Source organism: Pinus tabuliformis, chromosome 2_2, assembly GCF_031772625.1.
Source record: "Pinus tabuliformis cultivar Carrire ecotype Pingquan chromosome 2_2, CPIR1, whole genome shotgun sequence".
In the NCBI taxonomy this organism is placed as follows: domain Eukaryota; kingdom Viridiplantae; phylum Streptophyta; class Pinopsida; order Pinales; family Pinaceae; genus Pinus; species Pinus tabuliformis.
This window is the reverse complement of record NC_142300.1, coordinates 101,798,135-101,870,223: the sequence shown is the minus strand read 5'-3', so window position 1 is coordinate 101,870,223 and position 72,089 is coordinate 101,798,135. Positions and strand designations below refer to the sequence as shown.

The window sequence follows — 72,089 nt, the reverse complement described above, 5'->3', positions numbered from 1 at the left end:
GAGGTAAGGAAAGGTGTTAGCTTGCCTATATTATGTATTTTCTTAGTCATTTTCATGGTTGGACTCTTGAGGGAGAAAGCTCTATTGTATTACTCATTGTATCTCTGCAATTTTGGCAAAGGAAGAAAGACCAGGGTTTTGCAGTCCTTTTTGGGATTCCTGTGGTTACATGTATTGATGGTGTGTTTCTCTTTGTACTTGTAAGTTTGTTATGTGAATCATCTCCTTACTTTTCCTTTTGAAAATTAGGCAAATGAAGTGTTAAAGTAGAATTCATGATTTCCATGCTCTGCTTTTAAGTTTGCTTATTATTTATGTTTTCATCCGTCTAAAGAGAACTCTTGAAGGTTTCTTGCTCTCTTTAGCTCCTCACCAGTCATTCCTATCCATTCACTTAATTCAAAGGCATCAGTACAGTCTCCTACCTTGCCCCAAAAAACCCCTGCAAAAACTGTGTCCAATCCCCGCACCCAAAATTGCCTTTCCCCGATTTTCCACCAAAATCGTAAAACTTCCCAATTCAAACCTTTTATCAGTTTACTAGCCTAAAATCAGTGTTTCCTTATTGGTTATCTCGCCCGTTGAAGATATTTACCGAGATAGACCGGAGAGAGCCCTCTCCTGCCCCGTAGGGCTAGCTACGAGGTTAAGTGGTCTGATGTTGCCTTGGAGTTTACCTTTTTCAACCTGAGGTGAAATTTCAAGCGCTAACAGGGAGACAAGTGGCCACCTCCCTGTGAAGCGTTACAATGATGATGACACAGAGTAGGGGATCCCAAGCGGACAATAGCAGGCGATCCAAAGAGACGGAAGCTGAAATGAACAGTCGGGGAATAGAATGGTTCTAAGCCATGAACAGACAGAGAGTAAAAGGGGGGGAAAAAAGGGAGAGGGAGAGAGAGCAGACCTAGAAGTAGAGCAACCAGAGCTGAGCTCACGGTAATAGGCAGAGCCACCAGAGGTTAGAGGCAGAGCCACAGAGCGAACAACAAAAAAAACGTTGAATACGTAGAGAGTCTAGGGAGACACTCGGAGGTCGAGTGAAAAGCCAGAGAGCTCAATTGATAGCAGCATATTGTTGTTGGATTTTCTTGGAGATCGAGCAATTCATAGAGGCATGTAAAGGCTGAGAGAAAGAGCCTAGAGAGCCAAAGTAAACAACCAGAGCCAAGAGCCAGAGCGAGCGCTAGAAGTGAGAGCTGAGAGCCAGAACTAGAGCCAGAGCCAAAGAGCCAGATCCAGAGTCAGAGCCAAGAGCCAGAGTAAGAACCAAAGCCAAGAGCCAGAGCTAGAAATTCAAAGAGCTCCAAGATGCCAGGGATAAGATGGTGTTTTGAGCCTAATGTTCCTGTATAAAACATTGGAGGTAATTGTAGCACTTGTAAAATAATTGAAGCCATAATCCCAGAGAGCCTAATTGAGTTGATTAGATCTCAAGCATATGTAGCCCAAGATATCAGGGTGAAATCCATATTATCTTGTTGTCTTATGTGTTTGTTTTACTACTGCTTTAACTACTGTTATATGCATTTATATATCAGTTTAAGTACCTTCATATATCAGCACAAACAACAAATTTTAAAGTAAATAATCCGCTGGAAACAAATACAAGCATACAATCATATTTTCAAGCATTTCTTAATTCCACATTGGTTAATCATTAAGACTTGGGAAAATTTAAAGCTCTGGAAGTGGGAGAGGTTCTTGTAAGTTAGACAAGAAGCCTAAGAGCCCCATTTTCAGATCAAACAGCCTGCAAGAAGAGTATCACAACATAGGCCACTATTGTTAGGAAACTAGCTCACAAAAATATAGAAAAGATATATCAATGCCTTAAAACTCAGCCTCTTCGAGGGGGGGAACTCCTTTACATTACAAAGAAATGAACAATTATTGAATGATACAAATGACTAAACCTCCCTTCTATATATAGGAGTCTAAGGGGTCACAATATAATCAAGCCGACCTAACAGTAATAACATAAGGGCACAACAATAACAATAGTGGGTTTCTGTGGGGCACACTAATAACAATATGGGGACAATAAAGGCACAATAATAACAATAAGGGATACAATGACAATAGTAATGGGGGAATAACTAGTATTATAGGGACCTAACATGCCCCTCTCCTTTCTAAAAGCATTTTCCTCGACGCTTGAGTAGTTCTGGATGCTTCTGTATAAAATTCTCATCCTCCCATGTGGAACTTTCAGTGGATAAGTTCTTCCACTTGATGAGATACTTCGAAATTGATCGATTTCATAGCTGTCGAGTTCTTGTTTTTGTGACTTCTTCCAGTTCCAATATGATTTTTCCTTCCTCTTCAAGTTCTGGAAATATTGTTTGAACTGGGAGCTTGTCACCTATAACCTTATTTAAACATGAAACATGGAAAACTAGGTGCACTCGGGAAGCTGTAGGAAGCTCCAATTTGTATGCCATAGTACCAATATTTTGCAACACCTTGTACGTACCATAATAATTTGGTGATAATTTATTATCCTTCTTAGCTTGCTTGAGGGACATTTTTTTATATGGTTGTAGCCATAGGAATACCCAATCACATACATCAAAACTTCTTTCGCTGCGATGTTGATCTGCCTGTTGTTTCATTCTATTCCGTGCCAACGTGAGGCTATCCTTTAAGAGTTGGAGAAATTGTTGTTGATGCTCGATGTGATGTTCCACTGCTTGAACCTTAGAAATTTCTCTTAAATATGATGTGATGGATGGTGGATGATATCCATAAAGTGCTAAATGGGGTCATTTTTGCTGCAGTATGGAAGGAAGTGTTATACCACCATTCTGCCAGAGGAAACCATTTGACCCATTGTGTCTATTTATTAGATACAAAGAAATGAAGATATCCTTCCAAACATTTGTTTACTATCTCAGTTTGCCCATGAGATTGAGGATGATAAGATGAGTTATGAGCTAACTAAGTACCGAGACAAGAAAATAATTATGTCCAAAAATTTCCAGTGAAAATGGGATCTCTGTCTCTTACAATAATCTTTGGGTTTCCATGTAGCTTTTGCATTGTTTCCATAAATGCAGTAGAAATTGTATTGGATTTAAATGAATGCGATAATCCACAAAAGTGTGCATACTTGGTAAGTCTGTCAACTACCACCATGATGACACTCTTTCCTTTAGACTTGGGTAAACCTGTGATAAAATCCATTGAAACATCCTCCCAACATTGGCTTGGAATGGATAAAAGTTTTAATAGACCTGGGGTCTTAATTGTTTCAACTTTATTTTGTTGGCAAACCAAACATTCCACCACAAACTTTTGAATATCTGATTTAAGGCCATCCCAAAAAAATTCCTTCTTAACCCTATGGTAAGTTTTTAAAAATCATGAGTGCCTTCCTAAGGGAGAAGTGTGCAATTATATAAAAATATTTTGTTTGAGTTGGGAATTCTTACATAAGAATAAGTGATCTGTGTACCATAATGAATCATTTTTCCAACTAAATGTATCAGATGTACTGGGATCTTGTTGTATCTTTTCAATGAGTGCCCACACTTCTTTGTCATTCTTCCATTCATCCTTGCTTCATTTATCCAATCTGGTTGGATAATAGAAATGGCGCACAACAATGCTCCCATGTCCTCATCCTTTCTTGAGAGTGCATCTGCCACAACATTTTTCTTCCCTTTTTTGTAGATGATTTCAAATTCATAACCCAACATCTTTGTGACCCATTTTTGTTGCTCTTTAGAGGATAATATTTGTTCTAAAAGGTATTTAAGACTATCATGATCCGTTTTTACCTTGAAGTGTCTTCCCATTAGGTAGGGTCACCATTTCATAATTGCATGTAGTATTGCCAACATTTCCTTCTCATAAATAGCTTTGTGTAAATACTTTCCTTTGATTGGACGACTTTCGAAAGCAATGGGTCTTTCATCTTGCATTAAAAAAACACCAATTCCATTTCCTGAAGCATCACATTCCACAATAAAGGTTTTTGTGAAGTCCGATGTAGCTAAGACTGGTGCTTGGCACATTGCCTCTTTAAGATGTTCGAAGGCCTTGTTGCTTTTGGAGTGCATGAAAATGCATCTTTCTTCAATAATGTTGTTAGAGGTGTGTTATAGACATTTTTGTGCCTTACAACTTTAAGCATGAAATGTCCATAAATCAAGGGATCCTAAGTCCCTAAAGATGTTGTTACAGCTCCTAAAGGAACAAGGTAAACCAATGACAGCTTCTCCCAGAAGTTCTCCACCAAAAACTACTCAAAATTGGTCAAAACTGGATCAGCGCACCTAAATGCACTACCAGGGTGCTATGCAGCGCACCTTGTACACACGGGAAGTGCGTTTCAGTGCACCTAAATACACTGTGAGGGTGCGATGGACGGGAAAAGACAAGTGGCGGAGACAGTTTGCGAGGTGGATGATCATGGAATCTTCCAGAAACTTCTCATGGGACATTTGCCTCTCAAAATCGCCCAAGGATGAGTAAGAGATCAATGAGATCTCCAAGTGGCATCAAGAACTATCAGAGAGAAGACACTAATCAAAAACCCAGAGCTAACTCAAACCTCTGAAAATATCTATATATAGATCTCTCATCCCAGAGATCCTGAGGTGGGAGGCTGGAATTTTGTACTTTGCAGAGAATTGCTGTTGGTTTGAGATTGAGATTAGTACATTGGGTGATTTATGCTTTGTTGGAGGAGAGGAAGGGATTCCTTTGCCATGAGGTAGAAGCTGGATCAGAACTCACTTGGTTGTATCTCCTCTTGGACTTTCTTATCATATCAATAAAATTATTTGAGTTTCTCCTACATGCTGTGTATCAATGATGTTTTGTTATATTTTCATGTTTAGCTTAATCTGATCTTGAGCTTTTTATGAATGTATATCTATATCTTCATGTAGTTTCTCTCTCTTGTGATCTTGCAGGAATTCGGTGAAGCTGGGCCGGTAAGGGAGTAGGGAGCTGGGAGCTATTGAAGAGAGGAGCGATTGGATCAACAAACTAGCGAAAGACACAGGTTAGTTACATCCTTCCTCCTCATTTACATTTCATAAAGAAGAATACTCAAGTAGTTTTCCTTGTTTGTTGCTAAGGAACTATCACACCTTAGAGTGGGATGGGGGCATTCTGAATAGATACTTTTCCCAACAACAAATTGGCGACTCCGCTGGGGATCGTATCTAGTAAGTTTATTTGTGTTTCTATTGTTGTTCTTCTCATAAACTTAGGAGTGGCGAATTGAACTGCATTTGCCATTTACAAATGCAAAGTAGAGATCTGCTACTCTAGTCCATTCATTGGGCCTGTTTATGATCTGAACAAGCTGATCCACAAATGCTATAACTTCCCTTTGTGATAGCTCTTAGTCCTCCTTTAAATCATCCTTCTAATTGTACCTTATTGATAGCTTTTATCCGGCCAAAAACCATAGATTAAACTGCAAACCGTGACCCAGAACCCAGAGGAAACTCTCGTTTCTGCTTCAGCGCAGGCTCTGTGAAGAGGTTCTGCATTTCAATGCAGGTCCCAAGAGGGCTACCTGCGCTGAAATTCAGTTTCTCTGTGCAATAGGTGCGCTGATCAGCCTTTTCCCTGTGCAGTTGTGGTTCTTTGCATCCTCGTGTTCAGTTTTATCTCTGTTTTTTGCAGCCTGTTATCAGTGTGTGTACCTATCTGAAAACCCCTTTTCTCTGCCTTAATTCTGCCTCAGTTGTATAAAAGAAACTGTATTTTTTTTTGTGTATTTGTTACATCATTTGCAGTTTCCCATTACAAAAGTAAACTAGTCATATTGTCGCCCTTAGATCTAGACCTGTCATAAGTGTCATTTTGATCTTAGGAGAAAGTTTGTTGCTGTTGACAGTTGATTGCGCTTTTACTTTTGTCTTTTGGTTTGAATTTATGAATTTCTAGTGTCGAAACAAGTGTTTACTTCAAAATCATAAAGTGTCGTAATCGTCTTTTTGATTTCAAAAAGAAACTTGTTTGTGTTTTCACTTGAAATCGAATTCAAATTTTGTACAACAGCTTTCTTTTTAGGCATCAATATTAAGAAAGTAAAAACAAATACATGCATTTGTGCATTTGCATTTTGACGGTTTGCATGCTTTGATTTAGGAAAAGTTCATTTACAGTGTGCTCTATGCTCTTTGAGAAAAGATTGTGTCTTTCTTTTCCCCTTGTAGCTAGGATTTTCATTATTGAAAAGAGATAAAAGCTTGCTTATCATCTTTAGACTGCATTTAGGAATTGTATCTACATCTCGTGGTGCTCCAAAAAGGCAAACTTCTAAGAAAGATCAACCTAAAATAAATTAAATGAACTTAACAATGCTTTGTAACTTAACGCACAACATAGAGGTCTAGGCTAGAGACGTGTTCCGGCGTCGTAAAACCTGGTGACTGTCGGTCTCACTGATGGTTGGGTGATTCCTCCTGAGAGACGATAAGCGCCAGTACGGATTGTGCTCCCACGTACCGTCGAGTATATATTGGGAGACCCCTATAGGCATAAAACCTTTATCCATAGGAAGCTGTGTCGGCCGCCCTACTAATCGCAATGCACTGAACACAGCATTCGGGAAGATTGACCGCCCGTACCTTAAAAAGTATTCTGCGGTTTTGCGATTGGTTTGGCACACCCTCTACCTAGAACTCCAGAGCAGTCCCTTTTGTTCCTTTTCAGACTCCTTAACGGAAAAGGTCCATCTGAGCACTTGTCACTTCAGGCTCATTAAAAATCAAAGGAGACTAGAGTCATCTTTTTCTTTTTCTCGACTCTTTAAAATTGAAAAAGCAAGTTGTGTCCAAAGCGTCTAAAATTCATTTAATTCGGAAACACATTTCCCTTTTGTATTTTAGTTGATCGAGTAATCCGCAATCGTGGAAGAAAGTCAATTGAAACCCTGTCGTTCGCGGAGGCTTACGAGTCAACCGTCTTTGTCTCCGGAATCGAAAACAGTACGGACAAAGCGAACTCGTTTAACCGGTTCGAAATCTCCTATTAAAGTTAGGACAAGTGTTCCAACAACATCCGAGATTCCGGTTACTCTAAACATTTCTGGAAACCCTGCCTCTACAGAAGAAGTTCAACAGCCACAGAGGGACAATGATACTGATCCTAGTCTGAGAGCAAACACTTGTGTTACTGAACCAGTTCCATTTGCAACCGGTTCAGAGAGTCTTGCTCCTCAAACATCTATTGCTGTCGATTCAACCCCTTCTTCGGCACCATAAATATTTTACGGACCTGACGGTCTTCCCCTTCCACTTGGTTTGATTGCGATAGAGGAAATTGTAGAAGATCCGCAAGCAAGTACTCCAACACATTTTGGAGTCGGGGTCACTCTATTTCCTTCGACATCAGAAGTTAGTCTACCACCAGTGGAAGATCCTGTAGAATCGCTAGGTAATCTTTTGGATAGACTCAAAATGTCTGAACAACCGTCAACATCTAGGACTGTGTTGGCTGACACAGCGACAACAAAACTCCCTGCCGTCACTCCGACAATGTTTGTCGGCGTACCATCTATCCCGACTAGCTCACAACCGCTAGAAGGAGTCCATCCAGGGGCTATTTCGACAGTATGGTCCGTTCCTGTTTGTTCCTCCGGAATAATATCCGGCAACTCTTATGTTGAGACTCGCCAAATTGATCCATTTGGAGGTCAATTTGCGCAATCCAGTCCCCAAGGGCAGACCATCCCTTTGAGTTCCGGATTGCCACCATATGGGGGGCAGTATGCCCTTTCATTACCCCCTCTGGGAGGATATCCATACGGGAGTTCACAACAGTATTCAGGTTATACTGGAGTTACATCAAGTGGTTGGGTTCCTATACTACCCCAACAACCAAGGGTTGTGTATTCTATGCAACAATGTGTACCTATGTCGAACATCCCGACTACACCAGCTATTGTGACAGTGTCACAAGTTCAAACGCTGCCTGTTGTATGTCAACCTCAGATTTCTCAGGTTGTAATGCAACTGCCCCTTGACCCTGTGACTCAACCACAATCGCTGACTGGTGGGGCGACACAGGTCCAAATGGGTACAATTACCCCACACCTTGGTCCAACGGTTAGTATAGTGCAACAGAACATGGCCTCACAACCATGGCTGGTGCAATATCAACAACCACAATTCCAACAAGTATACCAAGGTACTGAGCAGCAGATCTTTGCGAACAGTGGACAACCGTACATTCAAAACGGTCAAAATCAACCACTTTACAATGGTCATGTCCACCAACCGTATCAGTCATACCAGCATCAACTACATTATGCTGGTATGCAAAGTCCAACTGCTCAGGCAATTCCATCATATCCTGGGTATGCTTCACCTAACCTGAATCAACAGTTACCATTCGTGGCAACTTTAGAGTTACCTGATTTACACCAGTTAACAAATGATCCAATTGCTTACGCCCCTTGGTGGCCAGCGATACCTCATAAACTTCCATCAGATATTCCTAAATTTAATGGAAATCCAAGTGAAGATCCATCGAATCACGTGATGACATTTCATCTATGGTGTTCATCAAACACCCTAAACGATGATTCGATAAGGCTTCGCCTTTTTCAGAGGACGTTAACGGGTCCAGCGGCAAAATGGTATATTGAATTGCCTAGAGCTTCGTTCGACAACTTCAGTACCTTAGCCATGACTTTCTTAACCCATTTTCAATTACCGATAAGGTATGAAACGGGAACGGAAATCCTAACCAACTTCAAACAGACAACGGCCACTCACATATCTGATCATATACATGAGTGGCGACAGCATTGTAGGATGGTAAAAACGTACGTTCCTGATCAGCTATTAGCTGAATGGTTTATCAAGTCGTTACTTCCTGCTATAACGGAAGATGTGGAAAAGGGGGGAGTCGTAACGGAAGAGAAAGTTATCGCTTGTGCGCAATATCTAGACTTGGTCTATACTCAGTCTGGCACGCTCTACGACAAAATACCTGACGCCCCTAGACCGGAATTCTCAATTCCTCCTCCTCCTAAATCAAACAATGACTCTCACGCCGGCGATGGCGTGATTGGTGCGATAGACACGAAATCGACAAAGGCTACGTCCAAGAAAGCCCGTAAGATTTCAGATCAAAATGCAAAAGATGAAATTCTTGCTTCGAAAGTAAATGTCGTATCAGCAAATAAAGGCAAAGAAACCAAACAACCAGGAAGCAAGAAGAAACAAGGAAAAGGGAAGAAGAAGAAACAAGGTGAGTCATCTCCTGAAAAAACTTCTTCAGACCCTCCTGGAAATAGGAAACCAAAAAATCCATGTTATATATGCGATGAGGATCATTGGACAGCAGAATGTCCGTACAGAGCTGAGCTTAAAAGATTCTTTAAGAGTTCGAAAACCTCAGCTGTGTTAACTGATCCGTTTCCAAATCCAGGAACAAATCTGGTTGAAAGTGGAAATGCTTCCCTGTCGCAAGTGCTAATGTTGTCGATTTCGAAGCAGCAAAATGATGCTTTGATTTCGACAAGGAACAAAGATTACGGGAATCCGCAGCTGTCGAACGACAAGGATAAAGATCAACCAAGTAGTTCGACAACAACTTCGACAGAAGTTGTACCACCCATCATTCCTGAATTAACAATAAAACCGCCAAAGGGAGTAGTACACAAGTCGACGTTTAATCCCCGCGCTAGAGCGGCGCAGAATTATAACATAGTGGAAGATTTGGCCCAATCGCCATCCGCTATGTCGACTCTTGAGGTGCTACAAAATTGCCCATCCCAAAGGCAGGCTTTGTTATCAGCCATTGGTGGGGTTGATCCTAAGGATTCCAATCTTGTATCCTTTGACCACAAAGGATACGATCCTCAGTTACCACCCCAACTAGCTTTCCTTATTCAAGTGAAAGCCCTCAACAAAACTTTTCATCGAACAATTATTGATGAGGGGGCATCTACATGTATTATGTCGATGAGTTGCTAGAAAACTTTAGGATCTCCAACCCTGTCGCGATCTTCGACGACATTAAAAGAATTCGACGGAAGGACATATACCCCATAACGAATCCTAAATAACTTGAAAGTTGAACTAGGGGGAAAAACAGTAGAAATAGATGTTGAAGTCATCGATGGAAATCTTGATTACAACATCCTACTGGGTAGGCCCTGGATATATGCCATGGTCATAGTTGTGTCGACCTATTTCAGGAAGATTGCATTTCCCTTCCAAGGAGGAATTACGATCGTCGACCAACAAACATTTCTCCCCAACAGTTCACAAGTTACGGGAAGCATTCCAATAATCCATGGAAGCAATCATTCGCTCCAAAATATCGGAGTAGGTCTCCTAAAAGACCCTACCTTAATGGGTACTTTTGCCCTACCGCCTCTGAGTAATCTGGCAGAAATGGCCACAGTGGAATATAAAACCTTCTACATCTAATGGATTTGGACTCCGAGGACGGTTCTTATCTCGTGTCAACCTCGTTAAAAAATGAAACAAGGAGTCATGAGGATAGTTCTTTTACTGTGTCAACCTCATTAAAAAATGAAACAAATCCCCTTTTCAAATCTCAAAGGTAAACCTTCATTCCAACCACCGAGTTGAATGCAATGAAGCTTGGGGGACATGCACCTTGTTTTGTGTTATTATGCTGGGGGCATACAAACTTATCATCGAGCAGTGTTACCGCAAGGTTCAAGCTTGTTAAAAAATAAACCCGCACCAAGCAAATGTTTCCACCCGTGTTTAAGCTCGTTAAAAAATGAACTATCCCCTGGTAAATAACCACCGTGAATGTGACATTTCAGCCATTAAAGCCTTGGTCGTGTTTGCACCGTCACCTCCACTTTTCCATTGGCCGATCATTCACCTCCATTTGATTGTTTACCCATTTTGAGGAACATCTGCGAAGAGTGATATCACTAGCCATCCTTGTGACACTGCCGTGATTGGAAAATTCCAAACCTTACCTGGAATCAGCTGCTACCCTTTTTATCACTTGTTCCTCAAAAGACGAGTCTTCTTTAAGCTCTTTTCAACTGTCTCGTAAAATATGAAAAGATTGCCGAATTTTGGCCTTCCAGCTCGTTAAAGCGACCGAAAGTGCTATCCCTCCTCTAGATTTTAATCTTTTTGGACCTGAGGGATTATTGCACAAAAATATCGAGCGCTTGTTTTGTTTGGCTCGTTAAAACTATCGAAAATTCATCCCTTCTGTATTGTTTTATACTTTTTCGGACTTAAGGGATTAGATGACGAAAAAGGAATTTCGGAGTTAAATTTATGTACCTTTTCAGACTCTCTAAAAATGAAAAGGCCCGAGTTATCTTTGTCGTTAGACTCGTTAAAAAGATTAATAGCGACAAACTTGTCTTTAGACGAGAACGAGTTTCACTATCGCTAGGATCGTTAAAACATAGCGATGGGTTTGCCCGAAGGGCAAATTATAGAACAAGCATATGTTATCCTCCTCAAGCTTGACAAAAATAAAGAGGTACTGGTCAGCAATGACTGGGGAAAAATTGGGAAGAAAACTCAAAGAAACTTTATTGGTAGCAAGTCGCTCTTGAACATGACACTTCCACTTCGTGCCTGAGTCGGGTTGGGTTGTTTCATTCACCGGTCACATCACCATGGTCTCGCCATACCATCCACATTTGGGGTAAATGCTACTGATCCATCACATAAGTGTCGCCGACATGTTCAAGAGAAGTCATCCAGAGAAGTCAACTGTGTCCCATCCACTGCCATACATTATACTTCATTCTTTCATGACCGCCACCCTGAACCAGATCGTTTTCACCTCCATCAAAATCATTTGCTCCGTTCCGTGTCACTGATGTGGGATAGATCAAGGCCCTCCTTGGACGGATCGCTTCTTGTCGACATCAGCTCATTATCCAAGAAGTTGATCTAGGAACACCCCCTTCAGTACTTTGAAGCTTGCATGCCTCAATGGCAAGTTTCTCACTTCCGGCGACAGGTATACATCAATGACCTTCGACCGAAAGATTTTGCGTGGTGTTCGACGCCAAGTCCTTTATTCACACCACATGAATTGTACTGCAGTACCTTGAGGTTCATCATCCTTATCGGTGATTCCTCTCGCGCTTGTTAACAGTTTACATCATTGACTGGTAATCAAGCGATGTCTTTCCATGTTCGACTTCAAAACATTTCTCACATGGATCGACTTGTACTTCGAGTGAAGATCGGACGGGATTGAAGACCCCGGATCTAGTTTCATCCATCCGAGTTGCGATATATATTCAGGAAAAATAAAGACATTGACATGTACAGCATTGCAGAACAGATAATCATCCTACCAAAAGGATGATGATTTCATCAGAATCATCAGTCTACCATCAGACGATTGTCTGTCCTATGTACATAAAAAATGAATTTATAAAGCTGAGCATGGGAATGCCCGCCTCAGCTAGATCATGAAAGCAGTGTGAAAAATAATGTATTGTATTGTATCTTATTACAGGTCTCCTCCCAGCATTGAAAGAACTTCGGATCCTCCTAATAAAGCATTTCACCCGATAAACGGCCTCATACTTTAGGGGGCAACTGTTATAGACATTTTTGTGCCTTACAACTTTAAGCATGAAATGTCCATAAATTAAGAGATCCTAAGTCCCTAAATATGTTGTTACAGCTCCTAAAGGAACAAGGTCAACCAATGACAGCTTCTCCCAGAAGTTCTCCACCAAAAACTACTCAAAATTGCTCAAAACTGGATCAACGCACCTAAATGCACTACCAGGGTGCTATGCAGTGCACCTTATACACACGGGAAGTGCATTTTAGTGCACCTAAATACACTGTGAGGGTGCGATGGACGGGAAAAGACAAGTGGCAGAGACAGTTTGCGAGGTGGATGATCATGGAATCTTCCAGAAACTTCTCATGGGACACTTGCCTCTCAAAATCGCCCAAGGATGAGTAAGAGATCAATGAGATATCCAAGTGGCATCAAGAACTATCAGAGAGAAGACACTAATCAAAAACCCAAAGCTCACACCTCTGAAAATATCTATATATAGATCTCTCATCCCAGAGATCCAGAGGTGGGAGGCTAGAATTTTGTACTTTGCAGAGAATTGTTGTTGGTTTGAGATTGAGATTAGTACATTGGGTGATTTATGCTTTGTTGGAGGAGAGGAAGGGATTCCTTTTCCAGGAGGTAGAAGCTGGATCGGAACTCACTTGGTTGTATCTCCTCTTGGACTTTCTTATCATATCAATAAAATTATTTGAGTTTCTCCTACATGCTGTGTATCAATGATGTTTTGTTATATTTGCATGTTTAGATTAATTTGATCTTGAGCTTTTTATGAATGTATATCTATATCTTCGTGTAGTTTCTCTCTCTTGTGATCTTGCAGGAATTCGGTGAAGCTGGGCCGGTAAGGGAGCAGAGAGCTTGGAGCTATTGAAGAGAGGAGCGATTGGATCAACAAACTAGCGAAAGACACAGGTTAGTTACATCCTTCCTCCTCATTTACATTTCATAAAGAAGAATACTCAAGTAGTTTTCCTTGTTTGTTTCTAAGGCACTATCACACCTTAGAGTGGGATAGGGGCGTTCTGAATAGATACTTTTCCCAACAACAAGGTGCTGCTATTCTCCCATAATTCTTAACAAAATTGCGATAATACCTTGTCAACCCAAGAATTCCTCACAGATGCTTTATGGATGTGGGGATTTTCCATTCCTTAATGGCTTTAATTTTGCTAGGGTCTACCTTAACACCTTCATGAGATACAATATGACCCAGATATTCCACCTCTTGTACTCCAAAGAAACATTTGGAGCTTTTTTCATATAATTGTTTCTCCTTTAATAGTTTGAGCACCTTGTCAACATGTTCAACATGATCCTTCCAAGACTTGTTGTAGATTAGTATATAATCAAAAAATACTAACACAAATTTTCTAAGGAAGGGTTTGAAAATGGAATTCATCAAACCTTGAAATGTAGAAGGTGCATTGGTAAGGCCAAAAGGCATGACCAAAAATTCATAATGACCCTCATGAGTTCTAAATGTTGTTTTTGGAATGTATTTAGTGTTCATTCTGATTTGATGATATACTGAATGAAGATCCAATTTGGTGAAGTAAATTGATCCATGCAATTCATCAAATAATTCATCAATGACAGGAATGGAAAATCTATCTTTAATAGTGAGCTTGTTGAGCTCCCTATAATCCGGGCACATGCGCCATGATCCATCCTTCTTGTGCACCAATACTACTGGAGCAAAGAACGAACTTTGACTAGATTGAATTATATTAGGGTGGGAACTCATTCAAAAGTTGTCGAAGATCCTAGTTCCAACAATATTACCAAAACTTGACAAGGAAGGAAAAAGCATTGGAACCTGAAGCATTCACAGAACCGAGAAGTCAACAACTACGAAATCAATCAATTTTCAGAGTATCTCATCAAGTGGAAGAACTTACCCGCTGAAAATTCCACATGGAAGGATGAGAATTTTATACAGAAGCATCAATAAATACTCAAGCGTTGAGGACAATACTTTTTGAAGGAGAGGGGCATGTTAGGTCCCTATACTACTAGTGTAACCCCTTATTTTTATTAGTACAACCCCCTTATTATATTAGAATCCCACTATTATTATTTTTGAGCCTTTATATTATTATTATTATTAGGTCGACTTTGGTTATATTGTGACCCCTTAGACTCCTATATATAGAACAAAGGTTTTGTCATTTGAATCATCTAAGAAATTGATCACAAAAAGAAACCAGAGATGGTCGGAAGAAATCAAATGTTATAAAACCAGCTCACAAAAAGATAGAAAAGATAGATCAACGCCTTAGAGATAAGCCTCTTCGAGGGCAAACCTCATTTACATTACACAAATGAACAATTCTTAGATGATTCAAATGACAAAACCTCCTTTCTATATATAGGAGTCTAAGGGGTCACAATAGAGCCAAAGCCGACCTAACACTAATAATATAAAGACAAAAAAATAACAATAGTGGGATTCTATGGAGCACAATAATAACAATATGGGGACAATAAGGGCACAATAATAACAATAAGGGATACAACAACAATAGTAGTGGGGGAATCACTAGTATTATAGGGACCTAACATGCCCCTCTACTTCAAGAAAGTGTTGTCCTCAACACTTGAGTAGTTCTTCATCCTCCCATGTGGAATCTTCAATGGGTAAGTTCTTCCACTTGATGAGATACTCTGAAATTGATCGATTTCGTAGCTGTCGAGTTCTTGTTTCTTTGACTGCTTTAGGTTCCAATATGATTTTTCCTTCCTCATCAAGTTCTCGCAATATTGTTTGAACTGGAAGCTTGTCACCTATAACCTTCTTTAAGCATGAAACATGGAAAACTGGGTGCACTCGGGAAGCTACAGGAAGCTCCAATTTGAATGCCATAGAACCTATCTTTTGCAACACCTTGTACGCACCATAATACTTTGGTGATAATTTATTTTCCTTCTTAGCTTTCTTGAGGGGCATTTGTTTATATGGTTGTAGCCATAGGAATACCCAATCACCTACATCAAAACTTCTTTCGATGTGATGTTGATCTGCCTGTTGTTTCATTCTATTCTGTGCCAAGGTGAGGTTATCCTTTAAGAGTTGGAGAACTTGTTGTGGATGCTCGATGTGATCTTCCAATTGTTGTGGTGTCAACCTTGTAGGTTGTGGATAGCTAGGGGAAACAACACTTCCATATTTATGATTGTGAGTGGTAGGCTTCCTTGTTGCATTAATTTTGCTTTCCATTTTTCTTGCCAACCTGAATGCCTTCTCCAATGAATCTGGTTCCCAAAGGCGAACCTCATGTTGGATGATATATTTTAAAGTCCCTATGAACACATCAATCCTATGCTCCTCCGGAATATCTTTTACCCTTATATTCAATTTTTGGAGGTCCTCAATGTTCCATCATTGAAGCCTTTTGTTTGAGATTTACCAATTGGCTAAAACAAGTGTTGCTTTTTGTATCCTCATAATGTGCTATCATTTCATCCTTAAAAATAGCCCAAGTGACAATTTGTTTACGAGATAAAATCCATCGATACCATACAAACTGATTTGGTTCCAAATATAAAGTTGCAATGTACCTTTTGTGTGTTTTGCACATTATGGAGATCAAAAAATTGTTCCATCTGTAGTATCCATGTTCCAGGATCCTTCCCATCAAACTTCCTCATATCGATCTTTGGAACATGGTGGTTATTCAATCCAACGTTAGAGTCTATGATATCATGATTAACATTTATTTTGTTCTCATCATGAGTTTCCTTTACTACCCTTTCACCATTAGTAAGCATTTCTTGTAGAAACTTTGTCAAATTTGTCTTCAAACCTGTCTTCAAATCTTCCATTCCTTTATTTAAATCATCCATCTTAGCTTCCATGCCATCCATCTTAGCTTCCATGTCGTCCATCTTAGCTTCCATGTCATTCATCTTAGCTCCTATGCCTTTCTTTAAACCATCCATCTTAGCTTTCACGCCATACATCTTAGCTTCTACATCTTTCTTTAAACCATCCATCTTAGCGTCTGTTGATTTTTGTGTGAGTGAAATTTGTTGCAGTTGGTCTTGCAATTTTGATATATCATATTGCATTTCTTCCTCTTCTTCATGAGTCATGCTAGAGCTTTTAGGTTGCTTACTAGGCGTTTGAATTTTCTTTCTTCAAGGCATTAGTTACCAATAATAATGCTTCACTATGCCCTTTGAATTCCTTCAAACTAATTTTTCAAACCAAGCTTATGCAAAAATTTTAAAAAAACTACACACCTTTTTTCACTTTGTAGGAGCTTGATATTGAATCTGATGTATCTCGGTAACCCTCTGAGTAATATTTCTAACCCTGCAAGTTTGATCAAGATTGGATTCTCCAATGAAGAGTTATGCCAAATCTCCCACGATGACCTGAATATAGACTGGTTCGGAAGAGCGAACTTGTACTACGTGTCACGAGTCACTATTTCAACCTTAAGTTTTGAAAATGATACCCAAAAAACTACAGTCTGTCCTCTTTCTGTAAATTCTTACGAAAATTCAATCTGATGCTCAGAACGAAAGTTATGATGATTTTCGCAAGGTCACTTGTTTGGAATGTAATTCGAGGGTCTGCGAAAACCCTAACTTCCTAGATTATATCTCCAAAAAAATAGCGAGACAAGATCTGAAATTCAGGCCCGTGCTTCAACAATATTTCGTCTCAAATGGGGTTTTTTTGTAGCTTCTCAAACATTGCAGAAAAAAAATTTATAGCGAAAATTCCACGATGACCTGTTTGGAGCAGCGAAACCCTAGAATCCAAAGTTTTGATACCAAAGCTTTTGGTGAGCTGGTTTCATAACATTTGGTATCAGAGCTTTGGATTCTAGGGTTTCGCTGCTCCAAATAGGTCATCGTGGAATTTTATCTATACCTTTTTTTTGCGATGTTTCAAAAGCTAAAAAAAACCCATTTGAGCTGAAATTGTGCTAAACTTCAGGTCTGAATTTTAGAGCTTTTATCGCTATAGTTTTGGAGATATGATCTGAGGAAGTTAGGGTTTTTGCAGACACCTGAATTACATTCCAAACATGTGAAATTTCATAAGAAGTTTCAAAAAGAGGACGACTTGTAGTTTTCTGTGTATATTTTTTAGATTTGAAGGTCAAAACAGTGACACGTGGCACTTCATACAAGTTCGCTCTTCTGAAAAGGTATATAATCAGGTAATCTTGGGATATTGTACATAACTCTTTCTTAGAGAATCCAATTTCAATCAAACAGGTGGCATTGGAAAGAGGACACAGAGGGTTATGACAGGACGCGCTTTCAAAACTGGAAGGTCTAAAATTACAGAGTTACAATCGTTTCAAGATTGAGCTCCTAAAATCAAGAAAAGACGATATGAGGAAGTTTGATGGCGAGGATCCAGTAAATTGGATACTACAGATGGAGCAATATTTTTATCTACATGAGGTACAACTATTACAAAAGGTAATTATTGCATCTTCATATTTAGAACCGGATCAATTTTTATGGTATAAAGGGCTTTTTATAGACCGCCTTTAGCCATACTTTCCACCATTCATCCGTCATTGTAGAATAACTCACACCAACAGAGCTAAACCCAGACTGCATGGAACAGGCCACCACTAATTGGATCATGGACACAGATCAAGGATACTTGCCAACAGAAGATCCAACTATATTGTGTTGTCAAAGCTGACCAACTCCTTCACCAAGGCAAGTGGCTCACCAAGGACCAAGTCCATAAGAAGTTTCCCCATCCATTGCTTCCTAAGGGGGGAGGAGTGATCCAGGTGGATATTGGTGGCCACTCGCCTATTCCACTTAGACCCCCAATGCTGTCTCTTTCAATTTTTCAGTTTCCTTAATTGTAGCACAATTTACTATTTTTGGCAGTTTTTCGAGTCCTGAACTTCCGGATCCGTTTTGAGGCCCTAAACGATGTTTTTTGGGAAAACAAAGAGATCTAAAATGTCCCAAACCTGCTTAGTGGTTATTTTTCAACCTTGATTTCGATACCTTAGAAATGAGGTATTATGAAAGCCAAATGAAGATCGTATGCCAAAGTTACAACCCTGGGAAGTTAATGTACCAATTTACCCAAACGGGACACACAATTTCGGCACTTCATCTCCTAGGGTTAAGTTTTTGGATGTTTAGGGTTTTCCATAGTTTCTCAATAATAAATAGGCCTTTGAGCCTCATTGTAACACAGTTCAAAGGCATGTAGCCGCGACATCCCTTCTCAGAGATAAGCTACCATCACCTGAGTTAGTCTTATTTCCATTTTGTTTGTAAGCATATTTCAACATTTGATATTAATGAAAGGAAGTGTTGTTTCTACTGCATCTTTGTATTTATGGTTATATCTGTAATTGTTTGCGTTCCTATTTAAATCTGGATCAGCCAGTGAGCTATACTGCTGATTAGAATTGCGCAGAGCGTAGTTAAGTGAGGCTGACTGTGGACTGGAACTACGCAATGCGTAGTTCATTTCAGCTTGATTGCTGGCTAGGATTGTGCATTGCACAATCCTAGTGGGCAAGACTAGGCACTGACTCCCAGAATAGCACAAAACACAGCTGGAGGCCAGTGACAGGCAGTCTTTCTGTAATTCCTGGACCCAAGTAGAGGCTCTATTAAAATTGGAAACTAGGGCCAAACTCCATGTGGGTCATCTTATTTATGGTAGCTGATATTTTTATTGGATCCCTCTCATCGAGAGGTGTAGGATTGATCTAAAGATCATCCGATTCCGATAAGTATTTATGAAGCTATGAATTTATTTATGTTATAAATCAAATTGTCAAGTCGGCCAGCAACTTGAGTAGGCTCAGAAGCCCAATATACGTGTCTATTCATCATCCACGTTTTAGTATAAATTGGTGAGGACTTGAAGTCATTTTAGACATGTATTCTTGAGGAGATCTCCTCTCCACGTCTGGGTTTTTGGAGCAAGAGAGAAATAAAGAATACGTTGGCCTAGAAGGAGCCCTAGCTACAGAAGATGCCCTAATCCAACACAGTCATGAAGGCATATATACACAGTAAAATTGATGCTCTAACCTGTTGCTAAGGAGAGGTCTAATACGCTGGTCATTGAGACATTTATACGTTGTTCATGGTTATTATATGTTGTTCATGGTGACATTCATTTATACGTTGTTCATGGTTATTATATGTTGTTCATGGTGACTTTCATTTATACGTTGTTCATGGTGATATTTATACAGTCAACGTGATGCCCTAATACACAGGGCAGAGAGTAATGTAATCTATGTATTGGGTCACCGCTGTCCACATGGTGGCCGCAGTGATATTAGAAGCCGTTTTCCACATGGTAGTCGCAGTTGTAAGAAGCCTCTGTCATAAAGGGTATCATAAAGGGTAGCTGTTGTAATGTCAAGCATGAAGAAGAGATGCAATAAGGAAGACATCTCGCCACAGAGAGCCCATGGATATGAAGCCGAGGTAGCCGCAGTCAAGAGCAGATCCGCACTATAGGAAGAATGACGATGATCTCAATGAGTACAGGTTCTTGGTGTCAAGGTGCTTAATATAGTCTCGGTTAAGCATATATGATAAGGGTTTTGGAGGAAACCCTTGCAACCCTCGCTTCGGACCTACCTGCACATGTATATAAATGTATATGGGTACTCTCTCAATAGCATGCTATCTTGACAGCCACTAACACTGTCTCAGCTAAATGGAGATAAAGTTAAGTGATTATCTCAGTCTTGCATATATATATGACCGTCTTGGCATAAAAGTCACAATGATGAAATATGTGATACTTGGCATACCTGTGACCTGAAGGAAATATCTTCAGATGAATAAATCAAAGAAGGCGAACGATGATCTCAGTATGTCTATGAGTAGCATCTCGACATACCTGTATGTGATCTCATCAACTGGATGGAGCTGAAGGGTCTTAAGATGTAGCATGATGGGCATGATAGTAAAGGGCAGCATATGCAACATAATAAGGAGCAGAATGATGAAGAAAAGCAAATGAGAGCAGCTCAACACTGTGATGGTACAGCAAGGTGCCACACAGTAAGGTGCAACAAATGGATGAATTTCAACACTACGATAGGTGAAGCCGACACCTTGGAGAATCAGTTGAAGTAGAATGTCTTCAACTGATCTCATGTATCATCGTTATAGGAGATGACCTATGCTTAGATCTAGATAAGTCAAAGTGTTGAATTCAGTTGTATATGTACTCTCTCTCTCTCTCTGTTGAATTATTGAATAACATAAAAGAAGAATTGATCAAGGGTTTCCCCACATTGTGGGGTTTGTCCTTGGCTAGCGCCACATCTTGTGTCCTCTTGTCTTGGCTTGTCTTCTGCAATTTATATTTATGTTCTATCTGCAGTTTACTTTAATAATGATGTGATTTCTAACTGTGAAAATTTAAATAAATTTCTATAGCATAAAACATACCTAAAATTAACATGGTATCAAAGCTAAGGTGAAGACAATGCCCAAGCAAGAGTGAAATAGCAATCACCAAAGACAGTTGGGACAAAATAAAAGGATCAATGGGTTCCTCACAATTCACCCAGGGTGAAGTCAAAGCAAATAATATTATAAGAATGGCGCAGCAGAAGGTTCTGATGGCCTACCTAAAGATCACTTCATTGGGAAGTTCAGATCTAAGGGTGGAAGGAAAGACAGATACCTTGGTCACAATAAGTTTGGCCATTATGTGAAGGAGTGTTGAATGTGTTATCACTCAGGTTGTTCCCCAAAGTTGTAAGAAAGGGAATACGGCCGAGGTAACCACAGACCAATCTTTTAGATGTAGATTCTAGCCAATTTGCATCCAGACAGGGCTCTCTCTTTATGATTTAGCTTTGTTTTGAAATGTGTTAGGCTATATATGAAGTTCTAGGGTTTTGTTTTGGGTTTGGATGGTGGAATCCTATAGAGCAATGAGGCAAACTGAATGTTTTAGTCCATTTGGCATGCTGGAGTCAAAGAAGGATGACTTTTTGGATTTGGTTTCTTAACAGAGGATGGTATCACAGAGCAAGGTAGTCAAACATGGAACAAATACAGGCTGAAATAAGATGGAATGGACTCAATTGGGTGAAGGGAAATTAAGAATCCTTCAGCATATTGAAAGAGGGATAATGGATGATTATTGTTAAGGAGCAATTAAGAATTCCTTAGCAAATAGTCAAAATGCAAGAATCAAGAAGCAGGAGCAACTAAGAATTCACTGCTTATATTAATTATGAAGAAAACATAAAGAATAGTAAAGATTGAAGACAGAGTGCAGTTTAAGCAAATTCTGAATTAATCATTTTCTTTACCATTCAAATTATGAAACACAGATGATATAGTAAACAAGAAAACTGTAAAACACAAGATATAGGGGACTTATTGATCCAGAGTTTAATTCAAGAATTCTGTGACAAGTCTTCTGCATCAAATTCCCATCCAGTAGGCCAGACAATAAATGGTTCCAACAACTTTTTACTCCAAAAGATTTCAGTATTACAATAAAAAACTGTGAACACCCACCAACCCCAAATACTTCGTTTGGGGGGGTATTTATACAAAATATCAAAACATCTTACAAAATATCTGATAGAGATAATATCTAGTGATGACGAATCCCCCTTTTTACAATAGATAGAGACAAACAGTCTCGAAAAGAGGGAAAAGATGAATCAATGCTGTATAGGCTGCTCTGTCTTCGTTGGATGTGCTGGAAGCAAGCTCTGCGAGTCGGTTTACAACTGTCTTCGACTGATACTCTATGCTGGCTGCTTCATCATTTCTGGAACATTCTTTGACCTTTATCAAATATACTTTGACACGTTTGAGCTTCATTTATCTCTGTTTATCTTTATCATGGAAAAATAGACCAAAATGTACGTTTTTCCCAAGAGGAATTTACAAAATCCCCAACATGTCTTCCCACCATTGTTGCTCTAACAATTTATGTCTCTGAAGTTTCCTCAAGGTTTCATCAGCTTCTGTATATCTGATAAAATTAGGCTGGAGCTGAAACATATGTTTTACCTCATGCTCAATATAAAATAAGCTCTCAAATTATCATAGAGACTTTGGCCTGTGGGGAGAGCTTTTACTCCTGAAGCACTTGTTAACGAATTAACTTGATCAATAGCATATGTGTTCAACTTATGTACATAATCTGTGTGTTTCATAAGCCAGTCATTATTTCCCAAAAGGATTGGTAGCCCTTTATTCTGCAAAACTGTAAACCTTTCCATAAAAGAATTAATTTTTACTTGCATATCCTGGCATCTCTTTTCCAAATTCTGCATTAAAGTTCTCTTGGTTAGAACTTTTTTGATTTCCAAAATAGTGCCTGTCCTGTCTGGGATGCCAAGTTGTTCCAACTGTTCTCTATTTCTGTAATTCAAAAAATGTATGAGTCGGTTGGCTTGATCAGGCATTTTTCCTAATAAAGCTTTTGATTTTTGAATTTCTCCATGTGCTACATTCACTAAGTCAACCTGCTCATAAATAGTTTGGATAGATGGCCAAACATTACTTAGGGATTGATTGATTTTGGTCCAAAGAATTCCTTTGATTTCGGCCAGAGGTTTATCCAAAGTGAGATCCTTCTCTAATGTTCTCACTTTATTCTCTAATGCTTTAACCTCTCTTATTTTCTCTGCTATACTTATTTTGGATTTATCATAAATCTTTTCTAATTTTGCCAATTTTTCCTTTACTTGTTTCAGTTCTGACACTTGGAGTCTCAATTCTTCCATGGCCTTTATCAATTCTTCTGTGCTCATATTAGCACTGTTGCCTGGTGTTGCTCCTGCTGATGATGTACCTGTGATTACCTCTACTGTGATTGCTGGGACATTTCGGGCCAATTTTGATTCAATTACTGAGGGGACTATAGTTGTGACTGTATGAATTACCTCAGGTGGCTGGGAGGTCGACTCTCCCTGCTTCTCTTTTAATGCTTTTTCAAGTGCCTGCTCTGTATTAGTTAATCTTTTGTTAAGTTTCATGAGCGGGTCCATCATGTCTTCTTCTGATTTCTGCTCTATAATTTCTGCAATCTGAGGGTGCCTTGAAGGAGGTAGCTTCAGCTGTTTCCTCAGGGCAGCAATGTCCTCTTCCTTCTTTTTTATTAGTGCCTTTATGCCTTTAGCATCTTGGGGGTCATGCCCCAGTTCCATGATGATCTCTTCTAAGGTTTTGATTCTGTTATCCTTGGCTAGAGAAGAGGCTTTCTCCCAATGCAACTAAGCTGTTGTGTTGTCTAAGGAACTTTGTAACTGGTGGGCCAACATTGCTTTGTCAGCCAGTGTAAAATAAACCATTTCTCCAATCTGCTTGTGAAGTTCAATCTGGTCCAATGGATGAATGTCTTTGGCTAGGACATCTAAATTTTTTTTGATGTAATCTGCTGCAGACTGGGGTTGTTGTACTTTTGGCTTGAAATAACTCATTAACATTTTGCCTTCTTTAATGTCATATGCAAACATTAACCTTTGCTAGTTTGAAGGGGCCATCTTCAAGTATTGATTGTACATTTGAACCTCATAGGATCATTTTTATCTTTGAACTTTATGAAAGTCCGTTTAATGTCTGAGGACTGTTTGCTTTGTGGCCTAGTGGACGATACCTCTACATTGTGCTACCTTTCTAGCTCATGTCTATGTGAGCTAGTTGATGTATCCACCACTGGGGAAGTTTGTTGGCTGACCACCCTCTCACCTCTTAGACTGTTTGTCGTTTCTTCAATAATTTCCTCTTCTGACAGAGGATTTAGTCTTTGTCTCTTTGCTCTTGGTTGTTCAGCAAGTCCACTGATAGGTGTGGCCTCTTCTCTGTCTCTCTTCTTGCTTCTTTCCTCATTTAGAGGAGTTTGTAGTGCTGGGATTTCTGCTGCTTTAGATTGGGCTGGAGGAATTTGTACTTGTTCCTGTTCTTTGGACCCCCCTGGCTGATCAGTCATGATTGGCTGCTCTGTAGTTTCTACCTCTTTTCCCTTTGAGGTCCCTGTGACTGATGCACTAGTTCTCTGTGCAGGCTGCTGAGAAGTTCCAGCAGAGGATGTCCCAACTCCTGATTGTTGAGGCCACTTGAAAGATACCTATCCAAAAGAGACCAGATCAAGGGTTTTTTCAAGATCTTTCATAACTTTTTCCATCTTTTCTTGTTCACTAATTTCCTCTATTAATGTCCCTTCTACCCATTCTTCCTGATTTGCATATTGTTCAATTTATGGGACCATATGATGTACATACACTGATATCCTGTTTCTTACCCTTATGTCACTTATGAAACTACATGGGTCATATGGCACCCACTGAAAACTATTCTTGAATTTAAGGTGGTCTTCTAATATCTTTTCAGCATCTTTCCATGCATCCCTAGAATTGATGACATAAGGGCCTAACTGGTTTCTAATTCTCAGTTGAGCCTTCTTCTTTACATTACAAAAATGGGTTAAGTCTGCATTGTTGAGCTGCCTGAAATATTCTAATGCAAATAACCTCATGGGCACATATCTAGGCAACTTGAATGGGCATAGTTCACATCCATATATTCTGATTTCTGTGTGATTCTGGTAGAGGTACCAGTCACCTATCCTGTACTATTTGGAAAGCTGCAAAATCTTCCTCATATCACCAATAATTCTAGGAGGAGGAGCTCCTATCGACAGAGTGGAGGCTGGGTGTACAAATAAGTCAATGAATTCACTATAGGTATATGGGGAGTCACAGTCATGGAAGATTGAGCTCCAAAAGATCACAGACCTTCGATTTTCTTTTGAGTCTAATTTCCTGATGGGAAATGGAAAGCTATCTGGCTGATAATATAACAACATATGGTATATATAAGAAGTGTATTTGAAAACTCCTTCTCTATCCAAATTCAGGAATTGGTCATGGATTTTGTTGGCTATAAAAGTGGCATAGTCATACTTGACAGCAGGGGGATGTCCTGGAGTGAAGATTGATAATAGAACTAGGGTGATATCATCCACATATTCACTGGATCTAAATCCCAAGATCAAGGATATCATATCAAGAATGAGTTTTCCAGTCTCAGTGGAAAAGGCGCGCAAATAAGGAGGAGGGCCTTTGAGTTGGTGCGTTGGTATCATGAACATCTGGGAAATGCGAGTTATCTCTGAGTTGGGAAATTGAGAAGCTTTTTCAAGCAAAAATCCCATGGAAAGACGAGCAAGGGGCTCAGTGGAATGGAAATGTATTATCTCATTGATGGATTCAGCAGTTATGGAAAAAAGGATAGTTTGGGAAGATAACATAATTGCTCTATTGACAGGGTCATAGCTGGCACAACATTGGTGAATGATATATGGGAAAACATGGACTGAGGGAAGAAAGTACATGGGAAGGTTTGATTCCCATAGTCCAAAAATGTCAGAGTTGCTTAAATTACTATCTCTGATTTGGTAGAAGGTCTGAAGATGATTCCTGTCACTAGATAAGTCTTTTATTTGGAAGTCTCTACCGGCTAAGGGTAGATAATTCAAGTCTTTATGAGGTGCATTCATGGGTGCGACATTTAGGACTATGGGGGCTTCCGTGTTTGATTCTTGTGTATTCAAATAGGAATTTGGGCTTTCTGTGGAGAATTTGGACTAAACAGCAGGTTTCAGGGTCTCTTATGAACTAAACAAACTGATTTCAACTTAAAGTTGGCTTTTTCAGGTAGAATTCTCTGTGGAAAAGTGAAATTGCAGGTTGGCAGGGTAAAAACAGATAAATACTTGGATTGCGGAGGTTAAACTATGAATTTCCAGGTCGAATGGCGAACTGCCGAGCACGACGCTGGAGTTTCTTGGCCGGGTGACGGGCTAACTGCTCGAACAGTCGACTGGACATGCTTTGCATGGAGCACAGTTTGTAGAAAATAGGGGTGAAAATGACACTTTATCGTTTATTTAACAAAAATCGATTTGGTGGGTATTTTTGGCATTTATTGAGCAGATGACATCAGCATGACGTGACATCTTGTTGCGTAGCAGAGGGTACGAGACGGTGACGTCGCGGATGGTCAACGGGAGGGCGGTAAGTGGTTTACCCCAGACCGCTTACGGGCTAAAGTGGTTTTGGACGGGAGGGCCGTGAGCAGCGCGGGAGTGTGCCACGTGTCCTGGTATGGGCGTGATACCACCAATTCCCCGGACGTTAAAGTGCAATGGTGGAGGGGGTCACGAAATGATCTACAGTCGTCGGATGTGAGGGCTGAGATCGGATGATGGGCGCTCTCCTGAGTTCGTGTGTACTTTAAGCGGTGGGACCGATGTAATTAAACCATGGTTCTAATGCGTTCGGGCACGATATCATTGGTTGTCGGAGTTTATTTGAGTTAGGTTATTAATTAACCAAATGTTAATTAACCCTTTGGATGGTGTGCGGTGGGTTTTTAATAAATCCCAAATGGATCTATTAATCCCCTTAAAAAATAGTGAATATGATTATATAACTGGGGACGGGAAACATTAATAATTGGGGTTTTTATTATAAATATAATACGGGAATGGGCAATGGGGCGGGATTTAAATAATGATGTTAGAGTTAAGATGTAAAAATGAGTCCAAAAGCACTAAGTCACAATGTTTAAAAACTTAGGCTAAAAGGGAAAAACAGGGGTTTATGAAAGAAAAGAGGCCATTTCTCTAAGTAAAAATGGGGTTTTACTTAGGCATCTGATGAAAAAGGGAATGAGTGACCTTAAGGAGATTAAGCAAAGCTTAATACCTGGGGGAGATTAGTAAATGATTTAGGGAAATAGTATGAAAGGAGATCAGTGATGATCTACTTGAGTTGCTCCAAAATATAAAACTGCCATGGTACTTATGATAATAGTAAGATGAAGACCTTGAGAGACAAAACCAATCACAAGTATGCTTCTGCAACATCAAAACTGCCTACCTAGCCTACTGTACCTAACATTTTTTCTTCTTTTTCTTTGGGTGCAGTTGGACTAGCAAACCCTCATCAATTTTCTTTTGTTTACATGATAAGCCTATCTAAATCTTCACTTATTTCTTCCAAGGGCTCAGATTAAGCAGTTGAGCTCCTTTGCTTCTCTACCTATCTACTTATCTGCCAAGTTTAAATAGTTTGGACAGATTTTTATTCTCTATCTAGCAAAACAAAAAATTCAAACATGAACTAGCCAAGATTAAGCTATTTGGCCATTCATCAGTTGTGGAAAAAGAAGTTCAACATGCTGTACATGATGCTTTATTTATAGAAACATGAAATAATAGTGGCATTTGGACTTGCACACTTTCCTGGTCATTTTGATTTGGGGTTCATTTATTTTCATTTTTTCTTTTGACCATTTATCTTTTCGCCCTTTGATTTTTCTTTTAGGCTATACCCTCTTTACATTTTTTTAAATTTTTTGAGAATATGGAAAACCTTTGCAACAAGAAAAGGTATGCACATATTGCAAAGCTAATCAAGTCAATCATGAAATATGATACCTATTGATATAGGAGCATAACAGAATGGCAAAGAAACATCTCTTGATAAAGGTAATAATCATTCCAGGGACATTTTCAATGATCAGAGGAATGCCAAATAATGCAGGTCATCAAGGAAATGGTCGACTCTTCAAAGAAAGCAAGGAACCCTAGAATCTCTTTTATGTACCTGATCGCAAGAAGAACCTGGTGACCATCTCAGAAATGGAAGTCAAAGATTTCAGGGTGGAACTCGTCGATGGAAAGGTACGTGTTTGAAAATAAAATTTTCAAAGATGTTTTTGAGTTCAGGGTTGTATTAAGTTACAGGAAGTCCATTGGGGACCATGTCCATTGACACATAGCACCAGAGGTCTGAATTCAAAAGGAGCATGAAAGTACATGTCTGAGATGTACCGAAGGAAAATCTTACAAGGGGACCATTCCCCTCATGTAGCAAGTCCACAGGTTTGTAACAACCCGTGGAGTTTGAGATTCATGATCAGGAATCTCATGTATACAAGTGGAAGAAAGCCCTCTATGGCTTGAAGCAAAACACCTTGAGCATAGTATGAGAGGATTGATAGCTATCTGATGAAGCTGAGATTCACTAGGAGTGAAACTGATCCAAAACATTACTTGAAGGTTGTGGATGATAGAACTCTCCTACCAGCACCTATGTCTGACAGGTGCAGACCCTCTCATTTGTAGAAGACAGAGGGAGTTGGATTCCGAATGTGGAAAGATAAACTGCAAGCCTATGACTACCTCGAGGATCTTAACTTTCAGAAGTTATATGGTAGTGATGTCGGACCAGATTTTGGAAATGCCTCCGAGTTTCATAAACTCATTCGCATTGATGTTCTTGGTGAACCTCTGTCTGGACATATGTTTTGCAGTTAGTAGGGTGAGCTCATATTTGGTTGAGCTTCACTTAATTGGTGCCTAGAATCTTCTGAGATATCTTCAGGCCACAATCTCTCACGGATTGAGATACACTGCCAGAAATATTTCAAATGCTGAGTGGGAAGGAAGTGTGGAGGATCACTAGAGCACTTCTCAGTGCTGGTTCTCCTTGGGATCTGCTTCGGTATCCTGGATGTGCAGGAAGTAAAAGTTAGTAGCTTTGATCACCATCAAGGTAGAGTATATTACTGCTAGCATGGCTACCTGAGAGGTAGTCTGGTTATGAAAGCTCTTTAGTGAGTTGTTTGGATACGATTATGTAGCAGGATGATTAGTTCTCCTATGAGGTCTGGATGATGTGTTCTCCAATATGATTATGTAGCAGGATGATTAGTTCTCCTGTGAGGTCTAGATGATGTGTTCTCCATGAAGATTATGTAGCAGGATGATTAACTCTCCTGTGAGGCATGGATGATGTGTTCTCCATGGCGATTGTGTAGCAGGATGATAAGTTCTCTTGTGAGGATAGGATTGATTAAGTTCTCCTGTCGAGGCATCCTACCCATGTAGTTTGGGACTCATGGGAAGTACCTCTCATCTGATCAATGAGTAGGGAAATGAGGATAGGGACCATAGTAGTACCGATGGACGCATCGTTGTCTCTACCGTACTCCCTATGCTAGGATGACCTTCATTGATCTTGGATCAATGATAATGGTCTGGGACCAGTTGTAGGAGTTGTACCTATTATGACATTGACTTCAGGTCAGTTGAGACTGGTCTGGGACCAGTGGTACATACTCTAAGACTGACTTCGGGCCAGTGGAGGACTGGTCTGGGACCAGTTGTAGGAGTTGTACCTACTATGACGTTGACTTCAGTCGGTTGAGACTAGTCTGAGACCAGTGGTACACACTTTGAGACTGACTTTGGTTCAGTGGAGGACTGGTCAGGGACCAGTGAGAGTGGTACATACTATGATGCTGACTTTGGGTCGGTTGAGACTGGTTTGGGACTAGTGGTACGCACTCTGAGAGTAACTTCGAGTCAGTGGAGAATGATATGAAACATTCTCGATCAATTCTTCTTCTTCATGGTTCAGCAAAGCAGAGCAGAGCCAGTAGACCCGAGCAAAGCAAAGTAGAGCCAGCAAAGCTTAGTAGAGTTGACCAGAGCCAACAGAGCTGAGCAAAGCAGAGCAGAGCCAGCAGAGCTGAGCAGAGAAGAGCAAAGCCAGCAGAGCTAAGAAAAGCCAGCATAGCTAGCTGAGCAGAGCAGAGCTAGCAGAGCTGAGGAAAGCTAGCTGAGCTGAGCTGAGCAGAGCAGAGCTAGCAGAGCTGAGGAAAGCAGAGCAGAGCCAGCAGAGCTAAGCATAGCTGAGTAGAGCCAACATAGCTAAGCAGAGGTGAGCAGAGCAATGCAAGGCATTGATGGCAAAGATAATACAGTCGGATATATGGATCAGCGGATGGATTCTCCCTAGTTGAGAGGGAGTGTTAAAATTGGAAACTAGGGCCAAACTCCATGTGTGTTATCTTATTTATGGTAGCTGATATTTTTATTGGGTCCCTCTCATTGAGAGGTGTAGGATTGATCTAAAGATCATCCGATTCCGATAAGTATTTATGAAGTTATGAATTTATTTATGTTAAATCAAATTGTCAAGTCGGCCAACAACTTGAGTAGGCTCAGAAGCCCAATAGACATGTCTATTCATCATCCACGTTTTAGTATAAATTTGTGAGGACTTGAAGTTATTTTAGACATGTATTCTTGAGGAGATCTCCTCTCCATGTCTAAGTTTTTGGAGTAGGAGAGAACTAAAGAACACGCTGGCCTAGAAGGAGCCCTAGCTGCAGAAGATGCCCTAATCCAATGCAGTCATGAAGACATATATATACAGTTAAAGTGATTCTCTAACCTGTTGCTAAGGAGAGGCCTAATATGTTGGTCATTGAGACACTTATACGTTGTTCATGGTTATTATATGTTGTTCATGGTGACGTTCATTTATATGCTGTTCATGGTTATTATATGTTGTTCATGGTGATGTTCATTTATACGTTGTCCATGGTGATATTTATACAGTCAAGTGTATTCTATGTATTGGGTCACTGCTGTCCACATGGTAGCCACAGTGATATTAGAATCTGTTGTCAACATGGTAGCCGTAGTTATAAGAAGCTGCTGTCATAAAGGGTATCATAAAGGGTAGTTGTTGTAATGTAAAGCATGAAGAAGAGCCGCAGTAAGGAATACATCTAGCCGCAGATAGCCCAGGTATATGAAGCAGAGATAGCCGCAGTCAAGAGCAGATCTGGACTGCACGAAGAATGACACTGATCTCAGTGAGTACAGGTTCTTGGTGTCAAGGTGCTGAATACAGTCTCGATTAAGCATATATGATAAGGGTTTTGGAGGAAACCCTTGCAACCCTCACTTCGGACCTACCTGCACATGTATATAAATGTATATGGGTACTCTCTCAAAAGCATGCTATCTCGACAGCCACTAACATTGTCTCAACTAAATGGAGATCACGTTAAGTGATTTTCTCAATCTTGTATATATATATATGACTGTCTTGGCACAATAGTCACAATGATGTAATAAGTGATACTCGGCATACCTGTGACCTAAAGGAAATATCTTCGAATGAATAAATCAGAGAAGGCTAATGATGATCTCAGTATGTCTATGAGTAGCATCTCGACATACCTGTAGGTGATGTCATCAACCGAATGGAGCTAAAGGGTCTTAAGATGCAGCATGATGGGCATGATAGTAAAGGGCAACATGTGCAACATAATAAGGAGTAGCATGATGAAGAAAAGCATATGAGAGCAGCTCAGCACTGTGATGGTACAACAAGGTGCAACAAATGGATGAATTGCAACACTACGATAAGTGAAGCCGACACCTTGGAGAATCAGTTGAACCAGAATGTCTTCAACTAATCTCATGTATCATCATTATAGGAGATGATCTATGCTCAGATCTAGATAATTCAAAGTGTTGACTTTAGTTGTATATGTACTCTCTCTCTCTGCTGAATTATTGAAGAACATAAAAGAAGAATTGATCAAGGATTTCCCCACATTGTGGGGTTTGTCCCTCGCTAGTGCCACATATTGTGTCCTCTTGTCTTGGCTTGTCTTCTGCAATTTATATTTATGTTCTATCTGCAGTTTACTTTAATGCTAATATGGTTGCTAACTGTGAAAATTTAAATAAATTGCTCTAGCATAGAGCATACCTAAAATTAATAGGCTCGAGCTCAGGAATGCATAGAGCATGCTGATGAAAGCAAGATCCTAGCTGAGGTAGCCCAGATTTGCCCAAGGGAAAATTGAAAATGAGTAGATTCGAAAGTGAAAGAAAAGGATGGTGTAGACAAGACTGAATGATCATGTGTGCAATCAAAACCAATGTAGGAATCAGTGAAATGGAAGAACAACAAAGTTGGTGGAGAGTGTTGACGCAACAACGACCATTGGTGCAAAAACAGTGTTATGCATGCGACACTTGGGAAAGACAATGCAAAAGTTGAAACAACACTTTTACAAGTTAAAACAAACTAAAACGATATAGGCAGTTCAATAAAACATGAAAAACAACACTCACACAAGCCAAGGAAATATAAGCGACATAAAAAGCAACAAAAGACTTGAAAAGCAAAACTTTCCTAGAAAAGTTGTGTCGACTGTGCCGAAGGTTCCTAGATGCCTTGGGAATGCCAAAGCTCCAGGATCAAATGTGTAGAATGTGCTATGGGGTGTCATTTAAACAGATTTGGCATATTTAGGGTTTATGATGCACATGCCACAAATTTAGGAAAAATCGACACTTGGAGGGAAGTTTCTAAAATCAACTTCCATGTAACCCCTAGTGCTAAAAATAGATCCCTATTTTTAGGGATATTATTTTCTTTCTTTCTTTTTTCTTTTTGAGGAAAGGTTGCCATGCATGCATGGGAAGATTGTGAAGTTCTAGAGGGAACGGTGCAACTTTCCAGCACATGCATCGGGAAACAGTTGATGGGATGCTTCTCCGCAATTCCTAGGCTTAGTGGCTCTGACTGCCTCTCATGCTCTATGCAATTTCCCAGCTGAATACAAGTTGTCAATTGGGTTTGCGCAATTTTTGAGTCAAAGCCCAATGTGGGGATGTTCTGAGCAACATCTCTGAGCAAGATTGTCTGCTGGACTACTCTGGTGCAATTATCGAGAGGAGGGGTGACTATCAGGTTGCTCTGCACAATTCCTAAGAGCAAGGCAGGCTGCCCTCTAGGACTACACAGTTTTCCAAGACAATGCAAGAACCGAATGTAAACCAAGTCATGGGGTCAACTTGTGATTGGTCAACAAAACAAGTAAGCGAACACAAGATGGAAAGTGAAATATAAACTTGAATGAACACAAGTACCAAAGCAGTGCAAGACATGATGTTAAGATTTTGGGGAGGGAGGCTTCAAAAACAAAACAAAGGAAAAATTTGGAGGGTGGTTGTAGCCACCACATCATTGGCGACACACTGGTAGAACTCCAGCTCTCTATACGGAGCTTGTTTCATGTAAAGAAAGTCTAACTCCTCCAGAAGTATTGTTCAATTCTTCGATCATCATGAATTCCACACTAGCCTTTGTTAAAGATATATTCCCTGCCATTCTCTTGATTGGTCAACACACATACCAAGCCAAGTCAACTCAGTTGTTTTGATTAGGCAAGAGGGGTATATTGATGCACAAGTAATATAACTGGCAGAGTTTTTAGTTTCATCTCTAGTGTTGCTCCACTGCCAGTAGGCATGGACAATACCTCGACAAAGTCACGCAGGAACACAAGCATCACTCCGCTACCACTGAGCCTAGTCAATAACCCGATGAAGTTACTCGCATCACCTCTCTGCACAAGAATTCTTTCTCTTAGTTCACCTTTATTTTATTTTTTCATTTTCATTTTTTTAAATTTTCAGAGAATTGTGCATAGGCACTTATTTATTCATGAGGCGAAAGAGGGATCCCAACTTATTGAGAGCAGAAGAGGTTGTTCCTTCAGATAAGTACATTATATATACCTCTGACATAATTGTCAATGATTTCCCCCTCACCTTACTCTACTTGACTAAGCTGACGAGGGTTAACCGAATATAGAAAAACTGGTTAGAGTAGGCGGTACTAGTTAAAAGTGCAAGTGTTGTGTTTTCACCAAGACTTACTCTGAACATAACATATTCTCCATCAGGTTATCATTGACTGAAGACAACAAGATCTTCATAAAGAGAGAGGACAACAGATAACCAATTGTTGATAGTTGCACAAGTCCTCTCGTACTTCACCCTGCTTGTCTCAAGATCCAAACACGGTTTCATGTGAAGCTAAACCTATGGGTGCATAACAAGCAAAGAACATAAGTAAACAAAAACAAAACAAGTAAGAAAAGAAAAACATGCAAGCAAATCAACCAAGAAAGAAAATAAAAGAACCAAACACTACTCCTACTCCTATGCTAAGCAGTGCATGGGCCTACTCACGTAAAGTGATATTTCCAATGCAACCACCAATGCATTGGTTGAACCATGTTGGTGAAGGCATAGTCGACCTAAAATATATTCAAGTAAACCAGTGCACAAAAAATATAAGACAATAAATACCAACACGCTTGAAGTTTGAACGCATCCACAAAAAAGAAAAGACATTCTGTGAATGTACCATGGTTTTGCAACACACTATGCACAGACGATGAGTATGTACACTCTTTAGATTGTGACAAATGAACAAACATGAAAAAGGAAGAAAATTTTTGCTTAGCAAGAGTGCTCGTTGTGTATGATTCCTCCAATGCATGAGAAATGGGATCATGTGATTATGGTGGAGGATGTGAAATCTGTAAAATAGATTGATCTTTAATGCAAACATGAGAGTGATGAGTAGCCTAGAGTGTTTCAACAAATTTTTGATCGGAAGCATAAAAATCCTCAAGACAACGAGGACCTGACATAACCATCAACTCAGGCTGAAGTGCCTCGACAACTTGAGGGGTTTTGATTTCATCATCAGGTAGATCATCAAAGGCCGGTGGCTTAGAAAGATCAACTACGAGTGAATCATCATCGTGACCAAATGAAGGAGTAAAGAGATCACGACAACCATGATCAGAAAATTCAATATTTTCATCAACATCCTCATGATCTGACGAATCATATAGAGGGTTTGATGAGAAACAAGAATGTTCAACCTCTGAGTTTCTAGAAAGAAAAGATGATAGATTGGGAGGATTTAAAAAGAAAGATGTATCCTCTCCGCAATGTGATGACGAACTGACATCCAGTGTGTTCTATGAATGATTGGAAGTAAAAAAATTCGGGGATGGATTTTCACAAGACAAACCAGAATTGGTAGAATCACAAAAAATGTTAGGAAATAGCGGATGAGGTGCAGAAAGAAGGAGTTCATCCTTCATCGCGGGTTCTTCTTTGGATTCCCACACATACTCATCATAAATGATAGTGTAGGTTGGCTGCTCTATTAGATGATCCAAAAATACAATCTTATCATAGGTTATAAAATTAGAATAAAATAATTACTAATTTATGATATTAAATTAATAATTACTATTCTAGAATGTTTAATTATTTAGAATTAGTATATTGTTGTAACTAGATATGACTCTCCAAATGTGTCATATCTTAGGCTCTATTTTAGGAGATTTGTTAGCTAGTTGGTTTGAATAGCATTTATTGTAAATGGACACTTGTTATTTAATAAGTGATCCATAATTAGAGGTAGTTAGGACATGGAGCTTATAAATAGCTCATTGCAAGAGTGTTTGGATGTTCAAGTGTAAACTCTTGCAAAATCAAATTATGTAATTATTTTTTTCTGATTAATAAAATTACATGTCTGAGGACACTTCTACCATTATTGTGGTATCAGAGCTCCAGTAATGTTGCAGTGGAGGTGAGGAGGAGATTCCAGCACTACAAGTTTTTGGAAAACTCCATTGAATTGATTAGCAAATAATTGCGGCTCAGAGGAAGGATCCACTGGATTTCTTTCCCATTGATTTGTGTGCACGAAGGAGTTTGACGGTCATGTTTGACCTGGACCATTTCGCCCCTTAAATTTTCAGCCCATCTGTCTAGACACAGAAGTGCATCAAACAATTTTAATACTTGGGCACAAATTTTTTTGGCAGAGAATGAAACGAGATTGTGTGCAACCTTCAGAAGCGTTGGTGCACGGACCTTTTGTTGTTTTATATGGAACTTAACAATTGTTAAATGTGGGCAAAAAAAATTCATTGTCGGCATCAAACATAATAAGGAGAAACGTTTTAATGCGCGGGTTTATTTTGTTGAACAGTGATGGAACTCGAAATCACCAGATTTCGACATTTAACTTTCCTAAAAGAGCTTTATAGAATTTTACATTCACGATATTTGATTGAATGGCTTTTTGAATAATTCTGTGGGAAGCTGAGACATTCTACGTTCAGAAACGTTTTCTGAATTCACTTTTGGCTCTATATTTGGAGTGAGGTGAGACCAGCATCGTCTTTCAGAACTTTGGGGCAAACTAAAGTCCATAATCTTCATTTTCTTGGTGAGTTGTGTTGAATAGAGTTAGAACGTGCAAAGGTTATGGAAAGAGCAAACCCAACATTGCCAACCTACGTGGAATAAGGAAAAGCATGTTACTTAAGTGGATTTCTAAAAGCATGCACCGTGAGTTAGTTTAAATGGTCAAAGGATGTGTTTTTTTTAAAGCATGATGTATGCTTTAAAAGTAGATTTATTCACATTTTTAAAGTTCACGTAACATTCACCTTTTTTTTATGGGAGTTTTAAAAAGAAAAGAGAGTAATGATAAGATGGATAATAAAGTTTTTTTTTGTAATGGGGAAATAAGGTGAATCATAAAGTTTTTTTTATAGTTTGTAATTTGGAGAGATAAGGTTTTTGTTATATATAGTTTGTAATTTGTAATTTGGAAAGTTAAGGATTTTTCTATTATTTGTAAAATTATATTTTTGGAGAAATAACGTGTGAGGGGTTATTTGTAAATGTTCAGGGCAGTAAATTTTTTGGAGTAATAAGGAGATTTTATTTGTAATTTGTTTTTGGAGAGATAAGTGTGGCATTGTAACTCAGAGTAATTTTACTTTGAGGGGGGTAACTTTTTTTTACCAAGTTTTGCAAGAGAATCATTGTAAAAGTCAAATTTTGAAAGTTACCTTGTAATTTTTGAGAAATTGACTAGAGCCAAGTGCAAAGCTCAATCATTTTTCTCTTGCTTCAATGACTATATGAGGGTCAAGGCCAAGCCCTGATAGATCATGTTTTTTGCATGGTGTGTTGTGTTGTCCATCTTGTCATTTTTGTTCTGATTCTTGGTGCGAAGCTTCAACGCTACAATGTCTAAGTTGATTAATTTTTTTTCTGATTCCGACAAACTTGAAGGCACAAAATCTTATAAAACATGGCACCATCTCATCAAAAGCACTCTCATTTACAATGAATTATGGCAGGGTATATGTGATGGAGATATTAAGCCGAATAAACCCACAGATGCATCTGCACTAGCAAAATGGGAAGTTAAGAATGCCAAAGCCTTAGCTCTTATTAAATCTTCTATGAATGATGAAATGTATGTCCATATAGAAAATGCTACATATGCATGGTCTGCTTTGAAAACTTTTAAATACCTCTTTGATACTCAGCTTGAATCAAAGAAATTTGATCTACAATTAAAATTGTTACAACAAAAATTGATTGAAGGAGGTGATGTACTTGAATATATCTCAAGACTTAAGAATATTAGGCAGGAAATCATTAATGCTGGTTTTCCAGCAATTGATGATAGCTTCATGGTCACAATTGTAATTGCTGGATTCCTTATTCCTACACGCATTTTTTGGAGACTCTACAATTAAATGGGAAATTAGAGAAACTAAAGTTTGATGAACTCTGTGAAATGTTGACTCAACATGATAAAACCTTTGGGAAGAAGAAGAAAGTTGGTGAAGATGTTTTTCTCACAGAGGCCAGCATTAGTAAATCATCAGCAGAGAGTTCTCGAGGCATAGGCAGAGGTCATCAGAATCAAGCAGAACATAATGTACAAAGACAAGGTCGAAGCCAAAGTAGAGGAAACAACTTTAATAGAGGCAACAGTTCAGGAAGAAGTAATTTTCAAGGTAGAGGAAACAACCAAGGAAGAGGCAATTTTCAAGGACAAGGAAATAATAATCAAGGTAGAGGACAATCTCAACATAGAAGTCAAAGTAGAGGAAGAGGACAATCTTCAGGAAGAGGAAGAGACTTAAGTCAAATTGTGTGTCGAAGATGTAACAAAGTTGGACATTATGCTGAAGATTTTCGAACTTCACTTAATAAAATTCCCAAGTTTCAGCAGCATTCAGCACAACTTGCAAACAATCAAGATGATGATAACTCAGAATATGTTTTTACTTCCTCACCAGCATCACAACTTTCATCCTATCTTAGAAGTGATTATGAAGATGCCTGGATCTTGGATTCCGGGGCAACTCAGGACATGACTTTCCAACGTGATTTTTTCTGGAATTTTCAAGATTGCCAACTTAATTCCATTTTTCTTGCAGATGACACAAAACATACTCCTTATGGAAAAGGAGCAGTTAAACTTTTTCTCCCTGGCATTGGAGAAAAAATTATTTCCAATGTATGGTATGTACCAACTTTTAAGAAAAATTTGCTCTCTTTAGTCACGATTCGACAAGCAAGACATCAGGTGATTATGGAAGATGGTTTAGTCAAGATTAATTTAATTAGACATAACTTGAAAATTGTCATGACATGTTATGAAGATGGAAAACTATTACGGATGAAAGGGACAGTTATTCCAAGGCATTCTGATTTTGCAGGGGCAATGAGTACAGGTATTTCACCTGTAAGACTATGGCATGTAAGATATGGACATTTAAATTTTGAGAGTCTTTCTCAATTGCAGAAACAAGGAAGGGTTAAAGGACTCCCCACTTTCAAAAGGGAAAATGCAAAATGTGAAGCTTGCATTTATGGCAAACAAAGTCGAGAAATTTTTCCAACAAGTTCATGGCGTGCAAATAGGCGGCTACAACTAGTTCACAGTGATGTTTGTGGACCACTACAAACTTCCTTTGGTGGTTGCAAATATTTCTTACTATCCATTGATGATTTCAGCAGAATGACTTGGGTTTACTTCTTGAAGAACAAGTCAGAAGCATTTGATAAGTTTAAAATTTTTTGCCAACTTGTTGAAAATGAAGTCAAAGAAAATATAGGTACTCTCAGGACGAATAATGGGGGAGAATTCACCTCAAGTGAATTCAATACTTATTGCAGTGAAAATGGCATAAGACGACATCTTACTAATGTTTACTCTCCATAGCAAAATGGAGTAGTTGAAAGAATGAATCGAACCTTGTTAGGAATGGCGAGATCCATGTTAACATTCAAGAGGTTAAGTCCAACATATTGGATAGAAGCAATACATACAGTTGTCTACTTAAGAAACAGATCTCCAACTGCTTCTTTAGACGGAATCACACCTTATGAAGCTTGGTTTATTTCGAACCTCGAGTTAAACATCTTAGAGTTTTTGGATCAGTATGTTATGCCTTAGTTCCGAAAGAAAAATGAACTAATATTGACTCAAGAAGTTTAAAATGCACAATGATTGGCTATTCTGATTAGAAGAAAGGATATCGTATTTTGACCAATGGAAATTTCATTGTGAGCAGGGATGTCATTTTTGATGAAACTGAGAGTAAAAGTGCTGAAGAAATAGAAAATATTCTTAACAAGTTAGAAACTAAGGGAAATAAACGAAATGGAAAAATGCAAAGTTAACCAACTTCACCAAATTGGTATGAACTTGATTTTCCTTCCTCTGAAGATGAGTCATCTAGTCCATCTACATCAACAACATCATATGGGTCTTCTAACAGTTCATCTGCATCTCCAAGCAGCAGTAGTTCTTCTGACAGTGATTCTCCAGACTCTTCACCTGAACGAAGAACATCAGTTTATATTAATCCTCTTTACAATGATGGAGACTTTATAAAAGCGCAAACATGTGAGCACCAAATACCGAAATGGGCAGTTCAACTTTTGAAAGATGTAAAGCTTGATTAGCAGAATAAAACAGGCACCAGAAGGGCACATAGAAGTGAAGGAAATTTTGCCTTGATAGCAAATGATTTTACTAAACCTTCCACATACAAAGAAGCAGTAAAACATAAAGAATGGCAACAGGCTATGGTTGAAGAATATCAAGCAGTAAATGATAACAACACTTGGAAACTTGTTGATTGTCCATCAAATGTTAAACCCATAGGATGCAAATGGGTTTACAGAATTAAGTATAATCAGAAGGGAGAACTTGAAAAGTATAAAGCACAACTTGTCACTTGTCGCAAAAGGTTTTGCATAGCAGGAAGGCATTGATTATGAGGAAACTTTTGCTCCTACAACTAAATGGAACACCATCCGATTAACATTTGCATTGGCCGCTAAGAAAAGATGGAAAGTTCATCTAATGGATGTGAAAAGTGCTTTTCTCAAAGGGGATTTACACAAGGAAGTGCATATGACCCAACCGCCAGGTTTTGAAATTGAAGGACAAGAACATAAAGTCTACAAATTGATCAAGGCTTTATATGGATTTAAACAAGCTCCCTGAGCTTGGTATGCAAATATGGATGAATGTCGTAAGAAAGTTGGTTTTCAACGAAGTGAATCTGATGATACTTTTTATGTGCGACAACATGGAAAATATCTGGTAATTCTTGTTATGTATGTAGATGATTTGATCATTACTGGCAACCATGATGATCATATTGCACAGGTGAAAAAGGAGTTACAAGCAAGTTTTAAGATGACAGGTTTGGGATTACTTCACTATTATCTTGGAGTTGAAGTCTTACAACGTCCGCATCATATTTTCATTTCTCAAAGTAAGTATGCAGCAGAGGTTCTTCAGCGATTTGGCATGCAGGATTGCAAGCCCATTCTCACCCCCATGGAGCAAAACTTGAAACTTTCAAAATTTGAAGGGGGGGAAAAGGTGGATAGTACAACTTACAGACAGTTGATTGGCAGCTTGATTTATTTGACAAATACTCGTCCTGATCTATCTTATGTAGTCAGTATTCTTTCACATTTTATGCAAGAACCATGAGACAACCACTGGAATGAAGCCAAAAGATTTCTTCGATATATCCGAGGAACAAATATTTTGGTCTTCTTTACACAAAGACTACAAATTTTGTACTTAGTGGATATTCCGATGCCGACTTTGCTGGGAGTATTTGTTGGCATTATGATTCTGGTATGGCTCTATGTTACAGATGTTGTACTTGATGGCAACACCCGTGGCAATGCTCGGATCAGGCTCTCAAAATGTTGAAAATTAAGAAGTACGTAGGAGAACAGTTCAGAAGATGCGTACACGCAGGTACACCGTGAAGGGACCGCGGCCAGACACGCAGGACACCCGTTCAGAAGGTGCATACCCCCAGTTTCACTTACTTCAAGGCAGAGAAGCGCGTTCACGTGGGGTTTCCTATGTTCGGCCCGTGGTATTTAACCCGCCGCTCTTGATTCTATGGTTTTGGCCCGTGGTATTGTTTTATATTATTATTATTATTGAGCCCCATGTTTTTGGGCCCCTGGTATTGGTTATCTATGGTATTGATCCATGATTTTAGGAGGAGCTTGCCTATATAAAGCAAAGGAGATCACTTGGCTATGTATCTTTTGCAATTGAATATCATAAGATCTGAAATATTGGGTTATTGTCTTAAAAGCTTGATCTATATGAAAGTGAAGTTGAAAGCGAATCTGTGAAGGGTGATCTCTCGAGCGCATGATCAGATCTAGGCATCCGACTAACTGTGGCACACTGGTGAACTGCCAATTCGGCCCTAATCAGAAGTACGCAGGTGATTAACGGTGCAAGTGCGTGGGTACGCAGAGCAGAAGAAGCAGAATTGCGTGGGTACGCAGAGGAGAAACAAGAGAGCTGCGTGGGTACGCAGAGCAGAAGAAGCAGAACTGCGTGGGTACGCAGCGCGACAGAGGTTCAGGTGCGTACGCACAGTAAAAGTACGCGGCGCGATAGTATCTATGAGTGCGTGGCTTCAGTAGCAGTACGCGGCGCGATAGTGTCTCTCGGGTGTACCTACAGTAACAATACGCAGTGTGATTGAAGAAGAAGTGCGTGGGTACACCGTGCAGCAGAAGGCTCTCTGCGGGTATACACAGGGAAGCAGAAAGTGAAGTGCGTAGCGATGCAGGCCAGAGAAAGAAAAACTGCGTATCTGTCTTAAGATCTTATGTTGACTGACTTTTTTTGTTGATAAGGTGTTCTGGGTGTAGTTCTGTCATTAATGATCTGGTTGCTGTAGTTGACTGTGTAATTTACATGTACTTGATGATCATCTCATGCTTATGGATCTAGTTTGAAAATTTATGAAAAGTGGTCCTTGTAAGAAAAGAAGTAGGGGGTTGTAGCTCCCTTCCAGGAGAGACTGGAAAACGAGAGAGAGTTGTAGCTCTCTGCAGGTTGCAGCCTGTGTACTAGTAAAGGACTGCACCAGTACAAAATCAATGTAAAAGGTGTTTCTAATTTGAAAGAAGATAGAGACATATTGCAGCAGGTGGTTTTCACCCACATTGGGTTTCCACCTTATATCTGGTGTTCTTTGGTGTGACTATCTGTTTTTTTCTTGTTCATGCTCATTATTTTATGGTACTGATATGCAAAAATAATTCAAAAGTATAAATAAGGAATATTTGTTAAAAGAACCTGATAATACTGATTCACCCCCCCTCTCAGTATTATTTCCAACAGTATTGATGATCAAGCATCAACAGCAGGTTATTTAATGAACATGGGGTCAGCAGCAGTATCTTGGACTTGTAAGAAAAAAGCTACAGTGTCCACTTCTTTCGCAGAAGCAGGGTACATTTCAGCATGGGAAGCAGCATGTGAAATTGTTTGGTTTCGCCGAATTTTGCAGGACTTGGGCATTTCTCAGGCAGAAGCTACATCATTATTCATTGACAGCCAGCCATCAAACTTGCAAAGAACCCAGTTTTTCATTCAAAGACAAAGCATGTGGACACCAAGTATCATCATATTAGATCTCTCATTGCCAAAGATGTCCTCAAGCCAGTTTATTGTCCTTTTGAAGATCAGATCTCCGACATTTTTCACGAAACCGCTTGGCAGAATAAAATTTTCTAAGTTCAAGGATGAACTTGGTATCTGTTGTAATGTATCTTTGGATCATAGGGGAATGTTAGATGATCCAAAAATACAATATTATCATAGGTTATAAAATTAGAATAAAATAATTATTAATTTAAGATATTATGTTAATAATTATTATTCTAGAATGTCTAATTATTTAGAATTAGTATATTGTTGTAACTAGATATGACTCTCCAAATGTGTCATATCTTAGGCTCTATTTTAGGAGATTTGTTAGCTAGTTGGTTTGAATAGCATTTATTGTAAATGGACACTTGTTATTTAATAAGTGATCCATAATTAGAGGTAGTTAGGACATGGATCTTATAAATAGCTCATTGCAAGAGTGTTTGGATGTTCAGGTGTAAACTCTTGCAAAATCAAAGTATGTAATTATTTTTTTCTAATTAATAAAATTACGTGTCTGAGGACACTTCTGCCATTATGCTCAACACCAACTTCGTCGACAACTTGATCCTTGTGAACAACGAATGTGGAGTCTAGAACGAGAGAAAACAACATAATACAATCCGGAGGATAATAGAATGAGAGGACTGAGGTTGAGAGAACAAGTTAATGTGACAACCAACAGGGTTGAAATCCAAATCTGAATAGATATCTAGAGTGGGTGGGGTGGGAGAATGTGAAAGTTCAATAGATGGGTTCGTAACTTCTCCCACCTCACACTGCAGAGCTAGTGTTGTTTGACGAGGAGAGGATGAAGGCTCACCTGTGACAACAACCTTATCCATCTTGGGTTTGGCAGCTCTAACACTGAGGTATGCTAGGAGGGGTTCAAATGATTCTAAAAAATGAGTATTTTCAGATATGTGAAGAAGACACTGAAATATTTCATGAAGAAATTTCAAATCAATTTCATCTTCTAGAATTTGAAAAGCGAGATTTTGGAAGCATTTCCAAACACTACAACAAAACCAGCAATTTGCGCCAGATTTAGCGCCAGATTTTAGTGCATTTTTTTTGTAATTGTGATGAGCAACCTGGCGCTAAATCTGGCTCTATTGTACAATTTTTAAAGCGTCCTTTTTTGCACCTGATTTTGCATCCTTTTTCACGCTAGATTTTGCATCATTTTTTACACCAAACTATGCATCATTTTTTGCGTCAAATTTTGAACCAAGATTTGCATCTTATTTTATGACAGGTTTTGCTTCTAGTTTTGTGTCATTTTTTGCATCTATTTTTCATTCTCTTTTTCTTCCTATTTTGTGTCATTCTTTGCTTCCATTTTTGCACCATCATTTGCATCAAGTTTACACTGTATTTTGAATCCAATTTAACGTCTTTTTATGCATCCATTTTGTGTCAGTTTTTGCATCTAGTCTTACGCCAGGTTTTGTATCTAGTCTTACACTAGTTTTTGCTTCTATTTTTGCACCAGCTTTGGTGCCTATCTTTGCACCATGTGTTGAATTTGATTTAGCACCAAATTTTGCATCCATTTTTGTGCCCATTTTTGCATCTTTTTTTGGACCATTTTTTACATCCACATTTATGTTTGATTTGTCTCCATTTTTCCCATCTCATTTTGCACCATATTTTGCATCATTTGTTTCATCCAATTTTGCATCATTTTTAACACCATCTCTTGCATCTAATGTTACATCATTTTGAGCATCCAAATTTGCATTTATATTTGCATCTTATGTTGAGTCATGTGTTGTGTCCACCTTTGCATCTTATTTTGTGTCTAATGGTACATTCAATTTAGAGCCATTTTTTACGTCTACTTTTGTATTTGTTTTTGCACCAAGTTTTGCATCCAATTTTAAGCTATTTTATGCCCCTTTTTGCACCATTTTTTTGTGTCTACTTGTGTCCAATGTTGCACCATTATTTACACTGACTTTTTCATCCAATTTTGCATTTTTTTGGTGTCTAGTTTTACATCGTTTTCACCATCCAAATTTGCATCTTTTTTTGCCTCATTTTGTGTCCACATTTGCATAAAATTTTGTGTCTGAGTTCGAGCCTAAATTTGCATGTGATTAGGAATCATTTTTTACATCCAATATGGCATCCTTGGTTTCACCTTTTTTCAGCCCCATTTTGCATCTTGTTTTATGTCTTTTCTTACATCTTTTTTTTTTCCTTTTTTGCACCCAAGTTTGCATCCCAAATTTACACCATTATTTGCATCATCATTTGGCATATTAATTTGTAACGTTTTTTGCTTCTTTTTAACGCTCAACTTTGCATCTTATTTTACATCTAGTTGTTGTCTTTTTTTGCATCTAATTTGGTGCCCATTTATGTGTCCTTGTTTTTGCCCAATTTGATATCCTTTTGTATGCCATGTTTTGTTCCCTTCTTTGTGTCAACTATTGCACAATTTTTCACTTCTAATTTAAAACACTTCGTATGTCAATTGTCTGCATTTTGTATTAATTCCTAGTTTAACATCCAATTTTACTTTCAATTTTGCATCCATGGTTACATCCGCATTTGACTTCTTATATAGAGTATATTTTTCTTTACATATATGACCCCCTTTAGAGATTCATAGTGAAATATATGATAGTTTCTAAATATCATTAAAGCAGATATCACAATTCAAAATCATTTGTAAAGAAATTTAAGAGAAATTGACAACATCCATCCAAAAAAATAACAATGTGTCATTAACAACTTTCAAAACATGTATAAAATAGCAACATAATACTAATAAAATCAGTATTATTTTTAATCAAAACAAGTAAAATTCAAATATGATTAACAAATCAAAATATTTCATGAATATCGTTATTCTACGATAAATTAACAACATACATAAATCAAACTCATCGTATGATTACAAAATCAAAATGTCTCATTGATATAGGGTAAATTCACAACACCCATCTAAACATAACAATGTCATTCTACACAATAATTTCTTCATAAAAAATAATGCATGTGCATGCCTAGCTACCACCACCAAGATCATCCTCATGATCATCTTGACCATCCTCATTACTCTGATCCACATCATCACCAACACCGCAACTATCATCATCATCTCCTCCTTCACCACCATCATCCTCATCCTCATCCTCATCATCTCCTGATATATGTTGAACATAATTTGGATCATCGTCTTGGCAATCATTACCTATAGCATTCTGACAAAAAAAATCAATATTACATGTTAGTATTAATTACATAACACAACGCATGTTTTTGTTATACAATGTTAACCATAAAATGAAGTAAGATATAATATCTAATAGTACTAAAAAATAAAATGAAAATATGGTTTAAAAGTATATTGGAAATCCAACTAAGATTACATACCATGGAGTCCATCCAAACAACAAATTCAACCCATCTCTTTTCCTGCAGCACCTCCTTTTCCAAATGATTTGGAGGTCTTCCATATTTTAGTTCCTATCAATCAGTAAATAGGGAGAAATTAGATAACAATGACTTTCTTCTAGTACAAAATTTATTAAAAAAATATCACATGTTTAATACACTTACAAAGGTTGTTATCAGTGCTTTTAAACCTTTCTGGCCACTACGATGAGTGACTTTTGTCTTGGTTAACCTCGCCTTGGATGCCTTGTCCTTAAACATAAACCAATTCAATTTATTTTCACACAAATACATGTTTAAGATACTTATAAGTATTAATACATTCTAAATAATGTTTAATGAAAAATTCAATACCTGAATGCTCTCATTGCCGACTTTTCTTTGTGTCTTCTAGAAGAGATTCATTCATACTTAAACAAGGGGATATATTGTAACTTTTTCTAAGTTCTGAATTTTTGGATCGAATACTAGAGTCCAGGCCAAATAAGGTGCTTAAACAGGTTGATATATTATATCCCGGCGTAACCTCATGGATCCTCAACGGAGTATCCAGTTGGGAAGGTTCCTACTTGCTCACCACAATCTGTATATTTTCTCCAACTTCGAAATTTTGGTTCTCTCCAGCTTCCTGGCCATTGTTTCCCTCAATTTTGGCAGGGTCAATGAATCCCTCATGTTTTCTGTTGCTGTCCATATCAAACAATTTTTCTCTAATTGGACCTGCAGCAGTTATGCCATCAACAATAAAAATGCTTTCCTGGCATGCTCCCTTCATGGATTTGACTAAAGATCAGTAGCAGGAGTTACAGGTGGTCCAGGTTCAGGAGTAGATCGGTGGGGTTCAAGAAAGTAGTAAAAGGAGCTAAAGAGGGATCTCCTAGTGTCCAAACAGGACTAACTGCTTAAAGACTGGGATCTGCTAATGACAGATTGCTCACCCGGGGTCTCAGGATCAGCATGAAAATATTGAAACCATATTCCACAGAAGTGAGATCTTGAAACCATCCAGCATTCTCTCCCAAGTTCCCAGCATCTGGGAGATGAAGGTTGGTATTTCAAGTCCTTCACTTTCATACCTCCGATGAGTGGATTATCCAGAACGAGGTTTCGAGAAAGGCAGGCAAAAAAGAAAATCAGAGTGTTTTTTGTATTCGGTAGCATCTGAAGTTCTGGTCTCCAACAAGCTAATCACTCCCACTAGAAAGCCATAATGAAATTTCCATATGTGAAATTTCTATAAAGACTCTGAGCCTTTTGTTTTGAAATCCTGTAATATGTATACCGACTGAATGTAAATGTTTGTTCACTAATAGGAAAACAAGGTTACTATCTATTAACATATTTCTTAATAGTGAAGAATTGCATTGAACTTCTTTGTGTTATACATATGAATTCTCAGATACTATAAAATATCCGCTGAAAACTAGAACACCTCTAGTTATACTTCAGTTTATAGATCAACTACAGCACAGGTAAACAACCTTATGTCAGACAACAACATCAAATAATTATGTAGCCATTGACTACAAGATTTGACCACTTTTGACTACAAAACTAACCAGGGCCATCTGGGTGACAACAGATAAAAGAAAGCAGAGAAAATTTGTGTTATGTATATGTTATCTCTTATGCATACATTATTATTATGTGCCTATGGAAAGATGGAACCTCTGCATTTCTTTGGATTTAGGCTATATCATTTTCCTTGAATTAACTAGGTGATTTTTATTTTTATTTTCTCATGTAGTAGGTGCTCCAAGGACATAAGGACTCAGTGTATTCTCTTGCATCTTATTGTCTCAATAGGATTCCGAGCTTGGCCACACTTGTGTATTTTTATTTTCAATAAATTGAAATTGGGATTCTCACTCTGAAAAGATATGAGGGAAAAATATAAACAATACTTGCAAATTGATAGATAAGATCGTTGTTTATCATATGGTAGTATTTAATGATAAAAGTCTGTGCTACAAAAAAACACTGCTTTGCATGAACGAAAACAATGGCTACATAAGATTTTCCTAGATGATATCCTTTATCCCATTTGCACAGTCAGGTTTCTATCAAGGTCTGCACCTGACACTTTCTCTCAGAGCTTAGCAGCACCAATGAGGATACTCTTCATACAGTTAATTAAAGTTTGCATTTGTTTTCTGGAATGCAAATATGTGGGATATACACATGCACAATCCAAAGCTCCATTTCTGACTATATCAAAAACTGCAAGAGAAGGTCCTACTCCATGAACAGAAGAGCATCCCATATAATCCTCTAAACCTATTGCCCTTTTCAATTCATCCATTTCGTCCACCATGGGACCTTCAAATACCACAATAAGTGAAGTGCGAAGTGAAGATGATGGAGTTAAATAAGGATGTTGAATTGCTTGGCACATAAGGAAGTTGACATCACTCATGTCTATGAAATGTTTTTGATTCCTCATAGATGTATCAAGTGCATTTGAGCATTGTCTGGCCAGCACCCAAAAGTCCCCTGTTTCATTGATATGATGGGTATTCATAATAGCAGAATGGTAGAAACCTTCGTGCCCACAAGAAACCAAAATAAGGGTCAAGGGAAGCAATACAAATATTCACACAACTGATCAGAAGAAAATTAATAAAAAAATAAAGGGTACAAATTGAGATATACTAATACTGTTTGTAGCTGATAGAACCACACACAATTGCTTTCTTACTGAATACAAGTGTATCTGTACAACATATATACCATGAACAACATGACTGCTCACACTAGAAAAACCCAGTTCATAGAGTGCAAGAAATCATGCCATAAATAAATTAAACCTACAGAAACCGATAACTGTAAATAAATACAAAAACATACTGTGAAAACTAGACAAAACTTTGAAGCAGCAGTGGTAATTCAAAATAAAATAAAGCAATGTACAAATATGGAATTGGCAAAACCTTACCAACACTATGATCAGATAGGCTGCTGCCAACGAGGCTTCTGTAGTCAACCAGAGTTATGACAGAGTAATGCTCCCAGCGATTGCCAAGCTCCTTGAGAACGGAAGTGGCTTTAAGCCCAGCTGCTGTTAAAGCTCCACACATTGTTGTTCTTTCTGTCTTGCAAACCTGTGATGGCAATCCATCAACATCAAAATTGATACTCATGAAATCATAGAACTTATAGTTCATTAATTTATAATGATATAACGTAGAGAACAAAACCTAGTGTGCATTTACTGGCATTAACAATGCACAAATGTAAGACCTCATGGACTATAAACTCTTTGTGGACAATAAACTCTATTAACATGGAAGATAATAGACTTTATGGCCTAGCTATCACTAGGCTATAGACCTTATGGACTTCCTATCCACAGTTACAGAACAATTCCTATCCTCTTCATTGACCTAGATACTAGGAAATAAACCTTATGGACTTCATATCCGCATAACATAATTCCTATCTTCCCCATATGACTTCTCTGACACTACTAAATCAAACAGTACACAGTATTGGATATTGACTTGCAGCAATGCTACAAAACTATCTATAAATCTATCAGTACAGATTATCAACTTACATTCTCAAGCTGAGCTGTCCTCTCTGAGCATAAGCACAGACGAACGATTTGTGAATGGCGAGGAGAATTAGGATCTTCAAATGGAAAATTGGCATGCCTCCTGGACCCCAAAGAATATCCCAATAAGTCAACCCCATGAGCCCAGAAGGGCTTGTTGGCCTGGCCTCTGGGAATTGCATCCTCTATAGCCATAAAATTTAGGTTTTCTTCATGATATCCATTCTTCTCTGTCTGAGAATTGGTTTCATATAAAGATCTATAAAGATCTTAGAAATTTCTATAAAGATCTTAGAGGCTAGATCAGTGCGAAAGAGGGAGAGAGCCAACAAGTACCATGGATAGTGAGTAGGTTTCATATCTATAGTCTCTTTATTACAGGATGGTATAACATTACTAATCAGTGAGGCACATAGACCAGTGTACATGTTTCCACCAAGAAAGCTCATAACACAAAGACTAATCGCCCGGTTGGATTCTTCCCTGCACCTGCTTTGGCTGGATCGAATCCCTATATCGGGAGTAGTGCCAGCGGGGAGGTGGGCCGGCATCTAGCTAGTCCAAATCATCCATCCAGGCACATCAATCTCAATTTTATGTTTGAAGTGACAGGCAGGCCCCTGACTTATAAAGGGTTCATTCATGCGCTCGTTCTCGCTTATTGATCGAATTACCTTATGGATGCTCGACACCTTGATGAGGTCTGACCTAGATCGGATGCCCAGCTATATCGGATGGGCGGCGAGATGAGGGATGTTTCTGCTCAAGCATTGATTGACTAAGCCAGTTTTTTCCTACAGGATTCCAATCGGGGCCAACAGGATAGATAGATTGGGCTGATTCCATCCATAGGTTCAGATTAGTGCGTCGCCCTACTTACTATTATTAGGCGACCCCTATTCTTATTTGAGCTCTTCCAACCTTGTCACAATGGAAAGCAATTACCGAATCCACAATGGCTGGCAAGAGCGCCCCCAGCTTATTCCTATAGCTATGGCCAGATCTTCCAATCACCTGGGAAAGCCGAACAAAAGAAAGTGAGGGGCCCTACCGCTCCAGGAGCAATCAGCCAGCACACCGGTGCTCCACCTACTGGCCAAATTAGATATAAAAGGAGGACGTTAATACCAGTTCCCCATTCATCCCAGAATTCAGATCTTTTGACCGGGAATAAGAATCTCGCTTGACCAATCTTGCACATAAAGACTCGTTACGTAACGTATCCTCTCTCTTGCGACCGAAAGGAGCTAAGGAACCAGTCACTAAGATGGGTGGGGTTCATGAAAGCAGTAAAAGGAGCTAAAGAGGGATCTCCTAGTGTCCAAACAGGACTAACTGCTTAAAGACTGGGATCTGCTAATGACAGATTGCTCACCCGGGGTCTCAGGATCAGCATGAAAATATTGAAACCATATTCCACAGAAGTGAGATCTTGAAACCATCCAGCATTCTCTCCCAAGTTCCCAGCATCTGGGAGATGAAGGTTGGTATTTCAAGTCCTTCACTTTCATACCTCCGATGAGTGGATTATCCAGAACGAGGTTTCGAGAAAGGCAGGCAAAAAAGAAAATCAGAGTGTTTTCTGTATTCGGTAGCATCTGAAGTTCTGGTCTCCAACAAGCTAATCACTCCCACTAGAAAGCCATAATGAAATTTCCATATGTGATCTGTATGTTTCTACACTCAACATCTGCATTGCACTCCTTATAAACCATCTCCTAAAACCACTGTATCAATGCATACTAAGCTCACCAGAAATCTTTCTAATAATGACCATAGCTCCTGTAGGGATGGTATCGCCATAATGCATGCCACAGCAGTAACACACTAAAGCCTACTAAAAGAGAAAGCTTGGATTGTGGTGTGACTCCCTAGCATATGTGTTATACAATAATCCACCTCTAGCCCTCTAAGTAGCTCTATAATGTATCTCTCCTCGCATCAGTGCCAAAATATGTCGCAGAGAAGCAATGTAGGTTGATGCCATTCATTCAAAACGACTTTGTTGTAGAGGAACGTGTCAGTCAACCTGTGTGTTAATGTTATACATATTGTAGAGGAACAAAGTCTTATACATCATGAGCCATATGAACTGTGTAGAGCCAAGAGCCATCGGTAATAGAATTGGCAGTAACAACATGCCAAGCAGCTCTGCTACTGCTGTTCAATGAAGCTACGAAGATGAGCTGTGTAGAAATTAAATTAAATCTCTGAGATATTTTCTGGAAGAGAATCATCAATACCTGAACAAAATAATGCATCATTACTCTCCATAAGATTTGGCTTATCTAATGGATCACTAAAGTCTAGTACCAAACAAAGAATTCAAGCAAGAAGACATATCAAGGCCTTCTGTAAGCATAGGCATCTTCAATGGAGCACCCATGTTAGAAGGTTCCTGGTTGCTAGCCACTGTGTCTACTTTCACAAGTTGTATATTTTCTCCAACTTTGAATTCTTGTGTCTCTTCATCTCCATTCTGTACAGATTGTTCTTCCTGGTCATCCTTACTACCATACTTGAAACAAGTCATTCATACTACTGAAATGGAGCAGCCCCGCTGCTAGATAAAGCTCAAACTTGATGAAGATCTTCTTACTGTTATTCAAAACTTTTTGCAGGGTTATGATTTGAAAACCTGCTTCGACTGAAACCCCAAGTGTAGAAGATAGTTTTGATTTTGAAATGCTAATAGTACAGACAGTGGATGTCAACAATATCACTGACTGCCAGAACAATCTGCCCATGCATACACTCTTCCTTGATTATGATATTGAAGATAGGCAAAGGAGGTAATACCAATGAGATAGATCAATGCTTCAGAGAATGAAGATCGGTGGATACTCCTGGACTTGTTATGGAGATTGAAGACACAGTAAAAGTCTGACATTCCTTAGAAGTGAAGTCAGATGATCTTTGGTATCATCGATATTTGTTCCTTTCACTTCTTCATAGGCACCTTACTAGCTAGTGCCAGTGAGAAGTATCAGTGAGTTCTGAGGGAGCAACATATATTTTCTTACTATTCCAACTATATGCCCTAGACTTGAATCTAAACAGCGAATTGTCAACAATGGTGTCTTGTCACTTAAAAAAAAAAACTCAACAGTGCCTTGTGTATCTTAAATTCAACAAGTTTATTTATGCTGATCTCTGTAAGATTACAGTCTTCATTAGGAGTTCTTTCCATGGTCATATAAGATGATGTCATTTGATGCTATTGGTTAGATTACATATAAACATCGAATTCTCAACAATGGTGTCTTATCACTTAAAAAATACTCAACGGTGCCTTATGGATCTTAAACTCAACATGTTTATTTATGCTGGTCTCTGTAAGATTACAGTCTTCATTAGGAGTTATTTCCATGGTCATATAGGATGACGCCATTTGATGCTATTGGTTAGATTACATATATATGGAGTATCGATTCCATATTAACTATGCATCAGTGCCAAAATATGTCGCAGAGAAGCAATGTAGATTGATGCCATTCATTCAAACTGACTTTGTTGTATAAGAATGTGCCAGTCGACCTATGTGTTAATGTTATACATAATGCAGAGGAACAAAGTCTTATACATCGTGAGCCATATGAACTGTGTAGAGCCAAGAGCCATCGGTAATAGAATTGGCAGTAACAACATACCAAGCAGCTCTGCTACTGCTGTTCAATGAAGCTACGAAGATGAGCTGTGTAGAAATTAAATCTCAACTAAATTTGGAAGATGAAGATCTTATTCAACTTCTGTATTTAGTTTCATGTGGCAAGATCGAGATTCTTCTAAAAGAACCTAGCACTGCAACAATATCTACAAGTGATAATTTTGAATTCAATCCTCCCTTTTCGCACAAGGTGAAAAATATTAAGATTCCACTTACAGATATGAATGAAAATGAGAGGAATAGAGTGATTGAAAATGTACAAGAAGACAAACATTTCTGAATAGATTCAACAATAGTTCTCATCATGAAGGCTAGAAAAATCTTACCTCAGCAACAACTATTGAGTGAGTGTGTTGAACAGTTCCAAAGCACATTCAAGCCCGAACTTAAAGCAATAAAATCCAGAATTCCGGACTTGATCTCAAAGGAGTACCTGGAACGTGACAATGAAAACAGTAATTTATTGAGATATATAGCCTAATATCGCTGATTGAGATGCAAGTCGAAAACAAATCTGTAATGCAACATATGGTTAATTTTGTTTTATTTTAGAGAAATAAAACATATCACAGATTGGATTTTCCATGTGAGTTTGACTGACTAACATAGAAATACTCTGTTTTGCAATAGAGGATGAAGAAGTTTTCCAGGTCAGCTAATCAGTCACCCAGTTCTACCTTAAAGAGGAGGGACTTAGATAATGCACGGTTTTTGTGCCACAACTCATCAGAGGAGAGAACACTGCTCGACTCATGCTACTGTTCCTTAAATTTTGTTTTATGTTTCAGACAGGGAGTTCCATCCCTTCGTCTACAAGGAAATAACATAAAGTGGCGATGGATCGATATAGAAGTTAAAATTATTTGGATCTAAAGGAGTGGTGGTTTTATCCACTACTCCAGCTAGTGCCTAAAAAATATAAAATTTGGGTTTGGTGGTTGTGAATTCCATTGTCACTGAAGGTAGGTATAGCCTAATTTTGGTGTCCACCAGAAACCTATCAATTACTTTGGCTATACCCTCTTTACCCTTCCTTTCATTACACCAATCTTACAAATAGCATGCACTTTCAGAACCTAGTCAAAGAGCCCCCAACTCCAATGGTTTTTCAGACTGGTTATGATTTGAAACCCTGCTTCGTCTGAAACCCCAAGTGTAGAAGATAGTTTTGATTTTGAAATGCTAATAGTATTAACAATGGATGTCAACAATATCACTGACTGCCAGAACAATCTGCCCATGCATATGCTCTTCCTTGATTATGATATTGAAGATAGGCAAAGGAAATTATACCAATGAGATAGATCAATGCTTCAGAGAATGAAGATCGGTGGATACTCCTGGACTTATTATGGAGATTGAAGACACAACAAAAGTCTGACATTCCTTAGAAGTGAAGTCAGATGATCTTTGGTATCATAGAGATTTGTTCCTTTCACTTCTTGATAGTCATCTTACTAGCTAGTGCCAGTGAGAAGTATTAGTGAGTTCTGAGGGAGCAACATATCTTTTCTTACTATGCCAACTATATGCCCTAGACTTGAATCTAAACAGTGAATTGTCAACAATGGTGTCTTGTAACTTAAAAAAAAAACTCAACAGTGCCTTGTGGATCTTAAATTCAACAAGTTTATTTATGCTGGTCTCTGTAAGATTACAGTCTTCATTAGGGGTTCTTTCCATGGTCATATAAGATGATGCCATTTGATGCTATTGGTTAGATTACATATAAACATCGAATTCTCAACAATGGTGTCTTGTCACTTAAAAAATACTCAACGGTGCCTTATGTATCTTAAACTCAACATGTTTATTTATGCTAGTCTCTGTAAGATTACAGTCTTCATTAGGAGTTATTTCCATGGTCATATAAGATGATGCCATTTTGACGCTATTGGTTAGATTACATATATATGGAGTATCGATTCCATATTAACTATGCATCAATGCCAAAATATGTCGCAGAGAAGCAATGCAGATTGATGCCATTCAGTCAAACTGACTTTGTTGTAGAGGAACGTGTCAGTCGACCTGTGTGTTAATGTTATACATAATGCAGAGGAACAAAGTCTTATACATCGTGAGCCATATGAACTGTGTAGAGCCAAGAGCCATCGGTAATAGATTTGGCAGTAACAACATACCAAGCAGCTCTGCTATTGCTGTTCAATGAAGCTACGAAGCTGAGCTGTGTAGAAATTAAATCTCAACTAAATTTGGAAGATGAAGATCTTATTATGAGGCCGAATTGACTGGGTTTGGCTGAGCTCATTTGGAGGAGATTTTTGTTGGTTTGACTAGCATTAACTTTCTGGTTACAACATCTTGTTAACTTTTGTTTGGCTGGACTGTTTTGACAGTGATTGGGCAAGTAATTTTGTATGATGTACTCTCTCTCTCTCTCTCTCTCTGTGCTGAACTTTTGAAGAATAATAAGAAGATTTGATCAAAGGGTTTTCCCCACATTGGGGTTTTTCTCTAGCATCCGCCAAATATTGTGCCCTCTTGTCTTGACTTGTCTTATTCTTATTGTTTATGTTCTATCTGCAAATACTCTCAATATTTATGTGATTGCTAATCTGGAAATTTATATTGGGCTAATAAGGAAAATTGACGTAAATTGCTCTAAAGCATAAGAACATACCATTGTTATCTAAAATTAACAATCGTTCTATAATTAGCATGATTAAAATGTAGAAAAATGTTATGGAGTGTCCAAGTAGTGTAGAACAGAGAAGAAAGAAAAAATACCACAAGACAACCATAGGGTTGATAGAACCATGTTTAGGCACATTAGATATTGCTTGGTGACAGAGTCTTACACCTTTGAAAGGAATATTTGTTTCCCTACATTTCTATTGAACAAATACAAACCTGAATATGTTCTAAGGACTATCATGGAGGGAGTCGAGATGACCCACAGGACCCATAGCTGAATACACAAGGGGATTTCAATGCTGGAAATCTAGTTTATAGCATAGTAGCAAGATTTGGTCATATTGCTCTTTATTATATGGAAATTCGGCAACAGTACAAAATTCAGTGTGTTTTCACTGCAATGCAGATACAGAACAGTTCACTTACCTTATAATGTCTTTGATACCCATCAACATATAAGCCCCAAAAAAACAGAGCAAAAACCTCAAAAAAATAAAAATAACAGTAAGAAAACACTTAAAAATAAACTACATTGCAAAATTTTCAAAGAATAAATTGCTTTTTCTGGTTTTAGTGTGTTCTGAGGATGAAATTCTTCTAAAATATGGAACAAAACGCTTATTTTCATACTAAGAAATATAGATTTCCATATTGGAACCATGCTGCATTTCTTTATTAGGTATTTTCCATACTGAGTTGTATTTGAATACATATTCGGATTCAAATTTTGCTACTATGGTTTATAGCCATTCCTAGTTACACGTATGCTGAAATCAGGGAGGTCAAGGTAATCAGATAAATTGTCACAACAATTATGAACAAGAGGCAACCTTCCTTGAAATTCTTGAACCTCCAGTAATCAGAAAAATTGTCACAACAATTATGAACAAGAGGCAACCTTCCTTAAAATTCTTGAACCCCCTACCCTTGCCTGGATTTTCTCACGGCGCCAATCAGTCCTCATGTACATGTACATCAAAATATTTATTATATAATTAACTATAAATTTGTTAACATTAAAAGGACAAATAGATCCTCTGTTCATGTAGAGATGCTCACTGACGACCATGTTGACAATGGCGATGAGAGGGAGAAACTGCCGTGATATCCAATCTTCAATATGCATATTTTAGATAATAAAGACTGACCTACTAAGTTAACCAAGTAGATGTTATACAAAGTACACATAAATGAAGCTCAAAGCTAAGAGATTTTTTTTCTCACTTTCTTTGCTTCCCACACAAACTATTACTCGATTTCGATTTTTCTTATTAGATTCCAAAATTTAATGAAATTATCTGGCTGGGAGCATTGTTGCAGTGCATGGCTTTTATCCACTATCTCCACTACAAATTTTGAAATGACAACAAAAAATCCATTAAGACCGGAATCTCCCCACAACAGTGAAAGCAGAGTTCATTATTCAAGAACAAAGTAAAGCGAACCAAATACTCTAAGAGCAAGACATGCATGAGTCCTCCAGACCCAGATCCACTAGATTGATTGCATCATTTTTTCAGCTGGATGAAGCATCGATGACCCGATAGATGCACCAGTCATGAGCAAAAATAACAGACGATCAGTGATTTAGAAGCACCCTTACCAAGCACAGTTGAGATCATCCAGATAATCCACAAGGCCATCTAGGTATGCTATCTTACAAAAGCTATAATTCTCAGCTTATATCTTGTAGACACTAGACAGACACCCATCACCAGGGTTCTCCCTTCCACACGTAACCCGTCAAACTTTGCAGTCCGATGAGCTTCAATAAAGTTTGCCAGGATAGAATCCAGCCTGGTTTATGGCCCTGCATACCTCTCCTTTGACGCTTAGATAAATTAGGACTTATTTATTTTCTAGGCTTCTGCTATTAGTCTCGTCTTCATTGTATCAGGTTTATCTGTTATTATAACCCTTGAAAATCTGATAAGGAAATCCAAGAGATGCTTCTCCATATTTGTGAATGACATTCTTCGTAAAACTGTTGACATAGACTAGTGCACCTAAATCTGGGGGATTTAAACTGGTTACCTACTAACACGTAACCAGAACCAGCCAGATGCTCGTCTTCATTGTATCAGGTTTATCTGTTATTATAACCCTTGAAAATCTGATAAGGAAATCCAAGAGATGCTTCTCCATATTTGTGAATGGAATTCTTCGTAAAACTGTTGACATAGACTAGTGCACCTAAATCTGGGGGATTTAAACTGGTTACCTACTAACACGTAACCAAAACCAGCCAGATGCTCAACAACATTGGCTACAAACAATTGAGATAATCACCCCTTTGTTATTTTATCATTCGTCATTCTGTTAAATCTGAAATCTTATTTGTAGTCTCTCCTTTTCAGCGAATACCTTTAAGCACTCCAGCATCAATATATAGTTTTAGTCCCATTAACCTAATGTCCTTTCATCATTTGTGGACATTTATATAATTTATTTATTTATTCCGAAATTCTTCTTAAAATTATTATTTCCATTTCTTTATGAACCTTCTGCTGTCGAGCAATTGGTGTTATTTTGAGCAAAATAATTTGTAAACGAAGTTTCTTGGTTAGTGAAAAGCCCGCCAAAAGTACCTCTACGCCAAGTAGATCCCTAGAAAGTGTCTATCTCTCAATGTTAGTGACATCTCAACGCATTCACCCATTCGGGAGCTTTCGTAGGCAGTCAGCGTCGTATGTAGAGCATCTAGCTCGGCGGGCCTCACAGTTTGTGAGGAAGAGTAAGCAGATCGCAGAGTATTTGCTTATTTCACTCCTTTCGGAAAACCTATAAATTTTTTAAAGTAACTGCGACTTACGAATCATAAGTTTTTTAAAATAAATTCTACTTAGTTTCAGATTTTTAGATTTTTAAGGGGTTTTACCGACCCAGAAATAGAGATTCAATAAATGGAAGAGAAGCTTACTGATGGTGACATCGCCGTCGGGGCTCTGGAGCATCTTGTCCATTCCCTTGGGGCCGAGTGAGGTGCGGAGGATTCTCGCAACGGACCTGGCGGCCGCAATGTTGGCCTTCTGAGCATCTAAGCCTCTGATTCGGGTCTTCTGCTCCTGCTCCTTTATTATGATAAATGGCCTCCCGTACTCATCAAATGCCAGCGCCATCCCTGCAAACAGTAACAGATTGCAGCACAGAGATTAAAACCTAAACATACAAGAGTGGCTGCTAAAAACACACTGGATTTTGAACCAGAAACCTGAAATGCGTGTACTCCTCTCTGTGTGGAAGACTGAATGTGCGGGTGGAAATCCATTGAAGTTAAAAATGGAACATACCTTGGCGCCGTCAATGGACTGAAGAACCGATCGTGGGGTTCGAGTGTCTGCTGCTGGTGAACCCTAATTCGCAAATCTCTGCAATCTCGTTTTCGCTCCCGCCCTGCGAAAAGCGAACAGATCCTCCTTCTTGTTCTAGAACGTAAACGAAGTTTGGGTTGGGAGGGGTTTTGTAAAGAAAAGTAAAGCTTTACCTTTTTCAAAAATGCTAATTTCATAGTGAAAAACAGTAAATACATTTTTTTATTTTCACATCACTAGTTAAGTAGCTATATAATGTTTTTGGTTCTTGGTTAGGTTGGAAAATATTTATAATAATATAATTTTATGGTTGTTGTTTAAGTTTATTAGGTGTTATTAAAACAATAAATACATTTTTTTTATTTTCACATCACTAAAGAAGTAACTATATAATGTTTTTGGTTATTGGTTAGGTTATAAAATATTTATAATAATAATAATATAATTTTATGGTTGTTGTTTAAGTTTATTAGGTGTAATTTTTTTTAATTTCAATTTAATAATTTTTAAATGGAAAAATATGATTTTAATTTGGTTGTATTGAAAATATTTATATGTTTTTACATATAAGGTGGGTGCAAACAAAGGAGAATATATAGTAAGTCTATTTAATAGTTAATAACAAGTGTTAATTTCTTAAAATTATATGATAAATTTGAAAGGAGTAGGGTATGTATCTTTTTTCGGGTGAAATATATTAAAATTATTGTGTGAATGGGGTTGTAAGACCCTATATTTTCATCCTGGGAAAATATAGTCCTCTCTTAGCCACTTGCATAGTTTAGATTGTCATAAGCAAAGTAGGTACATTGTCTTAAGATGTAAACATTTCATTTTAAGCAGTGTCATAATGTGGTTTCAGCGAAGCATTAAAAGATGGAATGAGCATGCACATTTGGGATGCTAGTGTTATATTCAGCGTGAGGCATGATTGCACGTCTAAGAAGACTCTAACAAGGGTTGCAGAGGAGAGGTTGGGGGATTGTAGTCTCACTTAGAAGTGTATACAAGCAAGTTAAGCCCTATGAGAAGTTGTGAAACAAAATTAAGGGATTTGACAAGTTGCACGAAGGCAACTTAGTAGTGGTACTAAGTGAGCAATCCTTGATTCAACTTGATACTCTCTCCTTGGCACTACCACTTTGTAAGATGGAGAAGAAATGTGAAATAGATGTGCAACCCACTAAAGAAGTTGAAGGTTGTTGTAATGTATATCGGTGGTTATGTCATGATGTGAAAGGAAGTGTTGGAACTTGGAAGGTGACCATTAGAGTAGATTTACCATGGAGTGCAAGGAGGTGCAAGGATCTGATAAGGAGGGAACTACACAAATCTAACAAGTAGGCCATATTGGGTTAGGATATTACTATTTTGGGACATCCAAAGTTGAAGGTGCATTTTATGGAGGTGCAGTCGAAGTGCTTGGGTGCGTGCCACAGCGTAAGGGTATCTAGGACTTTTAGTGTGTGTTAGTGGTGTTAGTGCATTGTGTTTGATCAACACTAGCTAGAATGTGTTCCATGAAGGAAAAAATCCCACAAATTTGGGATGACTTAACCATTTGGCATTTAAGGTGTGTTATGTCCTAGTTTTGAGGAGACAATTAGAACCATCTTAGAGTGTGATGGGTTGTGCCATGGACTTAGGTCCACTTATATGGGTTGAGGTGTAAAGGTACCGTGTGAGTTGAGGAAAATGATTACAATGCTTACCTATATAAAGTGTTTATGATATAAGATTAATAAGTTTTTGTTGGAGAATGGAAGAGGAGGATAAGAAAAGAGAGGCATTAAGGTTTGTTGTAAATCAATCAAAAGGAACGAACTTGTTAATCTTATTAGCAAGATTGTTCAAGTTGTCTCTTCAATAGGAGTGAATTTTGGCTAGGACTAGGGAGTTAAGCATTGATTGGGTACTCTGGAAATCCAAGACCTAACATATCCAAGCTAGTCCATTAAATAGATTCATCTTGGGCAAGGGTTGTTAAGGCTAAGGTGCAAATATCCCCTCTGCTCAAACTATTTAACATGCAAAGTTGGATCTGATTCTTCAACTTGTCCTGACGATGAACCACACTGGTTGGTTCGAAACGCCTAAACAAATGATATATCTTGTGATTTACGCTAGAAAAATTTCTCGTAAACTACACATTAAGAAAGTTTTGCACTCCTATATGGATAAACATGCTTATTATCTTTCATGAGTTTCATCAAATATTTAACATATTATTCATCAACTTTATTTAGATATTCATCATCTCCAATTAACAAATATACATTAAGCAAGTTCATGCAATCTTATATCGATAACATGCTTATTATTTTTCATGAGTTTCATTAAAGATTTAACATATTATTCATCAACTTTGGATTTGGCGAGGATGAATTCTAGTATATTACCAAGTGTGTTTTTTTCAATTGTAGTTCTTACTTTCATGATTAATTTGGTTGTAATTTTTACTTCCACGATTAATTTAGTCTAAGTTCTCTAGGTAGTCATTAATGATCTATTCAGTGCTATGTGGGGGTTTTACTTTTCAAAAAATATGAAGTATCTATGTTACATTGGGACCTAGTGACCTTGTTGAAAAACCCTATCAAACATCTTTGAAACCATTTACTAGCACTAGTTGAACTTGAGATATCTCAAAAACTAAAAGGAACAAATAAGGGTTGCTTTGCCAATCCACTCATAACCTAATCCACTTTGGTGTACTTATATTCTCAAAGTGAATCAAATACCAAGAATGATCTATGTCTGCTAAAACCTATAATCACATTGTTTCCCTAATAGCAACTAAAAACTTCTATACCCAGTTGTTGAACTTTTGTAACCAATTATAAACCTTCAACAAGAAGTAGTTTTCTAACGAGAATTATTGCCATATCTTCCTTGGTTTTACGAGGAAAAAGAAATAAAATTTCATTTGTTATCAAAGGTAAACCAAATTCATTATTTGCATACTTCCAAACCTAGGGTTTCGTATCCAAAGTAGATCCTAACCACATCAATGAAACAAACTTTGTTTTTATGTATCATCCAAACATTATGTACAATTACAGACTCACCTCTAATCCATTGTTTATAAAAATGTTGAATATTTTCATACATGATATACTGAACAATTGGACAATGAAAATAGTTGTCATCGCTATTCTTCCATTTATATGCTTTTTGCAACTTATTTGAAAGAGCAATTTTGTCCCAACAATTAGACTTGTAGCATAAAGAACATGGTTAATACATATGATTAGACCAAAAACTAGTTACTACCAAAATTCAACCAAAAAAAATATTACTGCATAAAAATAGAATTAAAAACAAAAAATATAAAAACAAAAATTTCCCAAATTAAAAATAAATAAATGATAAACTTTTTTTTACCAAAATTTAGTGATTTTTTTGGTGCTAATACTAACATCACCATTACAACAAGATATTTTTCTAGTGCTAATACTGCCATTACAACAAGATATAAGAGGGATATAATGCAAAAAGTTTAATAATAATATGTATGTAGAAGATGGTCTTCAGACTGGTGAATTCATGATAATCAATGGGACTACAGTCAAAATAATTGGATGTTATTTACTTTTTTACATAGATTGTCAAAATAATTGCATAAATCGGTTTTTTTTAACCAAAATTTAACAAAAACTTTGCTAGTGCTAACATTAGAACCACCATTACAACACGATATGTTTCTAGTGTTGACAACACCATTATAGTAAGATACCTCAAGAGAGACAGAAAATCTAAAAAGTATGATAGTAATACGTATCCAGAAGATGGTATTGAAACTAGTAATTGTTCACGAATCCATAAGATTGTAAGGTCATTCTCATTATCATAATCATTGTCATCATCATCACATCCTTGTCATTGTTATTGCCATCATTACATTATCATCATAATCACCATTCATGCCATCATCATCATCATTATGGACATTGTTTGCAATTGTTCATAATTGTAGATGTTGTAAGAAATATCATCAACCCAAAAAATGTGATCAGTGCTAGAAAAGGGTTGTTTAGGACACATTGATATACGTAAGAGAAATAACAACTCTATTTTTGAGAGATGATTGATGATGATCATCATCACCACCATTATCATCGTCATTGTCATTTTTATCATCCCCATCATCATCATTAATGTAATTTCTATCGACATTGTTGTAATCATCATCATCATTCATGCCATTATAGTTTTTGATGATGACCTAGATGAAAATGATGATGATGACACCAAAGATAATGCTTATGATTATGACAATGACAACATCTAAAATTGGGAAGATTCACCAACGTCATTAGCATCGTCATCATCATAATCATTGCCATCATCATCATTGTCATTGTAACCACTATCGTCTTTATCATCATAATCACAATTCATGTCATCGCCATCATCTTCATTTTCATCATTGTCAATATTATTGACATTTTCATCAATTGTTCATAATTGTCAATGCCATAAGGAATATCATCAATGCAGAAAATATGATGAGTGTTGGAAAAGGGATGCAAAAGCGAACATAGAAATGGGGGAAACAATAGAAGTAAAATTGGATGAAAAGTGGATACAACATAAGTAGATGCACAACAACATGAAAAACCTGACACAAAAGTGGATGCAAAAGTAGATGCAGTTGTCAATGCAAACTTGGATGCAAACATGAAGGCAAAAGTGGAAGCAAACATGGGTCCAATGGTAGGTGTAAAACTTGGCACAAATTGTGGTGAAACAAATGTGGATGCAACAACGGACACAAAAGCAGATGCAAAAATGGATGAAACAAAAGTGGATGCAATAGGGGATGCAAACGTGGAAGCAAATGTGGTTGCAATGGTAGGTGCAAGATATGGTGCAACAAAAGTGGATGTAACAATAGACAAAAAAATATGCAAAATAAGATGCAAAAATGGATGTAAAAGTGGAAGCAAACATTGATGCAACAGGCAAAACAAAATTGGATGCAAAAAATGGATACAATGTAAGTAGATGCAAAAGTAGATACAAAACGAGATGCAAAACCCAATGCATAAACCTGACACAAAAGTGGATGCAAAAAATAGATGCAATATTTGATGCAAAAGAGGATGTGAACATGGATGCAAAATTGGAAGCAAACGTGGATACAACAGTGAGTGCAAAACATGGTGCAAATTGTGGCATAACAAAAGTGGATGTAATGATAGATGCAAAAAAAGAATCAAAGTATGATGCAAATGAAGATGTAAAAAGGGATGCAAAAAGTGAAATTTAAAATGGGTGCAACAGTGGATGCAAAATTGTGTGCAAAAGTGGATGCAATAGAAGTCGATGCAAAAGTAGATGCAAAACGAGACACAAAACCTGATGCAAATCCTAGTCCAAAATTGGATACAAAAAGGGATGCAAAAATAGATGTAGTAGTTGATGAAAACCTAGACGCAAATGAGGATGCAAACATGGATGCAAAATTATAATCAAAAGTGGGTGCAAAAGGAGGTGCCAAACTAGGCGCTAATTGTGGCACAAAAATATTAGATGCAATAGTGGGTACAATAATAGATGCAAAAGAGGATGTAAATATGGATGCCAAACAAGATGGAAAAGTGGATGCAACAAAAGTAGATGCAAAATTATATGCAAAACTAGACACAAAACTCGATGTAAAACTTGGCGCAAAAGGGATGCACAAATGGATGAAAAAATGGATGCAAAAAATGATTTAAAAAAGGATGCAAAATTCGATGCAAAAGTTGATGCAAGTGTAGGTGCAAAAAGTGGATGCAAATGAGGATGCAAAAGTATGTCAAACAAAATTAGGTTCCAAACTTGATGCAAAACCTGGAACAAAACCTGGTGTAAAGGATGACACAAAACTTGGCATAAAATTTGGTGCAAAACGTGGTGCAAAACCTATTGCAATACCTGGTGCTAAACTTGGTGTAAGATTTGGTGCAAAACTTGATGCAAATTTTGTGTCAAGTTTTGCACCATATTTGATAAATGGATGCAAATAGCACCAAAAATGGGCTCTAGATGCAAAAAAAGAAGTAAAAAGGGACGCTAATCGCTGGTTTTGTTGTAGTGAAATTGTAAAGGGATTCATTAGCTGCTTTGCATAATTCAAGAAATTTTTTATTGAGTACTTTAGGATTGTACTGATAGAAAGCATGGTCCAACTCTCCTATCATCTGATCATAAGAGTGGATGGAAGTTGCGGGCAATGTGACACACCATTGCAGTACGTGCCCTCGAAACGTGAATGTGAACAACAAGTAGGCAATGTGATCATCATAGATTTCATTCCTTTCACAAAAAACCATGAAGGAAACAACATGAGTAAGAAAATTTTCTTCGCCTTCACCATCGTATGTGTTACGTGACAAGTCATCAAGGAGATCCTCTAACACTTCAAAATCACATCCATGAGATAGACATGTCGAAGGATTAACTGTAATGTAAGTCATGATAAATGTGCAGAGATTCAAAACAGACTTTGAGGACTTAGCTTGTCATTTGGCCCTCCTTCTAGCGCTAGAAATGTTGACAGTGTTGGACCCACCAACATGTCAAGGGATCTCCCTGGTAAAAAGTCCCAAGTAGACCTCAGACCATTTGGAGTAGGAGTCCTAGCAGTGGGTAGTAAAGTAATTCCTTGATTGTGATAGTGCGCAAATGTTAGTGTGATATCTTTGTCAGTAGAAAGTGTGTGACTTTGCAGCGATTCAAGTGAGATGCATGGGGGTTCTAACACATAGAGGGGAAAAGGAAGTGTGCCCCTTAGAAGACTGTAATAGTACGCATCCTGAAAGGAACACACAAGATGAATGGCATCACAAGTTGGAAAGCAAAATAGTCCATAATCCAAAGTGACAAGTTAAACCAACAACACAATTTCAACAAGATTCATACAATCATATACAAAATAGTTCATACACGAATGCATAAGTTAAATAACATACATTTCTAAAGCAACCAGAATATTCCAACTACAATAAAAACATATGCATGAAAACGTGTTGGCTATGCTATATATATATATATATATATATATATATATATATATATATATTAAGTGAAATTTCCATCCATACATACACCATTAACAAAAACTAGCCCCAATAGTGGAACATTACAGTCAACATCGCCTACTCCTCCAAAGAGATATACTCGCTCTGCATTGTGGAGAAGCCAAGGCTCGTCACAATACTCTCCAAGCCTTCTCTAAGCAATGCCTTGCCAAAATATTGGCTCCCAAAAGCCTGTACTATGAGTTATGAGGTTCCATATATAGCAAAGGGTGGGGTGACCCTTGACATTCCCCTTTGACTCTTAGACTACCCTCGTGACTCTTCACATTACAATAGTGATTGTTCACATTCCACTAATGACACTTGGAATTTCACTTACAATATATTTACAATAATACCATTTCCACATATACCCATGTGGCATAAAAATAAGCTTGAGTCAACCTGACAAGACAAACAACATCACTCGGGGTCTTGGGAAAGACCAACTAGTTAACCTCCTCGCGGTGATCTTTGGTGACGAACTGATACCAATCTTAGTATTGCCACATTCCACTAATGAAACTTTGAATTTCACTTACAATATATTTACAATAATACCATTTCCACATATACTCATGTGGGATAAAAATAGGCTTGAGTCAACCTGACAAGAAAAACAACATCACTAGGGGTCTTGGGGAAATACAAACCCAATAAACTCCTCGCGGTGATCTTCGGTGACAAACTGATACCAATCTTGGTATTGCTCTATTATGTCCTCGTACTATTTAATGGCATATTTGTTGAAGTGAACGCCTGCCTCCATGGCTTACAGGTATATGGTTTTGAAACCTCTTTCCAACTCATCCTGAAGCATGCACAACATTGTCCTAAGTGTGGATGGACCACTGATGTAACTTCGCATGTTCTTTGCACTGGGTTGCAAGTCATCATTGGTGGCTATGTGCATCAACTGCTCTATATACTTTTCGACATCCAGCATGATTTGGTTCGTCCTCATGGCCTAGGTGAGGGTTCTGATGGAAGGGATCTTGGGCATTCGCACTATTACATCCAAACTCCTGAACAACTGTGCATAGGAAGCCTCAATGCTAGTGATGAGTGAAGGGAGTTGCTCATAATTCTGGATCAACATCTGAATCCATGCTTTGTCTAGCTCAGCCTCTAGCTTCATCCTCTTGTGAAAGTAAAGTGGGTCTCCCTTGTACCTAATTTTCCATTCTTTCATGTGTGCAATAGCAATGTGAATGTCTTTGAGAGTTTGGGTTGGCTACACACACTGTTGCTGAAAGTCATATAGATGGAAAACCGCTTTGTGCACGATGAAAAATATATTATACATTATCCACATGGTGGCCTCCAAAGTTGATATCTCCACCACTATTTCTTTATTCATCTCTGTCATGGTGAATCCTGTAGACTGCTCTGTCCTGTAACTCACCTCTTGCAAGTCCTTCGCCATTCGATCATTCTCTACTATCAAGAACTTGACCGTTGAACTCGTGGCTTCTGCATAGACATTAGAAGCCTCGACCATGGAAATTGGATGTCTTCTAACATCCGGTACAATCAGCCTTTCTTCTGTGTGTGCAGGTGATGTATGATCATCCGAGAGCTGCTTTCTTCATGCCTTTACAATCCTTTTATGTGACTCATCAAATGACAGATTGTACACATGTCTCTGGATCATCATCAAGGAGAACAACTTCCCCTTGCTCGCTCGGGATTGGTTTTGATTATGGAGGTGGAGGAGACAGTGGTGTGACCTTGGATGCTCTCGGCATGAGATCAGTGTCTTGGTCTTGCATCTCCTGTTCCGTCTCCATGTTTGTTGCCTCAACCAACTACTCAAATTGTTGAGAAAGTTCCTGAACCTACACCTACTCACCCTCTTTTTCATCTGCTCATTGCTCTGCTTCTTCAACCTATATCTATGTATTTTTCTCTGTCAGTGCGCCTTGTCTTTCTTCCTGTTCTTGTTTTTTCCTTCTTCCCTTTCTCTCCTCCTGAGCTCTTGTTATGATTTCAGCTTCTTCTCTATCTCTTGAAATCTCCTTTTCGTCTCTTCCAACCTTTGCTTCTCTCTTCTCTTCCATTATACTCTCCTTTCATGTTGTCTCCTCTTTTCATCTATCTCCAAAGTTAGTCTCTCAACAAGTGGATCTTCTTTTAACTTGTATATTTGCTCAACCTCTGAGCTCTGGACAATCTTCCTCTTGCCTTTGTCTTATGTTGATTTTCTGCTCATTGATGATGTTGTTATTGCTTCCTGTGGTGTTTTTTTCTGTAGTGTTGCTTTCCATTCTACAACCATGATAACCAATTCATTGAGCCTAGAGGAGTTGTAGCAATACCTCCAAGGATCTTCCTCTGGCCAATGACATGCCCCATGGACCCATGGGTAGTACATTTTCACACAGTGGTTATTGCATATGCAGTGGGGATCATACAGATTGAATATCTTGGTGCTGAACCCAAACTTGTTCAAGTCCTCGGTCTCAACATCTACATCTTTCAAGGTATGAATCTCATATAACTGAATCTGCAAAGGAAGAGTAGGCCATGGTGCCTTCTTCCTCCTGTGCAATGTTGCTGACAACTTAGTGGAGATGTGGTATGCAACCTCTTGCATGAACAACTTGTCCGTGGAAAACCACGGTAGCTCATGCAGAGGATTCCCCACGCTAAACATTGTGATGAAGTTTCCACCCGGTGATGTATACCAATTTGCAATGTTGAGAAATTCCTGCATCGCTTCCTAGGACAAGCAAGGTGGGTCATGTTCCAATATCATCCTATACAACAGGGTGATGAAGTGGTCATACAGCCTCATAATGACTCCTTGGTAGCTGAACTCTGAGAGAAACTTGCAATAAACACTCACAGCTTCCTCTGATGGTGTCCATGTCCAACCCATGCCAGGGAACTTATGTTTGACATAGATTTGCTTCAAGTAGGTACGCGGACATATAGAATCTTTCTTGTCCATGCTTAGGCGAATTTTAGGAATTTGAGACATCCACTTTCAGTTGAAGATCCAACATGTCTGACCATTTGAAAGGTTTTCCTTCATTTTCCAACTGATCTAACACAACAACCCAACTCTGCGGGAAGGTCTCTGTGCTCTCTTGGCCATACAAGCAACATGCAAAGATGACTAGGAGTTGGTAAGCTCACCTGAGTGACTTCGTCTTGAAGACCTATTTGGATGTTGTCCTGAACTTTGATGGCTCTTTTACCCAATGCTTCACGATATCTCTTGAGTTCACATTGTTGTTGGGATTGAATAATAGTGCATCCATGTAGTTCACTGGCTGTGACAAGTGATACATCTGATGATAGTTTTCCGACCTGAAGGTGGCAAGTTGTGTTCCACTAGTGCTGCTCAGTGTCATCGTCTCAGGATCAATAGGTGATACAACCTAGTGAATGAAATTTGTACATGGGAAGGTGGGGTACCTACATGCAACCTTGTACAAGCTTGACTTATGAATGTTGACATAGACTCGATGATCTTCGAGATATTCCTTGAAAGTGCCTGCGAATATGTCCTTTACCTCTTGCTATGTGATCTTCATGTCTTTCTCTATGAATAACTACGTGTTTGCATAGATGGGTAAGTTCATTGGAACCTGTTCAACCATGTCTCCAGTGTTGCCCTTTATAGTGTCCTTTGATCCATCTCTCTTGGAAACCATGATGCCTATACTGCTGAGAGACTGCTCAACAATTGATGTACCTATAGATAAAGAAAACACTCACATCAAGAAAATGTCAGTTAAAAAACACAATGCACTTCAAGGATCGATCATGCAACAAATCGAGTGAGTGTTGGGCAAGATTGCGCAGTAGTGACTCTGGGAGGCCAGGGACTATCAGCGGGAACTTGTCATTCTGCAGTCTCAACTGCCAATGAGCTATATTTTTTACTATAACTATGTAGAGTGCGGTCTAGTGAGGCTGAATATGGACTGGAACTGCGTAATGCGCAATTTAGTTCGGATTGACTTTTGGTTGGGACTACACATTATACAATCCCAGTGGGAAAGACTGGGCATCGACTCCCAGAAAAGCGCATGGCACAACTAGAGGCCAGTGAAATGAAGTCTCTGTGTAATTCCTAGAGCCAAGGCAGAGCCTTGAGCACACGAATGCGTAAAGCATGTCGGTGAAAGAAAGATATGAGCTAAGGCAGCCCAGATTTGCCCAAGGGAAACTTGAAAACGAATAGATTCGAAAGTGAAAGAAAATGATGGTGAAGACATGATTGAATGAGCATGCATGCAATCAAAACCAATGCATAAATCAGTGAAATGGACGAACAATAAAGTTGGGGAGAGAGTCGTCGCAACGACGACCGTTAGTGCAAAAAAATTGTTATTCATGCGGCACTTGGGAAAGACAATGAAAAACTAGAAACAACACTTCTACAAGTTAAAACAAACAAAAACATCAGTGGTCGTTCAATAAAACATAAAAAACATCACTCACACAAGCCAAGGAAATAAAAGCAACAGAAAAAGAAGCAAAAGACTTGAAAAGAAAAATTTACGCAGAAAGGTTGTGCTGACTATGACGAAGGTTCCTAGATGCCTTAGGAATGCCAAAGCTCCAAGATTGAATGTGTAGAATGAGATTTGGGGCATCATTTAAATAGATTTGGTAGATTTAGGGTTTGTGATGCACATGCCACAGATCTAGGAAAGAGCAACACTTAGAGGGAAGTTTCTAAAATCAACTTGCATGTAACTCCCAGTGCTAAAAATAGATCCCTATTTTTTAGGGATTATTTTTTATTTTTCAGGAAATGCTGCCATGCATGCATGGGAAGATTGCACAGTTCTGGAGGGAACCGAATAACTTGCCAACACATGCATCGAGCAACAGCTGATGGAATGCTTCTATGCAATTCCTAGGTAGAGTGGCTCTGGTTGCCTCTCATGCTCTGTGCAATTTCCTAGCTAAAGACAAGTTGTCAGCTGGGTTTGCGCAATTTCTAAGCCGAAGCCTAGTGTCAGGATGTTCTGTGCAATTTATCTGAGTAAGGTTGTCTGTCGGACTGCTCTGTACAATTCTGGAGAGCAGGGCTGCACTGCGTAATTCTTGAGTGCAAGGCAGGCTGCCCTTTAGGACTGTGCATTTTTCCAAGACAACGCAAGAAACAGATGTAAACCAAGTCACGGGGTCAACTTGTAGTTGGTCAGCAAAACAAGTAAGCGAACACAAGCTGCAAAGTGAAAGATAAACTTGAATGAACTTAAGTACCTGAGCAGTGCAAGACATGCTGCTAATATTTTGAGGAGGGAGGCTCCAAAAACAAAGCGAAGGAAAAAATTGGAGGGTGGTCGTAGCCGCTACAACATGATTTCAATGTGTTGTTGGAGGTAAACATCCTTG

The 72,089-nt window shown here is 38.4% G+C and overlaps 1 protein-coding gene across 4 annotated transcripts; it reads right to left on the bottom strand.

The window, feature by feature from the left end:
• Positions 1-45,975: 45,975 nt before the first annotated feature.
• LOC149191590 (uncharacterized) lies at positions 45,976-59,795 on the bottom strand. 4 transcript variants are annotated; one of them, XM_089404348.1, is made up of 5 exons: positions 59,641-59,795; positions 59,233-59,471; positions 49,408-49,573; positions 46,638-46,724; positions 46,463-46,544 (listed from the first exon to the last, which is right to left on the bottom strand). In XM_089404348.1, exons 2-4 carry the CDS (start codon positions 59,467-59,469, stop codon positions 46,675-46,677), a joined length of 453 nt encoding a protein of 150 aa, XP_089260474.1. In that variant the 5' UTR covers positions 59,470-59,471; positions 59,641-59,795; the 3' UTR covers positions 46,463-46,544; positions 46,638-46,674. The 4 variants fall into 4 exon arrangements, with proteins under 4 accessions (XP_089260476.1, XP_089260473.1, XP_089260474.1 ...); XM_089404349.1 differs by having other exon boundaries at positions 59,562-59,711; XM_089404347.1 differs by lacking the exons at positions 49,408-49,573; positions 59,641-59,795 and adding an exon at positions 45,987-46,279 and having other exon boundaries at positions 46,452-46,544; positions 59,271-59,408.
• Between the last annotated feature and the right edge of the window lie 12,294 nt (positions 59,796-72,089).

Excerpts from the sequence above, each read along its gene's own strand:
- LOC149191590 (XM_089404347.1), bottom strand. The coding sequence starts at position 59,387 with ATGCTCAGAAGGCCAACATTGCGGCCGCCAGGTCCGTTGCGAGAATCC. Across the intron at positions 46,725-59,270 it reads CGACGGCGATGTCACCATCA|GACAAGGCATCCAAGGCGAG; the intron begins GTAAGCTTCTCT and ends TTTATGTTTAAG. Across the intron at positions 46,280-46,451 it reads TTGTTTGGATGGACTCCATG|AATGCTATAGGTAATGATTG; the intron begins GTATGTAATCTT and ends TTTTTTTGTCAG.